This window comes from Eleutherodactylus coqui, chromosome 3 (genome assembly GCF_035609145.1).
Source record: "Eleutherodactylus coqui strain aEleCoq1 chromosome 3, aEleCoq1.hap1, whole genome shotgun sequence".
NCBI classification, from domain to species: domain Eukaryota; kingdom Metazoa; phylum Chordata; class Amphibia; order Anura; family Eleutherodactylidae; genus Eleutherodactylus; species Eleutherodactylus coqui.
The window spans coordinates 104121899-104193987 of NC_089839.1; positions in this window are offsets into that span (position 1 = coordinate 104121899).

Sequence of the window (72089 nt, forward strand, 5' to 3'; positions counted from 1 at the left end):
AGCCGGGAGGCAGATGAGGAGCTAGAGTCGTTAGTAGGAATGTTGAAATCACCAAGGATGAGGGTTGGGATTTCACAGGATAGGAAGTGAGGGAGCCAGGCAGCAAAGTGGTCTAGGAACAGGCGGGTAGGACCTGGGGGGCGGTAAATAACTGCGACACGCAGAGGCAGTGGGCGGAAGAGTCGCAGGGTGTGGACTTCGAAGGAGTGAAAGGTAAGCGAGGGAGCTGCGGGAATGACCTGGAAGGTACAGTTTGGGGAGAGGATGATGCCTACTCCTCCACCGCGTCTGTCATCCGATCTGGGGGTGTGGGAGAACTGCAAGCCATCATAGGACAATGCAGCGGGGGAGGTAGAATCGGACTGCTGTATCCAGGTTTCCGTGAGGGCGAGCAAGTTCAAGTGTTTAGTGGTGAAAAGGTCATGGATAGTTGGGAGTTTGTTACACGCAGATTGGGAGTTCCATAGGGCACATTTGAATGGGGCAGGAGGGGCATTTTGGTAGAGAACAGTACGGGGTGGGCCTGGGTTGGGAGAGATGTCCCCTGCAGCTAGGAGTAGCAGAGTAGCAAGGGTGAGCACATGGCTAGGGGATTTGTGTGGGTGTCTGAGGTGTTTCTTTGCAGTATTGGGGGGTTGAAGGCGTCTTAGGAAGTTGAACAGTGCATGGGAGCCATACATAGGTGAGGAGAGGAGGGAAGGGCTGATGTGGATGGAGTGTGTTGGGGCTGGGCATTGGTAGAAAGTGTGCAGGCTTGAAAAGAGGATAGTGATGGAGATCAATGCAAAGAGGAGAGCATTTCGCTCCAGGCTTTGGGCAGTTGTGCATGGTACCTGTCTCCTGCACTGTCGAACTGCGCTGTATAACTGCATCATTCTACAGCATCAAACACTTGTTGCTGGACACTTAGTGCTGGGGACATCAGGTGAGGCTGCCTCGGGTGAGGCATGGAGGGTAGAACTGACTTTAAAGTTCTGGCTCCAGGACTTCAGCTGGGAGTGGCTTGTTACATATCACTAGTCAACCAGCTGACCCCACCTTTAGATGGCTAATAATTACTCTTGAAGACAGGATGTGCAATGCTACCATAGTCCTAGACTCCCATGAAAAAGAAACAGAGCAGCTCCCTGAAGAGATACTTTCTTTATCATAAGTTGGAAGTTGTTGAAAATAGGGTGCGTCGGGAGAAAATACAAATCATGGAGTCCCCATCAAATCCTTCAAAGATCTTCAATCAACAGTGACGGCGTTGTTCCAGGAGCTCTACCCGAGCATCACAATTGACCAATTAGAACTTGACAGAATTCATAGAGCTTTGCGAGCACCAAACCCAAACGGCCCCCCCCCCAGGGACATTGTGTTAAAACTCCACTTCAATCGCATTAAAGAGCAATTGTTGCGCGCCACTCGCTCTTCCCGCAAGCTAACATTCCAGGGCTTTAACTATCAGTTGTTTCCCAACTTGGCACCATCAACACTATCCAAGAGGAGGGCCCTCAAGCCGTACTTATTGATCCTGCATCAGGAAAGGATACAATACAGATGGGGCTTTCCATTTAAGCTGATAAGGAATTAAACCTTCAAAAACCTCCTCCTCAGCTGGGCTCTGCAGCTTCATCTCCTACATCCCCTCACCTCCTATACCTACACCGGAGTCAGAGAGAAAAATGCCACAACTCCCAGAAATGATCCATAATCCCATGTTCCCCGAAAATAAGACAGTGTCTTACATAAATTTTTGCTCCAATATGTTTCTTTTTTACATGTATAACTGCCTGGACACTATTTAAACATCTTGCTAGGGTTTATTTTGGGGGTAGGGCTTATTTTCAGGGAAACAGGATCTCTTGGTATCACGGTTATATAAGATTTTCGAGGCAAAGTGACCTGGAACTCTTCTGCTGGCTCTTTCTCCCTCACCTGTTGTGAGCATTTCTTTGCATCCAAATGAGTGGGAAATCACCTCCCAACAATACTCATGAGTTCCCACCCAACAAACAAGGAGAAAAGAGTACAACAGGCATGCTCCTGGTGACAAATCTTTAGGAGAATGGAACAACGCACCTTCTAAACAGATTAATACCTACAAACAAGCTTCCCTCTCTCTCCTTGCTGTCTGCTTCCCCCCCTTCCCCTCCCTACCTCCCATAGGGTCTTTTCCTACCTTTTATCTTTAGCCATCAGCACTATAAACCACCCCATTTCGGAGCTGACTTAGCTCCTAGAGCTAATTGTATTTGTTGGCCACACCCTGTTTCCCCCTGCCTCTTCCCTCTCCCTACTCCCCCCCAACCTACCCTCCCATGGGGTGAAGGATCTAAGACAGTTTCCATTCTTAATAGTCCTTACTTCCACCCATGGACCTAAAAATAATTTCTGAGAATGTACAAGGCTTTAATTTACCTCCAAAGTGTTCAAAGGCGTTCCGATATTACAAGAGCAGACATGCAGATATAGTGTGCCTGCAAGAGACCCACTTCTCCACCAACTCTGCCCCACGTTAGCTTTCTTCTCAATACCCCACATTTTATTCAGCGAAAGCACAAACCAAAACCAAGGGAGTCACCATCTTCTTTAGTAAATCAGTTCCTTTCACACACGCCTCCACTATTGTGGACCTAGAGGGTCGCTACTAGAGATGAGCGAACGTACTCGTTTCGAGTAATTACTCGATCGAACATCGCTATTTTCGAGTACCTGGCTACTCGGGTGAAAAGATTCAGGGGGCGCCGGGGAGCGGGAGATGGCGTGGTGGCAGCGGGGGGTAGCAGTGGGGAACAGGGGGGGAGCTCTCTCTCTCTCTCTCCCTTTCCCCCCCACTCCCCGCTGCAACCCCCCACTCACCCACGGCCCCCCCGAATCGTTTCACCCGAGTACGGAAGTACTCGAAAATCGCGGTGCTCGGGTGAAAAAGGGGCATGGCCGAGTAGGTTCGCTCATCTCTAGTCGCTACCTATTATTAACAGGCTCCATGCAAGATGTCCATCGTCTCCCACTATACTCTAAATTCAAGGCAAATTCAATATTTCACAAAACTTTTCAAACTGGTTAAGGCCAATAAAAGGGGCACAGTAATTTTCTGCGGTGACTCAAACTGCATTCTTAACCCGAATCTGGATAGAAATTCTATCACTCTCCGTGCCCATCCTCTGTTGCACAACGTTAAGTCCCTCCCTCAGCAATACCACTTAGTAGACTTGGCGGGAACAAAACCCAACCCCTAAAGACTATACACATTTTTCAGCTTCACACTCCCTATACAGGAGAATAGACCACATTCTAGTTCCCGACATTTTCGTACCTCAAATACTGCAGTCTAAAATCCTGTCGGTGCCATGGTCTGACCATAGCCCGCTGTCCATCACCTGTAATTCCTTGATGTCTAAATCCAGAAACACATCTTGGATCCTTAACGACTCTCTTTTATCAATCCCTGAGGTTGTATCCCTATTAACGCCACAACTGGAAGAATATTTTCAAATTAACAACCTGTCCGCCTCCTCCCCCATTTCTCTTTGGGAAGCACACAATATAGTGATTTGAGGTCACCTAATACAAATAGCCGCCTGCCGTTAACAGGAACGTATGTCACAACAACTGGAATTAGAACGAGTCTCTAAGTTTGAAGAGGTGTCCAAAAAACATCCATCTAAAAATAATCTCCAAGCATTATCTCGAGCTAGAACTGAACTGGATCTTTGTCTTACTGACTCCATAGAACAGAAAGTACGCTGGTCCCGTCAGCGATACTATGAACTTAGTAATAAACCCTCCTTGCCTCTCCACCGCAGACTCCGCTCACACCCCAACATAAACCCCTTTTACAAACTACGTACAAACAGTACGTTTCTTGCAGGCCAGTCCACTTGAATATAACGGGATTTCTAGAAATGAGCGAGCACGCTCCACTTGTGTTCAGTGCATTTAATTGATTCGAGGGGGCTGTCATGTTTGTATAGGTCTCCTTCATGTGAACTGCATGACCAACAGGAATAGAAGGAAGACGGTTGGCATTGTGAAGTAATACAGCTTCAATCTCAGCTTGGAGGAGTCTATGAATAGCCTTCATTCAGTTGGATCATGGTTCAAATTCAAACATTTCATCAAGCCATTAACGTCACAGCAAACAACCAGATTGTTTTTCTTCTCAAAAAAAGGAAGCAGATCCCTCTGACGTTCTCTGTACTGTAAGACCCTGACATCACGTTGGAGAAGATTCCATTGCTGTAGTCTTGACTCTAGAAGTTCAGCCTTCTCCTTTGACAAGTCATGGTCTTGAATGAGATCACTCAATTCCCCTCAACTCAGTCTGTGCGTTGTATCATCTTTTACCTAAAACTCAGGGTCATGGGATGTGGAAGGCTTGTTGGGTTCTTCTTTTTCCACACTTTCTTCATTTTCTACTTCAAGCTCATAATGTTGTGGTGGAGAATAGAGATGAGCGAGCACCAAAATGCTCGGGTGCTCGTTACTCGAGATGAACTTTTCGCGATGCTCGAGGGTTCGTTTCGAATAACGAACCCCATTGAAGTCAATGGGCGACCCAAACATTTTTGTATATCGCCGATGCTCGCTAAGGTTTTCATTTGTGAAAATCGGGGCAATTCAAGAAAGTGATGGGAACGACACAGCAACGGATAGGGCAGGCGAGGGGCTACATGTTGGGCTGCATCTCAAGTTCACAGGTCCCACTATTAAGCCACAATAGCGGCAAGAGTGGTCCCCCCCCCCCAACAACTTTTACTTCTGAAAAGCCCTCATTAGCAATGCATACCTTAGCTAAGCACCACACTACCTCCAACAAAGCACAATCACTGCCTGCATGACAGTCCGCTGCCACTTCTCCTGGGTTACATGCTGCAAACCCCCCCCCCCCCCGCACGACGCAGTGTCCACAGCGCACACCAAACTGTCCCTGCCCAGCCTTCAGCTGCCCTCATGCCACGCCACCCTCATGTCTATTTATAAGTGCGTCTGCCACAGGAAAAGCAGGCACACACTGCAGAGGGTTGGCACGGCTAGGCAGCGACCCTCTTTAAAAGTGGCGGGGCGATAGCCCACAATGCTGTACAGAAGCAATCAGAAATCCAATCCTGTGCCACCACCATCTGGAGCTGCACACGTGGGCATAGCAATGGGGAACCTATGTGCCACGCACTATTCATTCTGTCAAGGTGTCTGCATGCCCCAGTCAGACCGCGTTTTTTTATATATAGTCACAGGCAGGTACAACTCCGCAATGGGAATTCCGTGTGCACCCACAGCATGGGTGGCTCCCTGGAACCCACCGGCGGTACATAAAAATATCCCATTGCATTGCCCATCACAGCTGAGGTAGTATTGTCATGTTTAATGCAGGTGGGCTTCGGCCCACACTGCATGCCCCAGTCAGACTGGGGTTCTTTAGAAGTGGAAACAGATGCATTTACAACCATGCTGTGGACCCACAGCATGGGTGGGTGCCAGGAACCCATCGGTGGTACATACAAATATCCCATTGCATTGCCCAACACAGCTGAGGTAGTAATGTCGTGCTTAATGCAGGTGGGCTTCGGCCCACACTGCATGCCCCAGTCAGACTGGGGTTCTTTAGAAGTGGAAACAGATGCATTTACAACTCCCTGTGGACCCACAGCATGGGTGGGTGCCAGGAAGCCACCGGCGGTACATACAAAAATATCCCATTGCATTGCCCAACACAGCTGAGGTAGTAATGTCGTGCTTAATGCAGGTGGGCTTCGGCCCACACTGCATGCCCCAGTCAGACTGGGGTTCTTTAGAAGTGGACACATGCAGTTACAACTCCGTGTGGACCGACAGCATGGGTGGTTCCCTGGAACCCACTGGCGGTACATAAATATATCCCATTGCAGTGCCCAGCACAGCTGAGGTAATGTCAGCTTTAATGCAGGTGGGCTAAAAATTAATTTGATTACACTGTAGGCGAGGGCCCACAAAAATTGCTGTATCAACAGTACTAATGTACCTCTGAAAAATTGCCCATGCCCAACCAAGAGGGCAGGTGAAACCCATTAATCGCTTTGGTTAATGTGGCTTAATTTGTAACTAGGCCTGGAGGCAGCCCAGTTAAAATAAAAATTGGTTCAGGTGAAAGTTTCAACGCTTTAATGAGCATTGAAACGTATAAAAATTTCCCGTTCGGCGTGATTATGTGAGGTTTCAGGAGGAGGAGCAGGAGGAGGAGGATGAATAGAATACACAGATAGATGAAGCGAAAAGGTCCCCGTTTTGGATGGTGATAGAGAACAATGCTTCCATCCGCGGGTGCAGCCTACGTATTGCTTAGGTATCGCTGCTGTCCGCTGGTGGAGAAGAGAAGTCTGGGGAAATCCAGGCTTTGTTCATCTTGATGAGTGTAAGCCTGTCAGCACTGTCGGTTGACAGGTGGGTACGCTTATCCGTGATGATTCCCCCAGCCACACTAAACACACTCTCTGACAAGACGCTAGCCGCAGGACAAGCAAGCACCTCCAGGGCATACAGCGCGAGTTCAGGCCACGTGTCCAGCTTCAACACCCAGTAGTTGTAGGGGGAAGAGGCGTCACCGAGGACGGTCGTGCAATCGGCTACGTACTCCCTCACCATCCTTTTACAGTGCTCCCGCCGACTCAGCCTTGACTGGGGACCGGTGACACAGTCTTGCTGGGGAGCCATAAAGCTGTCAAAGGCCTTAGAGAGTGTTCCCCTGCCTGCGCTGTACATGCTGCCTGATCTCTGCGCCTCCCCTGCTACCTGGGCCGCGAAAATGCGCCTTCGGCCACTAGCGCTGTCGGATGGGAAGTTTACCATCAGTTTGTCCACCAGTGCCCTGTGGTATAGCATCATTCTCGAACCCCTTTCCTCTTCGGGAATGAGAGTGCAAAGGCTCTCCTTATACCGTGGATCGAGCAGTGTGTACACCCAGTAATCCGTAGTGGCCAGAATGCGTGTAATGCGAGGGTCACGAGAAAGGCATCCTAATATGAAGTCAGCCATTTGTGCCAGGGTACCTGTACGCAACACATGGCTGTCCTCACTCAGAAGATCACTTTCAGGATCCTCCTCCTCCTCAGGCCATACACGCTGAAAGGATGACAGGCAAGCTGCATCTGTCCCCTAGATAGCTACAAAGCAGGTAGCGTAGGAGCGAGGGACTGGGGGGCGGGAGATTAGGGCAGGAAAGGGTTAAGCGACCAGAGGAGGTGGGAGGAGTTAATGCAGGAAGAAGAGAGAAGGAGAAGGAGTAGTGTGCCATTCCACGTGGAGTAAGAGAAGAAGGAAGACGTGTGAAGGAAGGCAGAAGATTAAAAGAGAGAAAACATGGACCAGCTTGTTCTGCAGATCAAGGAAGCTGTTGCCAGCCAGGGACCTGAGTGGCTGATGAGAATGGCTGCGGAGTTCGGAGCCACGCCGTCGGGAGAAGCCGGGGCAGGAGAAGAACAGCCGGCGCAGATGGCTTCCAGTGCGCCCCGCGGAAGACCCCAGAGAAGGAGGATTCCCCCTACCAGGCTGAGCCCGAGCCCAGCCGTGAAGAAGGGGGGCCAGAACGCAAGCCCGAGACCTGCGCGTTCAAGTATCGGTGGCGGAGCGCGGCCGCAGCGAGCCGCGGCGGGAAACAACATGGGCGCGACCGGAAGAAGCGCCGGAAGAATAGAAGAAACCCCCGAGGGACTTACCGGGACTTCAGCAGCGGCATCAGGAGCGGGTAAGTCCAGAGTGGGAAGGGGTTGCCCCGCGGCTGTCCAGCGTCAGGCGGAGAGAGAAGGGGGACGGCCTGCGCGCCGTGCCGGCGGCGGGCGGATGGATCCACGGGCCGGAAGAAGTACCGGCGCCGGGACTCCCGAGCGGAGGGAGATGAGCGCCAGCGGCGGCAGCGAGGCTGGAAACAGCGCAAGCGGCCACAGCAGCGCGAGCGCAGTACAAGGGGGAGGGGGGGGGATGAGAAGGAAGAGGCGCAGGGCGGGAAAACAGAGGGGGGGAAGGGGGGGGAGTACTATTAGGCAGTATGGCCCCCTTGTCGCCCCAGGGCTCATGCCCTAATATGAGGGGCAGCGGGATATATTATAAAGACGCCTCAGGCCGGCAAGGGGCTTACGGGGTACGAAGGAAGGAGGGAGAGGGAGGAGGGGCTGCGAGCAGCGGTCACATGTCGCCCCGGGGTTCTTTCCCTTTTGCGAAGGACAGTCGAGCACAAGCAGTCGAAGGCACTTCAGGCCGGCAAGGGGCTTACGGGGTGGAGCAAAGCGGACAGGTGAGACAGAGGAAGGGTAAAGGGGGGGGGGGAAGCTACCTGCCCGGTAGTCAAGGGGTCGGTAGCGGGACGGAGGGGGGGTTAGGCGGCAGGCAGGGGGTTGGCAGCATGGCGCGAGGAAGCTGGCGCAGCGAAGCAAGGATAGATAGCTCGTCATCGGAGTCTGGTGAGCCTTGTACACGTCGGGAGGCGCCCCATTTCGCCAGAGGGTACAGGCGTTCGGAAGCGGTGGACAGGAGCGGTAGGCGCAGCGGCTATGGGACTTCGGTTTGGGCTTCGCAGCAGGCGTTACCATGTTCACCGGCTTCCTCCACAGATGAGAGGCGGGCCTCACGTACCGAAAGGCAGGGCGAACGGGCCGCAGCCTCCAGGGCGTCCTATGGCTATAGCATGCTACCCCGTGGTGTCTCCCGTAATAGGGACAGGGTACGACACGCGGTGGCGAGTCCGGAAAGGAGCCAACCGGGACCGAGTCACCCGTCTTTCCCCTCGGCAGGGCCGGAGGACGAATTGGAGGGTGAGTCCCAATGTGATAGAGTGTGGGGTGATTCGTCGCCCAATAACGTGAATAATTTTATGGTAGCGCTGAGAGCGCTGGTGAATGAGTTTGATAAAGGTAAAGGAACGGTGTCGTGTGTTAACCCGGGGAGACGAGACTCACCCGTGGTTGGTGATGTGGCTCACGCTACCGGGTGTTCGCCAGCGGTGGCGACCGGGAAAAGCGAAGAGTCGGTAAAAGATGGTCTACGTTTTTCAGATTCTCTATTTTGTGGCGTGGCCCCGCTGGGGGTGGGCCTCGCGGAGGACACAATTGAGAAAATCAAAAGTGGAATATACGTGGACATTTGGTCGCTCCTATCGGTGGAGCATGTGTCGGTTGATAAGGAGCGCTTCGCTGAACGGGACAAGAAGCCCAAAATAGCTAAAACATTTAGCAATTGGCTACAAGCCATGTTGACCCTGGCTCACGTTATATGCCAGTACCAGCCGGGAAAAGGCCCGGAGCTACTGGTATATATTAACACTATTCATAGCGCTTACAAGCTGCACGGCGGTGCAGCATGGTGGCGCTATGACGAAGATTTTCGTTGACGGATTTCGGGAATGAGTAACGTGAGTTGGGCGACAAAAGCGACGGATGCTTGGATCCAGTTGATCCCGGCGCAAAAGCCGGCGAAGCCCCTTTTTCAGAGCAATAACGCGGTAACTGGTGGACAGCAGGCACCCGTGGCACATAAGCCCTCGGGTTCCTGCTGGGCATTCAATGAGGGTAACTGTCGGTTTCTTGCAGCATGTAAGTTCCGGCACGAGTGCTCCTTTTGCGGCGGTGCGCATGCAGCGGTACGTTGTTTTCGGAGACAAAAGGAAAACTTGCCCGCGGCCACAGCGTCGCCCGGGGGCAACGCCAGTGAACGCGCTGTTCCTGGAGGAGTGGTTAGGCAAGTACCACAGGATAAGGGAAGCAAACCTTCTTAAAGAAGGTTTTAACACGGGTTTCGTCATTCCGCATCAACCGGGTTCGGCGTTAACGCTTAGTCGCAATTTAAAATCGGCGTAAGACAATAAAGAGATGGTGATGGAGAAGCTGCTAAAGGAGGTAGAACTGGGTCGGATGGCGGGCCCTTTTCAAGAACCGCCATTCGAGAACTTACGCGTTTCACCTTTGGGCTTGGTACCAAAAAAGGAAACGGGTAAGTTCCGGCTTATCCATCACTTATCCTACCCGACGGGCGAGTCAGTCAACGACGGGATTTCCAAGGAGCAAACAGCCGTATCATATACTTCCTTTGATAGGGCTGTCTGCCTAGTACGACTGGCCGGAAAGGGGGCTCTGTTGGCAAAAGCTGATATCGAGTCCGCTTTTCGACTATTACCGGTGCATCCAGATTGCTTTCACCTGTTGGGCTGCCGCCTGGACGGCTTATATTTTGTGGATATGTGCTTACCGATGGGGTGTTCCATCTCTTGTTATTACTTTGAAGTGTTCAGTTTATTTCTGGACTGGATGCTTCGATACGAGACGGGCATCCGATCGGTGTTACATTATCTGGATGATTTCCTTTTCGTCGGGCCATCAGATTCAGAGGTATGCGGGTTGTTATTGGCATAATTTCAGGATCTGATGGGAATAAGCGGGAGTACCGCTGTCACGCGAGAAAACGGTCGGTCCGGTGACATGTCTTACATTTTTAGGCATTGAAATCGATACCATGGCAATGGTATTTCGTTTACCGGACGAGAAAGTAGCGCGGTTGCGGCAAGAAGTTAAGTTGGCTGGCAGTTCTAAAAAAGTTACACTGCACCAGCTCCAAGTAATTATAGGCTTGTTAAATTTTGCGTGTCGGGTCATTCCGATGGGCCGCCCGTTTGCAAGGCGGCTGTCATTGGCGACAGTCGGGATAAAAGAGAAACACCACTTCGTCAGAGTGACAAAGGGTATGAAGGAGGACTTGCACACATGGCAAGTCTTTCTTCAAACGTTCAATGGTCAGGTGATTTGTCAAACTGCGGAAGTTGCAAACGAGGAGCTGGGACTGATGTCGGATGCAGGGCAGTTGGAGGGCAGTTGGTGCAGTGCACCATGGCCCAGAGAATGGTTCGAAAGACGGTGGGTGAAGAACATAACACTGCTGGAGATTTTTCCGCTAATGGTGGCGGTGGAGATCTGGGGGCCGGTTTTGGAAAACAGGAATATCTGCTTCTGGTCGGATAACCAGGCTGTAGTGACAGCGGTGAACAAGCAGACATCCAGATCTCCCTTGGTTTTGGCAGTTTTACGCCATTTGGTCTTGAGATGCCTGCAAAATAATATGAAGCTGAAGGCGAGACACGTACCCGGAGTAAACAATAACACGGCTGACGCTCTTTCTCGTTTCCAGATGGAGAGATTCAGGGAACTCCACCCGACAGCGGATGTCAAAGGGATATGTTGCCCGGCGATCTTATGAGAGATAGTAGAAGAGAGGTCACGACTCTGATTCGCAACTCCGTTGCGGAATCGACGTGGAAGCGATATATATATATGCAATATGGAAAACATGGTTGATGGCAGCAGGGGGACAATTCCCTGATGGAGCGCGGGCGAGAGCGGTGACGTTAGACATTATGGCGGAGCTGCGGCGTCGGGGCGCATCGGCGAGCTCGGCGCGCAAGCACTTATCGGCCATTGCGTTTTTGTTGCGCCTGCACGGACGGCGCGATGTGACAAAGGATTTTGTCTTCGGACAGATACTTAAAGGTTGGAAAAAAGAAAGGTCGTCAAGAGACGACAGGCGGCCGATAACATTTGAATTGCTAAATGCAATGCTGAACGTTTTGGGAGCAGTGTGCAAAGACGAAAGCGAGGTGCTGCTCTTTCGGGTTGCGTTTTCGTTAGCGTTCTTCGCAGCATTGAGACTGAGCGAAATAGTGGCTCCCAGCTGTAGGAAGCTGGGGGGGTTGCGTTTCGAGGATGTGCTGTGCAGTACAGATGATATAAAGTTATGCATCAAAAAGTCCAAGACTAATGTGTATGGCGCAGGCGAGTGGCTGCGCTTGACGGCGTTGGGGACAGCTGCGTGTCCTGTGGCGTTGCTGAAACAGTTTTTGTCGCAACACAGCGGAAAAGGACAACTGTTGGCGCATGCTTCAGGCGCCCCACTAACCAAGTTCCAATTTGGGGCGGTCATGCGCTCATGCTTGAAGAGATTAGGTTTCGAACCCAGCGAGTTTGGCACGCATTCATTCAGGATTGGCGCAGCAACGTCGGCGTTCGCTTGCGGATTAAGAGGAGACGAGGTGAAGCGGGTTGGACGCTGGAGGTCGGAGGCGTACAGGGCGTACGTCCGACCAAATTTGAGAGTTTTATAGTTAAAGTTACATTGTGGTGTGCCGTTATGTGTTTGTTTTGCAGGTTCGGAGTGGACAGTTTGGGTGGTGGGCCACTCTTTCATTCATTGGGCAGAGAAAAGAGCGGGGACCCGGTCCATTGGCAGGAACCTGGGCCTGAAAGAGGTCCAGGTGAAATGGCACGGGATAAGAGGTTTACAATGGGCCAGGCTGCTGCACGAGGTATTGTGTATCAGCAGATGGTCTTAAGGAAAAGTAATCCTAGTAATTCATGCAGGCGGTAATGATCTGGGGAGGGTGAAGGTAGCGGAGTTTGTCGCCCTCATGAAGGAGGATATGCTGAGGTTTAAAAAATGTTTTGAGGAGACTGTTATAGTATGGTCCGACATAATCGCTAGGAGAGTGTGGAAGGAAGCAAGGGATGTGGAGGCGATTGACAGGGTCAGAAAAAATGTGAATTTTAAAATTTCAAAGTTTGTTAAGGCTATAGGAGGGGTAGCCATTAGGCATTGGGAGTTGGAGAAGAAGGTGCCAGGGATGTGGAGGAAGGATGGTGTCCATTTAAGCGACATAGGCATGGACACATTCTTATCGGGGTTGCAGGACGGGGTTGAGGCGGCGCTGACGCTGGCATGTGGGGGGCGGATGGCAGCGTAGGCAGGCTGCATCCTTCGTGGCGGTTTAGCGGTATTTCCATGCCAGCTGGAAGATTGAGGGTGCGTACAGGCTGTAACGGGCATTCTCACGCCTCGAAAGGTTTAGAGCATTAGAAGTTAAGAATAGGCGATAGGCATGGAAAGAAGGAAATAAGTTGATGTTATATATTAATAATAAATAAGCTGTGGCCTTCCCACATAATTTATGCCAGCATAGAGTGATATATAGATGTCTAATAAAGAAGTTTTGTTAATAAAGAAGTTTTGTTACTAAGAAGTGGTCACGTGTTTTATTGGAAGGGAGCGGGAAGAGTGGGGAGTCCCCCCAGTCCCTCAGCAGTGGGCCAAGCTGTCTCTTCCCCCTCCTCCTCATGCTCCTCCCCCTCCTCCTCAACGCGCTGAGATATAGACATGAGGTTGCTCTGACTATCCAGCGACATACTGTCTTCCCCCGCCTCCGTTTCTGATTCCAAAGCGTCTGCCTTTATGCTTTGCAGGGAACTTCTCAAGAGGCATAGCAGAGAAATGGTGACGATAATGATTGCAGCATCCCCGCTCACCATCTGGGTAGACTCCTCAAATTTTACAAGGACCTGGCAGATGGCTGCCAACCAGGCCCACTCTTCTGTAAATAATTGAGGAGGCTGACTCCCACTGCGCCGCGCAAGTTGGAGTTGGTATTCCACTATAGCTCTACGCTGCTCATAGAGTCTGGCCAACATGTGGAGCGTAGAGTTCCACTGTGTGGGCACGTCGCACAGCAGTCGGTGCACTGGCAGATTAAACCGATGTTGCAGGGTCCGCAGGTGGCAGCGTGCGTGTGGGATTTGCGGAAATGTGCGCAGAGCTGGCCCACCTTTCCGAGCAGGTATGACAAGTGGGGATAGCTTTTCAGAAAGCGCTGAACCACCAAATTAAACACATGGGCCAGGCATGGCACGTGCGTGAGGCTGCTGAGCTGCAGAGCCGCCACCAGGTTACGGCCGTTGTCACACACGACCATGCCCGGTTGGAGGCTCAGCGGCGCAAGCCAGCGGTCGGTCTGCTCTGTCAGACCCTGCAGCAGTTCGTGGGCCGTGTGCCTCTTCTCTCCTAAGCTGAGTAGTTTCAGCACGGCCTGCTGACGCTTGCCCACCGCTGTGCTGCCACGCCGCGTGACACCGACTGCTGGCGACGTGCTGCTGCTGACACATCTTGATTGCGAGACAGAGGTTGCGTAGGAGGAGGAGGAGGAGGGTTTAGTGGAGGAAGCATACACCCCCGCAGATACCACCACCGAGCTGGGGCACGCAATTCGGGGGGTGGGTAGGACGTGAGCTGTCCCAGGCTCTGACGTTGTCCCAGCCTCCACTAAATTCACCCAATGTGCCGTCAGGGAGATATAGTGGCCCTGCCCGCCTGTGCTTGTCCACGTGTCTGTTGTTAAGTGGACCTTGGCAGTAACCGCGTTGGTGAGGGTGCGTACAATGTTGCGGGAGACGTGGTCGTGCAGGGCTGGGACGGCACATCGGGAAAAGTAGTGGCGACTGGGAACCGAGTAGCGCGGGGCCGCCGCCGCCATCATGCTTTTGAAAGCCTCCGTTTCCACAAGCCTATACGGCAGCATCTCTAGGCTGATCAATTTTGCAATGTGCACGTTTAACGCTTGAGCGTGCGTGTGCGTGGCGTCGTACTTGCGCTTGCACTCAAACTGCGGCGCTAGCGACGTCTGGACGATACGCTGAGAGACATTGCTGGATGGGGCCGAGGACAGCGGAGGTGAGGGTGTGGGTGCAGGCCAGGAGACGGTACTGCCTGTGTCCTGAGAGGGGGGTTGGATCTCAGTGGCAGGTTGGGGCACAGGGGGAGAGGCAGTAGTGCAAACCGGAGGCGGTGAACGGCCTTCGTCCCACCTTGTGGGGTGCTTGGCCATCATATGCCTGCGCATGCTGGTGGTGGTGCCTCCCCAGCTGATCTTGGAGCGACAAAGGTTGCACACCACTGTTCGTCGGTCGTCAGGCGTCTCTGTGAAAAACTGCCACACCGTAGAGCACCTTGACCTCTGCAGGGTGGCATGGCGCGAGGGGGCACTTTGGGAACCAGTTGGTGGATTATTCGGTCTGGCCCTGCCTCTACCCCTAGCCACCGCAGTGGCTCGGCCTGTGCCCACACCCTGACTTGGGCCTCCGCGTCCTCGCCCGCGTCCACATCCTATAGGCCTACCCCTACCCCTCAGCATGGTGTATTACCAGTGATTTGATTTCCCAGGCAGGAAAGAAATTGGCGCAAGCCTGCTGTTAAACGTAGCTGGCTGCGTATGTTTTTTGTTAACGTTCTGCACCCACCACACACGTACCCAGAACGCTGAGGACTGACAGAGGCAGGGCACATAGAATGTTTCCCTTTTTTTTTTAAAGAAAAGGCCCACTGACTATATTCAATCAGATAAGAAATCTGTTCCACAGAAATGCAGTTATATGAAGTGCAGCAGAGCGGTGATTTTTCCCAGGAAGGCAGGAAATAAATTGGCGCAAGCCTGCTGTTAAACGTAGCTGGCTGCGTATGAATTTTTTACTATCTCCACCCACCACACACGTACACAGAACGCTGAGGACTGACAGAGGCAGGGCACATACAATTTTTCCCTTTTTTTTTAAAAGAAAAGGCCCACTGACTATATTCAATCAGATAATATATGTCTTCTGGCCCTGCCTACACAATTCTCTCCCTGTAGTATTACTGCAGGGCGCAATGCTCTGCACAGCCGATTTTGAAAAAAAAAAATGCAACACTGCTAACAGCAGCCTGCACAGTACTGCACACGGTTAAATGTGGCCCTAAGAAGGACCGTTGGGGTTCTTGAAGCCTACACTCACTCCTAACACTCTCCCTGCCTAACCACCACTTCTGTCCCTGGACTATTACTGCAGGGCGCAATGCTCTGCAGACAGCCGATTTTGAAAAAAAAAAATTGTGCAACACTGCTAGCAGCACCCTCCACAGTACTGCACACGGATAGATGTGGCACTGAGAAGGACCGTTGGGGTTCTTGAAGCCTACACTCCATCCTAACACTCTCCCTACAGCAGCACCAGCAGCAGCACTTTCCCTCAGCTAACTCAGTCACAAGGCATCTGAGGCGAGCCGCGGGAGGGGCCGACTTTTATACTCGGGTGACATCTGATCTCCCCAGCCACTCACTGCAGGGGGGTGGTATAGGGCTTGAACGTCACAGGGCCAGAAATTCAATTGGCCAGAAAAGCGCTCTAACGTCTCAGAGAGGAAACTGAAAGTAACCCGAACATCGCGTGGTACTCGTTAAGAGTAACGAGCATCCCGAACACCCTAATATTCGCCCGAGCATCAGACGAGTACTTTCGCTCATCTCTAATTGTAACATATTTTAAATATGATCCTTAATTTATGATTATGATGGCACTGGTTATTAACAGGCTTTTCTAATATGCATATGCATATTTTATAATGTTTGTGTACAATATATTTTTAAATGAGATATAATTGGTTAACAACATTTTATCTATACAGTATTATACTGGTAGATGGTTTTAGGGAAAGGTTTTAAGAATGAATTTATAATAATGATGAAAAGAATTCTATCTCCAGTGTATGACTGAGGGCGGAGCACTTAGATAAATCCTGTTGAGATCACAGGATGGTCAATAAAGTTGATAGAGAAATTGAGACGCACCTTGCGGTCCAAACTAAATCGGGTGATGATTCACGTTAGAAAGAGGGGAATCCCTCCCACATCCATTACGTCATGAATTGGAAGGCGGAAGATGTAACTGTGTAACAATGTATTAAACTTCACAAAGTCACAATAATAGTTCTGAAACACGTAGCGGAATAAAAGATTTTATCAATAGAAGTTTCGTAGTTCATAATGGCGCGGGTAGGTTTTAAATAGTATATAGTGATATTCCTGAACTGGCTTTGCCTGAGAGCAAAAGCCTGTGTTACCCTGGACGCCTCTTCCCCACCAAGGAGAAAGTGGACAGAAAAAGAAACTTCCTAAAGCCGACTTGGACAACAGGTGCCGGAGGGTTCTCCCAGTGAGATGAATTAACCTTTCGAGCACCAGGTGAGTTACATATTCACCTTCCACTTTTATTTATATACATATAATTGCTTGAGGCACATTCTGATGTTATATAATTTCTTTCTGGTGACGGGGCTTTAAATACCCTTCCTCCAGCAAAGCGAGCGCTGTGATTGGATCGTGCGCCAGCCAGTCATAGCCGGCGTTCGATCCTATCACAGTGCTCGCTTTGTTGGAGGCGGGGTATTCAAAGCCCCGTTTACCAGACAGAACTGATACGAGGGGGTGCTGATAAGTCTTTGGCTTTGTGTTCTTTTTTTGTTTCTATGGTAACGAATGTTACATCACATGAAAGCCTTATATGTCTAATATATGTTTTCAAAATTTTTTGTTTGTAGCTTATGGCAACAGTGATCTAGGCAGTCGGGAAAACAAAATGGTGGAGTCTAAGGCGATATTCACAGCAAATGAGAGCAGAGGAGTGATAAAATTCTTGTTTCTGCAAGGAAAGTCCGTAAATGATATTCATGGTGATATGTCACAGACATTTGGGGATCAATGCCGTTCATATTCTACAGTTAAGAACTGGGTTGCCAAATATAAAACGGGCGACTTCAGCACCAATAATGAGGAACGTCCTGGACGACCGAGAGAGGTTGTTGTCCTGGAGATCGTCGATGCTGTGCACAACCTCATACTGGAGAATCAGAGAATTTCAGCTAAAGGAATAGCAGACATCATGGGGATTTCTCGTGAACGTGTTTGTGTCATTATCCATGAACATTTGAACATGAAGAAGCTATCTGCAAAGTGGGTCCCCAAATGTTTGACAAAAGATCAGAAAAGCATGCGAGTGAAAACTTCCCAGTCCATTTGTCAGCGTTTCCAGACTGATAAGAACGTCTTGGATCGACTGGTCACTATGGATGAGACCTGGATTTATTTGTATGACCCTGAAACCAAGGAGCAGTCAATAGAGTAGAGGCACAGTGGTTCTCCTCACCCAAAGAAGTTCAGGGTGCAAAAATCAGTCACTAAGGTGATGGCTTCTGTGTTCTGAGATAAGGAGGGCGTGCTACTAGTGGACTACCTTCAAAATGGTTCCACCATCAATTCAAGGTATTACATTGAACTTTTGGACCAATTGAAGGCAGCTCTGAAGGCCAAAAGGCGTGGCAAGCTGTCCAAAGGAATCTTGTTCCTGCAAGACAACGCCTCTGCTCACACTGCACAAGCAACCACGGCAAAACTGGTGGAGCTAGGCTTCCAGCTGGTTGACCACCCACCTTATTAACCAGATCTAACTCCCTCCAACTCTCATCTGTTTTCAAACCTGAAGAAACACCTCAAGAGTACCAAAATTCACACCAATTCTGATACCATGGCTGGTACGGATGACTGGTTTGAGGCACAACCGAAATCCTTCTTTTCGCAAGGCTTACAGAACTTGGAATACCGATGTAAGAAGAGTGTTGATATCAGTGGAGAGTATGTGGAATAAATGTAAAGTTTCATCTTCCTATCTTGTTTCTTTCTGGGTAAAGCCAAAGACTTATCAGCATGGCCTCTGTGATAAATTCTTGTAGATCAATCATATAATTGCTGTAATGTCTCAAATGATACTGTTAAGCCAACATAGCCACATCATGTGGGATACAAGTATGAATAGAAACCGCATCACGTCCTATCCAAAAAAAACTGAGAAGACCAACTTTAGGCTCAGAATTCCTGTGGACACCTGTGTAGTCATGAATGTACCCAGGAGCTTGCCGTACCAGAGGCTGCAAGAGTCCCAATCCAATTTGGCAAAAATCTGATCGATCACGGTGAACAGCAGTACTTAGATCAGCATATGAAATGCTAGTCTGAGTGATTATGCTCCATTGCTTCTCGGCAGAAAATATCCTTGATATGGCAGCTTATGGAGGCACCATAAGGCAGCACACAGTGCTTACAGCTCTACCTTGTACACAAGTCCTTCAAAATGCTAAATTCTAAAGAAAGCATAAAACTAAATTATGTACCCATCAAAAGTATTAACATTGATTATGTTTTGTGCAAACATTCTGAAAGACCGTCTGCTGGTGAACCAATTATCTTTTGTGGGTTCATTATTATTTTTTTGGCTGAAGCCTTTGTTTGTTTATCCAAGCTCCTTTTAATGTATATTGCCCCCTCCATACATTACTCATATAACATGATGATTATCTTGCTGGGTACAAGCAGGATGTACATTTTTAAGAGCCCTGCATAAAGCATTTAAAGGGGTTGTCCCGCGAAAGCAAGTGGGGGTAAGCACTTCTGTATGGCCATATTAATGCACTTTGTAATATACATTGTGCATTAAATATGAGCCATACAGAAGTTATTCACTTACTTGTCTCCGTCCTCGCGCTGTCTCTGTGTCCCCGTCGCCATGGTGCCGTCTAATTTCTTCTTCACCAGTCCGTTTTAGACGTGCTTGCGCAGTCTCTTCTCTTCCCTCTGTGAACGAGCCTCTCCAGCGTGCCCACGCGATACAGCTCATCTGCGCATGCGCAGACGAGCTATCACTGCACGGGAGCGCGCAGGGGCGGCTATTCAGTTCCCGGCGTCCCTTTAAACACGGGTGAAGGAGCAGTCTAGCCTTTCACCCCGAATCAGCAGCAGCCAGATGGGACCATCCAGGAGCAGCCAGACGGGACCATCTAGGAGCAGCCAGCCGGGACTATCCAGGAGCAGCCAGCCGGGACAACCGACCAGCAGCCAGCCGGGACAATCGATCAGCAGCCAGGAGCCACACGGGACCAGCAGCCGGGAGCCACACGGGACCAGCAGCCGCCAGCCGGGACGAACACAATCCAAGCCGTGCAGCTGCCTTGGTAAGTGAGGTGTCTGTGGTGCTGTGGGCGCTGGGGGGGGTGAGGTGTCTGGGGTGCTGTGGGCGCTGGGGGGGGGGGGGGGGTGAGGTGTCTGGGGTGCATGAATAAATGCATGGCTGGATATGTGTGCATAAGTGCGTGCGGATGCATGGATGGATGAGGCTGAATGAATGAATGAATGCATGCATGGATGTGTGCAGGCCGCATGAGCGTTGGGATGAGGCCGCAAGGGCGGATGTGTTTGTACGTGATGATGGGTGCATAAGTCTGTGTGGATGCATGGATGGGGCCGCATGGGCGGATGTGTGTAGGCCGCATGGGCGGATCTGTTTGTACGTGATGATGCGTGCATAAGTCTGTGTGGATGCATGGATGGGGCCGCATGGGCGGATGTGTGTAGGCCGCATGGGCGGATGTGTTTGTACGTGATGATGCGTGCATAAGTCTGTGTGGATGCATGGATGGGGCCGCATGGGCGGATGTGTGTAGGCCGCATGGGCGGATGTGTTTGTACGTGATGATGCGTGCATAAGTCTGTGTGGATGCATGGATGGGGCCGCATGGGCGGATGTGTGTAGGCCGCATGGGCGGATGTGTTTGTACGTGATGATGCGTGCATAAGTCTGTGTGGATGCATGGATGGGGCCGCATGGGCGTTGGGATGAGGCCGCAAGGGCGGATGTGTTTGTACGTGATGATGCGTGCATAAGTCTGTGTGGATGCATGGATGGGGCCGCATGGGCGGATGTGTGTGTGGTTGTGTGTGTGTGTATAGGGATGGATGCATGCATGTATGTGTATGTGCAGATGGATGGATGTGTCTGTTGGTCTGTATCTGTGGGTGGGTGGGTTGGTTGTTGTAGCTTAGCATCTCTGTTGATCTACACCTTCTTGTCTTTAAAATGCAGAGCGTATACGTCGGAGCGCATCGGTGGCCATTGGAGATTCCAGGGTTTGGACTCGTGATATTCTTCCGAAGTTACTGCAGGAGGGTGAGTATTTGCACCACATTTTCTTTCCCACACACAGCAGATCAGTCACTTTAAAACACAAAATCACAATGCCTAGCTGCGTGGTTCCAACTTGCACTACATACTGGAAGAAGGGAGGCGAAAGTGCTTGTCTTCATGTCTTTCCAACGAATATCGAAAAAACAAGACTTTGGCTACAGCAGGCTCCTCACATCTTTGTTGACGTTGAAGAGTGGCTTACTAAGATTTCCCCAAAAAAAGATTCTTACAGTTATCGTTTGTGCAGCAAACATTTCTTGGAGGATTGCTATATAACAGTCGGCGACCGTAAAAAATTGAAGCCCAATGCTGTGCCAAGTATATTCCCAACAGCGTTGGAAATTGAGACCCGGTTAGCGAAGAAAGGTGAACCTTCAAGAAAACGCAGAAGAATTGGGGAGACGCAGCAGCCAGAAAGTTCAGCCACAGAAACTTCGAGGGAAGAAACTTCGAGGGAAGAAACTTCGCGCGAAGACACTTCGCACGAAGAATCTACCCTGGTTGCACCTAGCGCGGTTCAAGAAATGACAGTCGACGTGTATCTACAAGGTGATGAAACACAGCTAGAAATTCCTATGACAGTAATCAGTGAAGGTTGTACAGTAGATGCAAAGGTAATTGTCAATTTCAAAAGACAGTTTGAGCAAAGAGAAACCGACAACGAAGCAAGCAATGCAGGGAGGGGTAAATGCAAGGCCTGTCAAGCAGCGGCAAATAAATCGCAACACAGGACACAACTCCAGTCAAGAAGCATTGGCATCCAATGCAATGAAGTAGAAGCCAGTCCACACCGGAATCCAATTTCATTTAAAATCCCACAGGGCACTCCGTGCTCTTCTACACCATTAAAAACCAATATGGGTAATACTGCCTTCCAAGAGATACCAGAAGAGAGCCCAATATCCAAAACAGCCAATGAGGCCGATAGAATCAATATGCAACCCTCAAGTTGCAATACTGCTTCTACTTTTGAGGAAAGCCTTTCAAGTGTTTTTTCTGATGATCAAAACGACTCGACATTCAAAGCATCGCAGGCATCGGAGAGTTCCGGTAGTGAGGATTTTGCCATTCCTTCTGATTCCAATAACCCCTTGAGCTACCCCTTTCCAGAATTTGTAACCTTAGCTCCAACAGAGATGGACCCATCCGCTGAAGAAAAGTACATAGTTTTCAAAAGCTCCTTGATGGGTTTATTTTCAATGATCCCTTGCCCTTACCGAAATCAATGCTTTCTTAAACTAACTCATGTCAAGATTTTCCCAAAGGGATCAATGGTAATTGTGAAATCTTTCTGTGAAAGAGGCTACACCTGCAACTTGTGGCGAAGCCAACCACTCATCCACAATTGCCCGGCGGGGAACATTTTACTTGCTTCCAGTGTCCTTCTTAGCGGATCTAATTTTGCAAAAGTTAGTAATATGCTACATATTCTGAAACTTCAAGGAATCTCAAAAACCACTTTCTACCGCCACCAACATCACTTATTATTCTCAGTGATAGATAATCATTGGATGCAACAGAGGGCAAATCTAATAGCAGAAATGAAATCAACACCCTTGTATTTAGCTGGCGATGGGCAATCCGATAGCCTGGGTTTTTCAGCAAAGTACACCGTTTATACTTTTTTGGAGTTGAAGAGCAAAAAAATTGTGGGCTTCACGGTGGAACAACTTGTTCCACCTGCTTCGTCAGTTTCGCTCGAAACCACTGCATTCCGGAAAACACTACTTGAATTGATCGCCGATGAATTAAACATTCAAATAGTCACAACTGATCGGCATGTCTCCATACGTAAGGTAATGCGCCAGGAATTCCCAGAAATTATGCATGAATTTGATGTCTGGCATGTGGCCAAAGCTGTCGGCAAGCAGTTGCTTGTGGCTTCCAAAAGCACACACTGCGCAACCATTTCCCCGTGGATATCGAGCCTCAAAAATCATCTGTGGTGGTGTTCGCATACCAGTCAAAAAAATCCAGAATTACTGGTAGAAAAATGGAAATCGGCAACAAATCACATTATCAACGTTCACGAGTGGGAGAACAATGCCCAATATCACCGCTGCAGTCACGCCCTTCTTGAACCAACCACCGCTTGGTTAGCCCCTAACACTACAGCACATACCAAATTCAAAACCGTGGTTCTGAAAACAAGTTTACTGAAAGACATCCGCCATCTTTCCAATTTTTGTCACACTGGCGATTTGGAGATTTTTCACGCAAGTGTATTGAAATACAGGCCCAAACGAATTCATTTTTTTTATGACGGAATGGTGGCTAGAACGCAACTTGCTGTTCTAGACCACAATTACAACGTAGGTAGGATTCAAAAGCTCAGAAAAACGCAATCAGAAGACGGGATAGAGGACCGGAAGTGTTACCGAGTGGAGTACTCAAAAGCACGGAAGCAGTGGATTTTGAAAGCTCTTTATGAGCCTAAGTCCATTGCATTTGTATTTGACATAATTCGTGAGATTGTGATGTTCGCCAAAGGTGAGATGTCCATCTCCTGGCATTCAAAATCCTCAGAATTCCCTCATAATATTGTACCTGTTGTGAAACCCAGTGAAGAGGAATTGGTTCACAAATTTCAAAGTCGATTTCCAAGGTAATCAAGAAAAAATTTTGGTGGGTATAAAAAAAAAAAAAAAAAAACCAACACACTTTAACGAAAAATTTAGTAATATTTTTGTATCATGTGCAACCATTGTTTCATGTCTGTCTATTGTAAATAAGTGAACTACAATTTTCAACGGTTCGTCTGTCTCTTTTATCTGTGTCTCTTTATTACTTACTTTGTCTTTTGTATAGTTTACATGTGCGTTGCAATCTTATTTCCATGTGTGTATAGTGATATTTATTTAACATTTTGGTCACTTATCCTTATTTATTTCCTATGCCCTCTAGTCCCTTTTGTTAATCGCATTAACATCCCTTTTTACTCTTTGCAATCATCTGCATAAAATGTCTTTTTTGTATAGAATGTATAACTGGTACAATGTGAAATGTTGCCGGTCTTATCCCATAAATCCTATGCATTTTTCCACGGGTGTTTCTAACTAATTTTAAATTTTTTATTAATTTTTTAAATTTTGTAAAAAATTCGGTCCTTTACGGTAGAATTTTTAGTTAGGGAATTTTTAATTTTTTTAGATTGGTCTCGCAAGAGAATGAGGATCCTTGTCGTGGATTGCGGGCTTACGGTAAAATGACCAAATTAATGACACTCGTATTTAAAAGTATAGCCATAATATTTATAAAATGTTTTTGCACAAAAATTCTTAATTTGGTCATTTTATTAACCAATACCTCATTGCAAATTTTTTTTGATGTAAGTTATTGTACTAACATGACTTACAAAGTAGGTGCATGTGTTTGCGAATACATACGCACGCGCACCTTGTCCAAGTGTCCACGTGTCCACTTGTCCAAGTGTCCACTTGTCCAAGTGTACAAGCGTACATGTGTACATGGTTACGTCTGTCTGGGAGATATATATATTTATATATATAATCTCTCTCATACACACCCACGCAGACGTATGCATATATGTATGTATTACACACATACACACACACCTGTGGGTATGTTACATACATGCATACATAGACATACACGCGTATACTATATATATGTGTGTACACGCATATATACCCACACATATTTTGGCGAAGAAAACTATTTGTTCCATCACACCATCGATGTTGGGAGTGCATTGCAGCTATTACAGTACTTTCTGCTGAGACTTCAGCACTCGACAGCTCCTTGCTATAACGAAGCCTTGCCTCGCTGTGCAGGGGAAAGGTTCAGCACTGGACAGCTCCCTCCTCCCTTATAGAGACCTGCAAAGGAATACACAGGCAGGCAGGCAGAAAAACAGATAGAGGCAGACAGACAGAGAGAGAGGCAGACAGATAGATAGAGAGAGGCAGACAGATAGATAGAGAGAGGGAGACAGATAGAGAGAGGCAGATAGATAGAGAGAGGCAGACAGATAGATAGAGAGAGGCAGATAGATAGAGAGAGGCAGACAGATAGAGAGAGGCAGATAGATAGAGAGAGGCAGACAGATAGATAGAGAGAGGCAGACAGATACACAGGCATACAGATATATATGTGTGTCAAAATACATACACACACAACCCACAGTTTGTGTGTGTATATATTATACACACTAACATACGCATATGTAGTCATGTATATACATAATGATAGAACGATTAGTGATTATAGTCGAGACGTTCCAAATAAAAAAACCACACACTATATTTCACAAAAAAATGTATTAACATTTTAAAATCTGTAAAGCCTGAATACAAAATTGCACAAATTAAAACATCCTACAAGTTCAACTGGAAATCCAAATTGCTTTCAGTCGGGTCCATGTAGAACTGGAAACCAGTGTAATTTCCTTGCGGATCAGGGTAAGCTGTCCGTATTGATTTAATCACACACGCTGGTATGGGGATTCTATTGTTTTTCCCCAAGAATCCATGTATCCACGCTGTATAAGAGCGATATGCGCCCACACGCATAACCCTAAGAAAAAACGAAAGGAAATATATTAATATTTCTAAACTTATTAAAAAAATTTTAATAGTCTACATGAAAACAAAAAAAAAAGACGCATTGATATCTTATGTTTTTCCATGTTGCCTTTTTCACTAACCTTTTTTCCTTTTCAAATAAACTTTTTCCTTTGTTAAAAATTATACTTGCATTGTCTTGTGTGTTGTACAATAAAATTGTAATAAATACCTATTGTTTGTGGTGTCGTACTGTCTCCGGGTGACCAGTGCAGATAGTCTTATCGCGTGTTCTATGTTTTCGCGCACAAGCGCATACTGAGCAAATAACGGATGTTGTGTAACACATACGCAAGCTTCTGGTAACATCTGTAGGACTACTTCGTGTTCTCGACAACAGACACACTCCGCCACTGTGGGCATGCAAATGCACTGCCCACAGTGACACCACTCTTTGTTGGCAAGCCTGCCATGGGGATCTTCAGTGGATCCTGAAGCACCCGGTTCTGGTGCACCCTGCGGATCGTTTTGAAAACACTGGAGACTGCTTATGTCCGCCTGAGCATATAGCGAGTCTGCCAGTTGTTGTTGAACCTAAGAAGGGATTAATATGAAGAATACTGTATTTAATGTTTTAGGAAAAAAGGAAGGGGTACATTTTTAATTGTATGGTGTTGCTGAAAGCGGCATGATCATCCTTATTAGGCAGGGCACAGATTCCTGTATGTATATGTGCATACATACACAGACGTACGTACGAGTTTGTATGTATATACACAGATGTACGTACGTGTTTGTATGTATATACTGACTTACGGGTGTGTATGCATTAACACGTACACGCGTGCGTACCAGTGTATGCCTAAACACGTACACGCGTGTGTCTGTGTGTATATATATATATATATTAAATATAATGTGTGTGTACACACGTAATTAAGTGTGACTGTATATACACATACACTCGTTCCTACGTGTGACTGTATATACACATACACTCGTTCCTACGTGTGACTGTATATACACATACACTCGTTCCTACGTGTGTATGTATATACAGATACACACGTACGTTCGTGTGTATATACATACACACGCGCATGTATGTGTGTATATACACACGAAATAATGTATGTGTGTATATATACACGTGTGTGTATGTATATACACACACGAAATAATGTATTGAAATAATAAATTGTACAGGACTGATGCATAGTTGCGGTTTCAAACAATAAACAAAAAAAATTTTATACATATTTCAACACATACCGCCGAATAATGCCGAGTTTCGGGGAAATCCTCATCATTTTCCTCGCTATCAGATTAAAAGTCCTGCTAAAAAAAAAAAAATGTATTCTGTTTATTACCATTGGTTTGCTGCAACCTTTCTATTTTCAGCAAAAACTTACCTCTCCAAAAGAATCGGATGAATAATCAAGCTCCTCAAATTCAAGATCTTCCTGGTACATGTTTGTTCTTGAATTGGACTACAAAAAAAACTTTAAAAAAAAACAAAAAAACACCAAGTTAGTGGCACTTCAATAACAGTTATGGAAGCAGCAGCATTTTCTAATAACAATCTTTTAAAGGTCCATGGCAGGCATAATTTAGGCAAATTTTAGATTGATTACTGGGCGATTGTGGACAGATTGTTGATAGCTAGCATTATCCGCAGTCTGTAGGCAGATAGCATGCATATTGTATGTAGAATGCAGGTTAATAGTGTCGATTGAAGGCAGTGTTTGTGTGTAGATTGCATGCAGATGCTATGTCTATTCCATGCAAATTTTCCGAAGATTGCATGATAATTGTATGAATGAATTGTGCGGAATGTATGCTGATTCAAAGCAGTTTGCAGTCACATGCACATTGCAGCACATGGCAGGCACATGGAAGTACACGGCAGGCACAAAAAAAAAATAAATAAGCACATGGCAGGCGAATGGAAGCAGGCGGCATGCACAATAAACACTGCAGTCGCGATAGCAGCACACAGCAGGAAAAAAAAAACGCAGCACATGGCAGGCACTGTAAAAATGTAAGACACATTACTATACAGGGCATGCACAATACATTTTTCATGCACAGACTCACTGCATAAGGCAATGATCCTGTGCTAATAAAAGCATGAAAGAGTACCGCGGAAAGGTGCACTTACCTGCGCTTCTGTGTGGTCAAGAGATGGGAGAAACAGCTGTTTGCTGTTTTCTCCGGTAGACTCCACCTCCCGCTGTGACGCTTTCTGCCGACCAGCCAATGTGGCGGCTGGAGCGGCGTTTCATTCATTTGCAAGTGCACGCCTCCACCGATGACGTCAGTCACCTGCTCACGTGACCGGCGTCTCGGGAGCGCGCATGAAGGCCTCCAGGAAGAGCGAGCATTGCACCGTGGAACGCACCCAGGGACAACGCAGGCGCCATCTTACATGGAGAAGTTTAAAAGTTATTATTTCTGCTAAACTGTAAGTAGGATGCGGTTTATAACCGCTCAAAAGGGCTGCTTTATGACGGGGGGTGACAGGGGGAATGGGCTAATAATATAAAATTTTGCGGTTTTGCCTCGGACAACCCCTTTAAAACAAATTAAATTTCAGAAAAGCTTTGGGAGCTCAAGATGAATGTTTATGCGAAATCCAAGAAGCTGTTGTACAAACAGGTAAACTAAACATAATAATTCAAACTAATTGACTTTGAAGTTAATTTTTGTTTATTTAGCATCTATGAAAATATACCTACTTATCTTAACTCTAAGCTGCTCCATTACTTTACTGGGAATATAAAGTTTTGTGCTTAGCTTAAAGCCATATATAAAAGTTCTTCTAAATGTATATAGTATGATCATTTTCCTTAGGACTCTAAAATGTGGCAAAAAATGCCATTCTCACACCGTTATCCTACCAGCTGCAGGGTGTATTTTTTAGTGCTGTGCCACAGCTGCTGCAGAACATCAAAATATACACTATCAAAATAATTTTCAGACATGAATGTCTCTTTACTTCTAAGGCCGGAATCACACAGGCGAGAAACTTGCGCCAGTTTTCTGCGATGCAAGAGCCCGGAAAATGACACAACTATGAAATGTATTTTTTTCAATGTGTTTATTCCCATGTGCGACTTTTCTCTTTATGTGATCCTGCGAGAATTAAAAACCGCAGCATGTCCTGTCTTGTTTCAGAATGGTATGTCTTCTTGCCCATGTGTTCCTAAGGACCCTCTGTATTCTCGCATTGCCTTGTGTTGTCTTGCAATGTTTCTGTGATGCATTTTCATGCGTATTGCTATGGGAATATATGCAAATTTAAGCGGACGTGCTCATCAGCTTCTTAGCAGTGTGGAGGCCTGTTTGGAGCAGCGTGGAGGCAGGAGTTGTTGGCAACTTTCAAAAACACGACATACATTTATATAGACGAGGAGCACTTGATCTATCTGGTGCAGGGGCACCCCATCCTGTGGTACATCAGGAGAGTGGAGTACCATATCAGGAGCCGGAGGGACTTGGTGTAGGAGGAAGTTGCAGAGCTTCTTTTAGGGAAGCAGTGGGAGTCCCCACACTCCCTCCACAATACTGATGCCAGCCATAAGCCCCGTTCCCTGCAAATGATGCAACAGGATACCCGCCTGTATCACATCTTGTATCCAAGCTAAAGGCAGCCCAATAGGTTACTAGAGCCTCCATGCCCCCCTGTATCACAATTTGCATCCAAGCTAGAGGCAGCCCAACAGAGTACTAGAGCCTCAATGCCCCCGTATCACATCTTGTATTCAAGCTAGAGGTGGTACAACAGGGTACTAGAGCCTCCATGCCCACCCATATCCCATCTTGCATCCAGGCTAGAGGCGGTACAACAGGGTACTAGAGCCTCCATGCCTGCCCATATCACATCTTTTATCTAAGCAGGAGATGGTACAACGGGGTACTAGTGCCTCCATAGCCACCCATATCATATCTTGCATCCAAGCTAGAGGTGGTACAACAGGGTACTAGAGCCTTCATGCATGCTGTACCACATCTTGCATCCAAGCTAGAGGCCGTACAACAGGATACTAGAGCCTCTATGCCCACCGTTATCACATCTTGTATGCAAGCTAGAGGCAGTACAACAGGGTATTAGAGCCTCCATGCTGCCCTTATCACATCTTGTATGTAAGCTAGAGGTGGTACAGCAGACTACTAGAGCCTCCATGAGAAGGAAATATATATATCCTTGTAGGTAGATAAGAGAAAACAATGGAATATATACATTTATATAGATATAGTTATGTGCCTTTCTTTTTATATGTATACTAACTTTATTCTCATATGTACTAACTCTATGAAAAACTTAATACTTCGCCTTACATCAGATATGCCAAGATGCTTTGCAAGGCAAACAGAGAAAGAATGTCCAAAGAAACTGGATGAAGGTTAAAGTGAAGGAGAGAAGAGATATGGAGAATGCATGCTTAGCTGCTTTTTTAGAATTGAGTGGGTGATTCTTTGCACTGGAGTTAATTGAATATGTGATTTTCTGTACATAAGCCAGAGGCGCCATATCAAGATAACGACTGTTCAACTATGCATCTGAACTTTCACTATGTCAGGCCGGAAATCCGGACTTTCCATATATGGTTATACGGTGGAGTTGAGCCAATGAGCTCATCACCCATTTCTAGTTATGAGACCAAAGGGTATAAGATCCCATGTAATCTGTAATAAAGCGCGCGGCGCAGTCATGTCCCCGTGTGAGGAACTATACCAGACTTCCGTGTGTGGTGTTTTCTTCCTTACCGCCGGCAGCGGGGCAAGTGGGGTGGGCCTGATTGGTGCTGTACTTAGAATTTCTCTGACAAATGGTGCCGAAACCCGGGACGACAAAACCGGAGCCGTGCAGCCCTGTCCACCCGGATCCACGCCACGGGGAAGCCGTCCTGCTGCAAACCGAGCCTGATCAACTCACAGAACTCCAGGTAAGACCAGCATATATTTATGTTGTGTTTTACTCTGCGAGTCTTGCAGCAGGAGGGACTATCTGTGTTTTGTGACCGGACGGGTTGGGTTAAGAGTTCTACACGGTAACTCGTGTGGGCTTCGGGTTTGCCGTCATGGACCACTGACCGTGATATGCGCACCAATCGCTCACCCAGAAACTAGTCTGTAGTCTATTTGTACTTTGAAGTCCATAGTGTTTTAACAATAGTGGAGATTGTTGTATCTGCAGAATTTTTTTTCCTCTTACTTTTCATTTTGTCTCATAGTAGAAGGGACCCTCGGTTTTAGTTTAGTTAGTTAATGGTTTAGCAGAGGAGGAGATGCACTCTATGAGATAGGTCTCATAGAAGAAGGGACCCTCGATTTTAGTTTAGTTAGTTAATGGTTTAGCTGAGGAGGAGATGCACTCTATGAGATAGGTCTCATAGAAAAAGGGACTCTCGGTTGTTTTGCCTTATATATGGGGCTAACGATTTGATTTCAGAGAGATGCATTCTGTGAGGCTGGTTCCATAGGAGAAAGGACCCTCGGTTGTTTTGCCGGTATATAAGGGGCTGACAATTTGGAATTAAGAGGGATGCACTCTATGGAGCGTGTTATTATTATTGTTGTTGTTCTAATATGCGTAAGATCTTATTAAAGAAGACAGAGCCCTTTATGGGCCGCCGCCGTGCGGATCAATTGGTGGAGGAGAGACAGGAGTTCCAATGTGTAAAATGTAAGAAAACTTATGAAAATGTGTAACAAGGACCCGCACGGTAGATTACAGCATGGTGTCTGGGAGGAGGTCTTTAGGACCAAGAAGCGTGCCTTGAAAGACCAAGGTTTGCTAGAAAGTGCTGGAGTGAGGAGGAGAGAGAGACAGTCAGAGAAAGTTAAGTATGTACACATTATTTGTTTAGTAAAGTATCCGTAAGTGAAATGTTGGAAAGTACAGTAAGTGATCAAGAGGGTGTCGGGAGAGTGTCTATTGAAGGTTACATTGGCAGTTAGGTAGGGAGAGAAATATGGGGAACAAGCAAAGTCGAGAAGAAGGTTACAATGCATGTGATTTGTTGGCAAAGAGAGAGGAAAAGGTGTATAATATGTATAATCCATACTGGATGGATATATATATGTGTATATATGTATATACTGTATGTGCAAATGGTTAACTGAGCTTGCTTTTAGATGAGAAAGATTGTTTACATGAAGCTGCAGAGCTTGTGTTTAGTTTTCAAGGTCAAGCGATAACAAAGTAGAGAGAATGAAATAATGACCCTGGAAAATATCTTTGCTTGCTTAAATGGAATGAAAGCTTATAATGAATTTAATTAATTATACTGTCTTACAAGGCAGGAAATATAGCAATTTCTAAGGTATATTCTTACTTATACAGGGGTTGAAAATGCAAAACAACTCAGTCAGTGAATGCATATTCGGAGAGATAACAGTTGGTTTTACAAAGGTGGGGGCTTTCAGATTTCACTCCAAACTTAGGGTCACAGAAACTAAAATACTTTCGCGTTTAATATAGCATATAATAGCTTCAGTAAATAAGAAAGAGAGAATGTCTCAGTCACTCAGCAAACTTTTTTCACATAATTTGTCAAAGATAGCGCTCATTCACAATCTCATCTCAATAGAATCATGTACTTTATAACATTATAGCACTCACCTCAATGTTTTTCAACTGATGTATGTTTGTTTGTCAAACTTTTTTTTGTCTGTGCGTCTGTGTGTACTGGGACACCTTCAATAGGGGGTGACGGAGCAGACTTGAGCGCATGGATGGATGAAAGTTAATGCCCAGTGCTCAGGCTGTGATGAATGTGGGATGTGTGATGCAGATATTGACTAGGGATGGAGGTCCCCCCCATGCATGGGACTTTACTTGGTTGTGATGTGGATGCTTGGACGGTTAAGCTGAAATGAAGGTGTGAAAAAAAAAGACGCAAGCGATCAATATCGAAGGGGTGGAGCTAGATGATGTAAAGGACGTAATGTTTCATCCCTCTTGTCCACAAGGGAGGGGGTGAGGATCTTGAGCAGCTAGTAAAAGTTTTTTTGTTTTTTTTTCTCTCTCTCAAATTTGATAAGACATTGCAGGCAGGATCAGATTAATAATGAATTTGCTTAAAGGATATCACATTTCCAATATTAATAGATGTTTGTAGATTATTCTGCCCCGATGTAACTCATGTCTCTGTTATTGGTGCTAACATCTTACAGGCCTTATCTGCATCCATCAAATCTTTTTACAATGTGATACTACCTTGAACTCGGCTACTCTTCTTACAATTGAGTATCCTGGTTCAAAGGGGGGGGGGGAGAAGGCATAGGTGATCTAGGTATTGCAAATCAGCCATTTTTTAATTTTTTGCAACAAGATTCTGATCTTTTTGAAATAGAATATCAGCCTGATTGTCTAGCATTGATGCAACAAGAAAATTTAAGTTTTAAAAAGTTACTGAAAGCCCTTGTTAACAATGCATATTTTGAGTTGTTTTTTATAGATGGTACCAGGGTGATTGACGACTCCACACTGGATATGTAGTGGTCACACAACAAGATGTCCTAAAAGCAGAATGCTCCGCATGTCGCAGTACAAGAAGCGGAACTAAAAAGGCCATCACTGAGGCGAGTAGAGTGGCCACAGGTAAGACGGCAACCTTTTACACTGACTCCCGGTATGCATTTGGCATAGCTCATGATTACGGCCCAACAGGGAAGGCCAGACAGTTTTTTACCTCAGCAGGACAGCCAATTAAAAATGATGCAGCGGTCTCACGGAGGCCCTACTTCTACCCGACAAAGTGGAAAGCTCACATCAATTCCTACACCGGAGAAGCAAGAGGCAACACCATCACAGACCACACAGCAAAAGTAGCGGCCCTCAAGCCGTGGAAGAAAAGAAGAAAAGAAGAATTTAACAATAACTTTGACTAAACCTTGGACTTTGATATGATCTTGGACTTTGATATGAATTTGGACTTTGATACAAACTTTGAACTTTGATATGCTAAAGACTTTACAGTTACAAGCCAGCAAGGAAGAAAAGGAAAAATGGAATAAAAAGGGACGGCATATGGTGAACAGTCAACAGCACTTGCCTACCACGGTCCCTGTGCCCCATGATGGCCCAGCTGACGCACGGAAAGACGCACCTCTATGTCAACGCATGAACGAGGACGGGTGGCTCCTTGGTTTTCTGTAGCTGCTGCATCATTTGTCCAATTTTGCATGATCTTTGCCGTAAGCAACAGGGCAGAAGTAAATTTGCCACATAACACTTGCCTAGACCACTCTACCCATTTCAGGGATTGCAAATTGGCTACACTCAGCTCCCACTTGTTGGGAAGCATGAATATGTGCTTGTTGTTGTTGTTGATGTTTTTCAGGTTGGAGACCTACTCTGTTGCCAAAGTAAATAAGCAGGTAACCGCAATGAAGCTCATGAATGAGGTAATCCGCAGATACGGGGTACCGGAAGTGATTGAGTCAAACAAAGGTACACACTTCACAGGTGAAATAATGCAACACATCATGTCTGTTTTGGGTATATTCCAGGCTTTTCACACACCCTACCATCCACGGAGTAGTGGGAAAGTAGATACAAAAGGCAATGAAGAAAACGGGCAAATCTTGAATTGAGTGTCTCCCATTGGTTTTTCTTTTTCTTAGGAGGGTACATGCCACAGTATCAGAGTTTGGGGAATGATTTTCTTGTTAATTTTGTCATAGGTCTCTCCAAGGAATTGTCAATAATGCATTCTGCAGTCTCTGCTTTTCTCCCAGGTCCTACAGATGAGTGTCACAATCTGAACCCAGGTGACAGGGTCTATGTAAAAAGTTTGAGAGAGAAACCCTGTTTAAAGGTCCTTACCAGATGTTGCTTACCACCCCAACTGCAGTCAAGCTCGAAGGAAAGCCCACTTGGATCCACACTTCGCACTGAAAAAACTCATGATCCTGCATATCCTTTACATGCTATAATGTGGTACAATTCCTCTAACACACACCTTTGACTACTGTACACTAGCCCCCTGTTTCAGAACAAATTAATACAATCAAATGTGCAATATGAAGAGTACACTGAGGGTAAGAATCCAATACCGCATCGTGCTAAGAGAGATGTTGACACTCAAGGTGGTAACTTTGATCCACATGTATACATAGATGTAATAGGAGTGCCAAGGGGGGTGCGGGATGAATTTAATTCTTGAGATCAGATTAAAGCAGGTTTTGAGTCCTTATTTGCTATTGTCACTGTTAATAATAATGTAGATTGGATGAATTATATCTATTACAATCGGCAGAGATTTGTAAACTACACCAGAGATGCTTTACAAGGGTTAGCTGACCAGTTAGGGCCCACTGCATCCATGGCCCTAGAGTGGCCCTGGATATGATTTTAGCAGAAAGAGGTTGGGTATGCAACTTTCTGTATGTGTATTATCCCTTTGATCAAAAAGAGTGTGAGTAAGGGACTGGACAATATGACACCAAAATTTCCCTTGTTTGAAAAAGATGAAGAGCCAGTTCTGATAATGCCAACCACGTAAGTTACCAGAAGAATGGAGAAATGTACTAGTACTTCGCCTGCCCCGATCTCCTAAGATGAACTGTCAGTGGACTTCCCATTTGCCTAGGGATAGTGCAGAAGACCTTAGCTTCCGGCGAGGGGACACCCTGTGGGGTGTTAACTTGTACAGATAGAGGGTATGGATGCCCGGAAATAAGCCCAGGGAATCCATGGCCTCCTTCTGAGGTGAGGTAGGGATCCCCCCTCCTAGGAGTAGGGACTTACGGGCAGTGAAGAAACCCTGACACAAGGGAGAGGCGACCGAGGAAGAGTGCAAGGTCTGGTGCTTGATCTCCGTATTAAGTTTTTAGGGGGGTTTGAGAAGGAAATATATATATCCTTGTAGGTAGAAAAGAAAACACTGGAATATATACATTTATATAGATATAGTTATGTGCCTTTCTTTTTATATGTATACTAACTTTATTCTCATATGTACTAACTCTATGAAAAACAATACTTCGCCTTACATCAGATATGACAAGATGCTTTGCAAGGCAAACAGAGAAAGAATGTCCAAAGAAACTGGATGAAGGTTAAAGTGAAGGAGAGAAGAGATATGGAGAATGCATGCTTAGCTGCTTTCTTAGAATTGAGTGGGTGATTCTTTGCACTGGAGTTAATTGAATACGTGATTTTCTGTACATAAGCCAGAGGCGCCATATCAAGATAACGACTGTTCAATTATGCATCTGAACTTTCACTATCTCAGGCCGGAAATCCGGACTTTCCATATATGGTTATACGGTGGAGTTGAGCCAATGAGCTCATCACCCATTTCTAGTTATGAGACCAAAGGGTATGAGATCCCATGTAATCTGTAATAAAGCGCGCGGCGCAGTCATGTCCCCGTGTGAGGAACTATACCAGACTTCCGTGTGTGGTGTTTTCTTCTTTACCGCCGGCAGCGGGGCAAGTGGGGTGGGCCTGATTGGTGCTGTACTTAGAATTTCTCTGACATCCATAGCCACCTGTATCATATCTTGCATCCAAGCTAGAGGTAGTACAACAGCGTACTTGAACCTTCATGCATCTCTTATCACATCTTGCATTCAAGCTAGAGGCGGCCCAACAGGGTATTAGACCTCTATGCCCACCCTTATGACATCTTGTATGCAAGCAAAAGGCGGTACAACAGGGTACTAGAGCCTCCATGCTCCCCCTTATCAAATCTTGTATGCAAGATAGAGACGATACAGCAGGGTACTAGTGCCTCCTTTCAAGGGGTCAGTTTTTCACAATTAATTATCCTTTTGCACTGATATTGTAATCACTTACTTGTATCAAATATCAGAGAGAAAGTTTCATTCCATTCCAACAACTTCTCTTATGGGAGAGATTGTTTTTTGACAATGAGTGTACATGGCGGATTCTAAATCTGTATGTGGGTTTTGAGAGCAGAATTCAACCTTTAAGACCTAAGGCAAACTGCACCAAAATCCATGGCAAAATTCTTACCATTTTGGTTTTTCATTAAACTAAGCTTTTTATGAAGGGGTAGAAGAAGAACATCTTTTGGGTCCACAAGAGGCTCAGCAACGACATTTTTCTCGGCAGAGTCAAGATTTATTGCAGGCCAGTCCGCTTGAATGTAATTTGATTTCCTATCCCTACTCCAAGTGCTGCAGACCTCTTTTCAAATATTTTCCTATCCCTACTGTCCCACATACATAAAAAGCAACAGTATTTAGTGTACCCCAGTTGCATTCCTAAGAGTACAACCATGACTTTTAGATTTTCCTCTTGTGTTCAGCATATTTAATTGAGTCGAGGAGGGCTGTCATGTTTGCATAAAAGTCTCCTTCACGTGAACTGCATGACCAACAGGAAAAGAAGGAAGACGGTTGCTGTTGTGAAGTAATACAGCTTTCAAACTAAGCTTGGAGGAGTCTATGAATAGCCTCCATTTAGTTGGATCATGGTTCAGATTCAAACATTTTATCCAGCCATTAACGTCGCAGCAAGCAACCAGATTGGTTTTATTCCGAAAAAAAGAAGCAGATCCCCCTGACGTTGGAGAAGACTCCATTGCTGTAGTCTTGACCCTAGAAGTTACGCCTTCTCCTTTGACAAGTCAAGCTTTCGAATGAGATCACTCAATTCCGCGTGACTCAGTCTGTGCCATGTATCATCTTTTACCTCAAAGTCAGGGTCATGGGATGTGGAAGGCTTGTTGAGTTCTTCTTTTTCCACACTTTCTTCAGTTTCTACTTTAAACTCATAATGTTGGGGTGGAATAGGAACTGGTCAACTATCTGAATGTGGAATAGCAGATGGAAGATTTGGGTATTGAACTGTTCCTGTTTTCTTCATTGACAATCCTTCCTTTATAGGCTGAGTCAAGCAGAAATAGCAGTCATCTGTATGGTTTGTAGGCTACTGCCAAACCATAGGCACGGCAAAAGCCATAGATAATTTTTTATTTTTCAGCCAATCTCGTAGTTTAACTGAGCAAGAGTTGAAACATATATGTGGAGCCCATGACGTATCCTGGTCCCCTACATTCATACCAAAATAATGCTGATAGGCAGTCTTTATAAGATTGCGTTTCTGAGACGAAAATGTAATTTCACCACAAATGTAACAAAAATTCTTCACTAAATTTACACATTTTTGTGGCATTTTGATATAGAAAATGTTACACTTCAAAGGCACTCCAAAACCAGAAATTCTGAGAAAAGGTAAAGCAAAAACAATATGAAACTCAGTCATAGCAACACTTATTATGTTTATAACCTACAAACATATGGAGAACGTTGTGTTATGTCAGATGAGAGGTGTGAGAACTACCCCCACCCCAAAAAAACCTCCAACAAAATAAGAATGTAAACTCTAAGAAATGATATGTCACTGTATCTCCAAAGCAAGAGCTAATCGGTCATTTTTATGTTGATTTTTGAATTCAGCAGATGAAAATACATAAGAATACGCTAATTTTGAGCCCGAAACAAAATCATCATTGGGCAGTGTAATCAATGTTAAATTTGTACGGCTTCTAAATGGTTAAAAAAACGAAAGCTTTTCAAATCTGCATCCAAAATAAGGTAAACGGATGGAAATATATATCCTAGCAAAAATGTGTACAGTATGTTTGTACATATTTATTATATTACAATTGAAAATGTGAAAAAATGAGAATTTAAAAAAAAATTGCCCAATTTTGGCGCTTTTAATAAATATACACAAATATTATTGGACTTCTGACCTAGTTGGGATAATTTGCACTCACAATGCCTAGGCCTGTGTTCCTTCCAGATTCCGTGGGGTCTGCTCTGACTCGTACTTTCGCCGCTGCAGGGAGGAAAAAGTCTCTCTGACGGCTGGGTCCACCATCTTTGTATCACTATCTCCCTGGCTTGTGATTGGCTCAGACTGGCTGGTCTGAGACTCAGCTTTCCCTCTTGTGTCCGATCTCTCCTACCACATCTTCTCTTCTCTGTCTCTCTCCCTACATTAAACTCTGCCCCCCAATCAATCCTAACCCAGACAGAAACCGCTCACAACACACAGAGCAGGTTAGGGTGACAGGGGTGCAAGAACATACAAGTTGGTTGGGACAACAATGACACAGACATACACACATACACATTCCACATGAGATAGCCAAACAAGAGCTGTGGGGGCCCCAACCTCAGGCAACTACAGTTGTTTGTCTATAATTGTCCTGTATATAACAACCAGTCCACATTTTTTACTAATTAATGTAGAAAAAGAGTTAATTACAAAGGGTTCACTTACTTTTTCTTGTAGCTATATGATATTAAAATCCCTTTTAATTCAGAATTGATCAGGAACTGTCAATCAACACCAGTGCACTGAAACTGCAAATATTAACCCCTTCAGCATTTGTATTTGTTGATGCACCATGCAGCTACAATGTATATATACATCCTCTACTTTAGCGGCACATCTTATCGTGTAGCTTTCTGCCAGTAGGTTAGCTCTTGCTAATAAACAGTGAGGAATGTAGTGGTCAAAATGAGTCAAATTACCAGCTAGCGACAGGCGAAACCAGAAAATTGAAATGGGGATCTTTGTTCTCAGGTCTTCTATTGATGATAGGCATGGGTGGACTGGCCAGTGAACTCACCAGGAAAATTCCCAGTGGGTCGATTGGGTCCTGGGGCCGGTGCTGGGGGTGACAATTTTTTTTTAATTTGACTGCAGAAGTGACATAAAATAAAAAAAACACATTTACTCACCTGGGTCTGTCTTCTCGGCTCATGGGCTCTGAAGTTCACTCAGCATTGGTTTTGCACTGATTTTCACATTACACGGTCACGTGGTTGCTACAATCAGTCTCCAGCCTCACCAATGCTAGGGACTGGCACTAGACGTAGCGATTACATGACCATGAAACCCAGGTGAGTGTATGTGGCTTTTAATTTTAATGCATACAATAGGGGGCAAAGGGGATATTATTATTATGATCAGGAGGAGTATTCTTATTACCAAAAGAAGGACAAGTGAGGCATTATTTTTATTACTAGAAGGTGGCCATGAGGGGCATTATTATTACTGAACGGGGACAGTAGGGGCATTGTTACTTAAAGGAGCCCGTATAGGATTTTATTACTTAGTGAGAGTATAAAAGAAGGCACTTTTACTTTGTATGGGGCACTAAAAGTGGTACTTACTCTGTGGTGCCTACAGAGAGCACAAAAAGGGAATACTCTTATGCTTTATTACTATCTGGGCCACTCTGGATAGGAAGATTATGTAGAAGTATGCAAAACAAAGGCAGGTGGCTAGAAAATTGAGGAGTCACAGATGTCTATGTGTCAAATTCTGCAGACACAGGTTGTGACTGGGAGAAGTCATGATCGCAGTCTGGGCCATATGGATAAAAGGGAAGGGGTATTGGTATTCTTTAAAACCCTTTACTTTCCTAGCACATAGCCAGGTCGCTTTCTCAATTATAACACATTTAATCAATTGATCTTTTTTTAATCATAAGACCTTATCATTATACCATTATTACAACTATTAACCCTTTCCAATCCAATTTGTATCCTGGTTTTCCTAGGGGACTTACTCTTTTTCTGCTGTTATACAATGGCGCTATCTGTTGGCTAAAGCAAGTACTGCATGAGGTGACACGTTGGATAGGCTCCGACAGCAGAGAGGCTGGCAATATACAGTAAGAGAACCCCGATGGACGTCTTCTAACATCGGAGCTGTACAGCCTTAAATCATAATGTCTTCAGACATCAGACAGTGGATTGGAAAGGGTTAAGACATTGCAAAGGCTGGTCATGTTAGTAGCCTAGCTGTAATAAAACAGCAGAATGCTGCTACTATAATGCATCATTATCACTTATCTATGTAGGAAAAAAACTGCTGAAAATTTGCACCATTTGCAAGAATTTTGACCATGACATGAAACCGCAATTATGTTTCTTTCTGTTTCTCCTAATTCATGTGGATTGTACACTATAACCATAATGGTGGAATAAATTGTATATTCAGTTGTATCTGTGAGTGGTCAAAACTAATCCTAAAGCCTTATGTCCACTTGCATGCACGGATTACACTGCTGAATCCCTGTGTGCCCGGGGACATGGAGAGGAGAAGAACATTATCTTACCTCACCGAATCCAGCGCGGCTCCCCTCCGTACAGGCTGGATCTTCTTTCTTCAGCACTGCGGATGTGTCTGGGCTTTTTTTTTTTCCTTCAAATCTCCTGCTTTCCTGTGGATTTGTAGCACCTCCACAGTGACAGCTGCAGGTGTGCTGTGGTGAGGGTGGATTCCATTGATTTCAATAGAACCCGTCGCTGTTGGACCCGCTGGAAATTGAAGCATGCTGCGATTCCTTCCTATGCGTGCATCTCGCACACTGGAAAAAAAATCATATCCGCATGCTTTTACTTGCCATGCGGATGGTAATACATCCCTATGGGTGGCAAGACGCGCAGATCTCCTGTGCAGGAGACACGCACGGATTTTATAATTAAAATCCGCACCTGGACATCGGGTCTTCACAAAGGAGCTGGCTGGTTAAAACATAGTTATGTTTCATATAAAATAACTACTTTTATAGTAATGGGATTTGTCTGGTTTTTTTAACCATAAACTCTGTGGAACTGTACAGGGAAAGCTCTGTGCCCTATAGCAAGTACAAAATCATAGTAAGGTAAGTTCTGCCACCTAGAGGCAAAACATAGAAATGGCAGGGACAATGATAAATATAAGGTTCTGCACATGGGCAGGGAAATACATGTCACCATTACACACTAAATGGGAAACCACTGGGTAACACTGACATGGAAAAGGACTTGGAGGTTTTAGTTAACTGTAAACTTAACTGAAGTAACGCTGCCAAGGCAAATAGGATCATCAGATGCATTAAAAGAGGTCTAGGGGCACTCAGGAAGGACATATCAGAGCCTGAGCGGGTACAAAGGCGGGCAACTGAAGTAATAAACGTAATGGGCGGACTACAATACCCAGGGAGGTTATCAAAATTGGGATTATTTAGTTTAGAAAAAAGACAGCTGAGGGGCGACCGAATAACTATGTATAAATATATCAGGGGACAATACAGAGATCTCTCCCATCGTCTGTTTATACCCAGGACTGTGACTGTAACAAGGGGCACCCTCTACATCTAGAGTAAAGAAGGTTTCTACACCGATATAGAAGCAGGTTCTTTACTGTAAGACCAGTGAGACTATGGAACTCTCAGCCTGAGGACGTGGTGATGGCAAAGTTGGTAAAAGAATATAAGAGGGGCCTGGACGCCTTTCTTGAGCGATACAATCTTACATGTTATATCACTCATTACTACAGAAGGTTTGGTGATCCGGGGATTATTCTAATCGCCAGATTGGAGTCATGGAGGATTTTTTTTCCCCTGTGATATCGCTGCGCTTTTTTCAATGGGAACGCAGCGATATTGCAGCATGAAAAAAACGCTAGTGGGTAAAAGCCCTAAGGCCTCCTGTCCATGGGCAATTCTGCATTGCGTTATCCGCGGCGATAATCCACATGCGGGTAACACAATGAACGCTTGCCATAGGACAACTATGGAAAGCGCAGCCCGATGTACACAAATGGAAATCCGCCACAATTTTCCGCTCAAGTATAAAATTTGCGGCATGTCACGATATTTTCCTCGATGAACCTATCATAATGATAGGATAATTGCGGTGACTATAGTGTCCTTCCACGACAGAAATCTGCTTGCCCGCGGGCGTAAAACCGCAACACCCATGAACAGGCAGCCTTAGTGCTCCCCCCTCTGCCATAGGGGAGGAGGGGGAAGCAATAAAAGGTCTTCGCGATCAGCCTATATTAATGATAGGCTCACCACGAAGAGTCGCTGCATGCAGCAATTTTAATCACACGAGCGGAAAATCGCTTTCATTTTCTGCTTGTGTGCAGTAGGCTACGCTTTCCATAGTAATCCTGGCATGCGAGTTCCGTGTGCGTTTTATTGCCACAAATCTCGCACTGACACCTTGCCCATGGCCATCCAGCCTCATTGAGGAAAATTGGCTTCTACCTCACTGTTTGTTTGTTTATTTGCCTTCCTTTGGATCAACATTTGGGAATAATAGGCTCACCTGGATGGATGTGTCTTTTTTCAGCATGAGAGTGCATTCACATGAGCTTGTACATACATAGGTGCACACAAAACCGCGCACCCATGTACATGCACAAACATGCATGAATGCAGGTCTGTGTCCATTGCCCTCAATGGGGCCACGGCTGCTGTTGGCGGCCCCATTGCAATCACAGAAAATGGCCGTTAATTACTGACTGAGGAGTGCATATAGATGCATCCTCTCACCATGCAGGTAGCTGACTACCAAATGGAGGAGCCAATAACACCTGTGCAGGACCCCCCTCACTATCAAGAGGCAGTGTGAGTGGTTGTTTTATCGGTCTCCTGCACAGGTGTTATTGGCTCCTCCATTTGCTGGTCAGCTACCTGCATGGTGAGAGGATGCATCTATATGCACTCCTTACTCAGTAAGTAACGGACATTTTCTGTGATTGTTTTTAATTCTTGATTTCCCCTTCTGTGATGCATTTATATTAGTGTAGGGACCCACTACAACGCAAGGAACCGTGAAGTGGCTAGTGGGCTCATGTATCTTGGCCAACATCCAACCAATGCCTTGCATTTATTATCTATCATTCACATACAGTGTGGCATTAAGACTCCAGGTTGGCGGAATCTGCTCATTCACCTACTCCTGGAACCCCTGTAAAAAATCCTCATGACACTTCTACAGTTGTATATAATTCCTCTCATAAGGAACATTCATACATTATCTCTATAGCTGTTTTAGGTACTGGGTTGGAGCATTAGGTGTAGCAGCCGCAGATGTGGAAAGAGTAGTTGGGGACGAGCCAGGAGTCCGCAATAGGAGGTCTTATGGGCAGAACAAATGGAGTAGATGGGTCGTGTTGTCAAGAGGGAAGCCAGGGGTCGGTATCAGAAGGTCTCAGTGTTGAGTTAGAAATGGAGAAAGTGGGTCACGTTGTCGGAAGGGAAGCCAGGGGTCTTATCAGAAGGTCTTCGTTGAATAGCAGAGAAACAGGCAGTAGTAGAGCTTGATCAATGGCTGCTGAGGCACAATATTCACGCAAAGGAGGCGGGAACATGGCCTGGTTTATATAAGAGGCTTTATCAGAAACAGAAGCATGGCCATTTTTATATAGGAGGCCTAATCAGGAACATGGTGGGGACAAGACAGGGAAACAGAGAAGCATGGCTAGGTTTCAGCAGAGGAGCTGTCCAAGACCTGGACAGAGCTGCCGACTGGAGCGCAGCAATATTCTTGAGGTGCAAGCGAACTGTTCAGGCCAGAGATTGGATGTAGGGGTAAAGGAGGGATTGGAGTCGAATGGGCCTGTGGTGCCTCACACTGAGATGGAGATGTCAGGATGAGGTCGGTTAGTAGGGGGCGGAAACAGGAGAAGGTCAGTTTTTGGGAGGTTCAGTTTAAGGTAGAGAGTGGACATAGGGTTAGAGACCACGTACATCCGGTTGCATACTGAAGAAACGGTGCTGTAATGTCATGAGAGGAGGTGTATAGCTGGGTGTCGTCGGTGTAGAGATGGTACTGACAGCCAAATCTCCTGATGGTCTGTCCTGATGGTAGTGGCTGTGTTAATGGAAAAAAGGAGGGGGCAGAGGACTGAGCCCTGGGGGACCCCAACAGCAAGGGAGGAGGATCAGTAGGGAATAGTTGCCCCTCGATTTAGCCGTTAGGAGGTTGTTTGACACTTTAGTCAGAGCAGTTTCTGTCGAGTGTAGAGGATAGAAGCTGGACTGTAGGAGGTCAAGAGGAGAGTTTTCTGATAGATAGCTTTTAAGGCGGGAGTAAATTAGGCTTTCTAATAATTTGGAGATGAAGGGGAGATTTGAGAAGAGTCGGTAGTTGGCAGCATCGGTCGAGTCAAGAGTCGATTTCTTTAGCAGTTGGGATATGATAGCCTATTTGAATTAGGAGGGGGAGATGCCAGAGTTTTGGGTGTGAACGGTCTGAAGGTCCTGTACGTATGGTAGGCTGGTGGGTCTGATGAGATTCTAGGCAGCTTGACAGGCAAAGAGAGGAGGTTATGGTCCGAGAGCGGGATAGGGGAGTTAGTGAAGTGGCAAGCAGAGCAGAGACGGAGAAAGACTAGATCAAGAGTATTGCCATCTCTATGAGTGGGAGAGGCTGTGAGTTGTGAGAGACCAAGGAAGGAGGTCTACATTTGCTGTAATTGAGCCTCTAGAACATGCAAACTCGTAGACTGTCGAAGTTGGCATCCCAGATGGTCCAATACATGTTCTATTGGCGATAAATCTGGCAACTGGGCAGCCATGGAAGTGTGACAGTGTTGTAGAGACATTCCTAGAAACCCTTGTTGTGGGCGGCCAACTATTATCCTGTTGGAGGCCGCCATGAGAGACAACACATGTGCCTGCAGGATGTGCTGAACATATCACTGAGCTGCCATTGTCCCTCGTACCACCACTAGCGGTAGCCGACTGTCATGCAATGGCCCCCAGATCATCACACCAGCAGTGTGAGCAGTGTACCGCTCCACAGCAAAGGCAGGATTGCAGTGTTCACCCTCAGGTCTCCAAACACGAACACAGCTGCCATCAATGCCCAAACTAAACCTGGATTAATCGCTGAAGACAACTGGAATCCACTTTGTAGCATCCAGTTTAATCGTGCATAACACCACTACAAATGGTGATGGTGGGTGTCAAAGGCAGTACACATCATGTGTGCCATGAGACCAAAGGTCCTTTAGCCAAACACCTGGAAATGGATACAACAGATGCAGGGGTCTAACGATGGTGTCACCTGTTTCTGGATGGCGGACAACGAAACACTTTGAACTGCTCATACTTGTCGAACGATCATATGATGTTGTCTACTGGTGGTCTGTCGAGGGGGTCCTGAGCCCAGTCCCCTTGTGTGCCCTTACACATCCACTGGTCCCAACACCTCCTAACAGTCTGGTCAGAACGGTCCAGGTGTCGGCAATTCCTTAATATGACCATCCAGCTTCTTACATCCCAAGAAAAACCTTCTGTGTGTCTTAGAGGCGTCTAGTGGTCAACAAGCTCTACACAAGCAGAAGAAGAGGTCACTGCACACAAGTAATCACTGCTAAAAGGGATGAAGCTGATTTTTAATCTGCATGAATTATTTTAGCTCCTGTTGTTCTAGCGTATGAAGCGGGGTTTTAAAAAAAAACAAGAAAAACCCCAACATAGTCTGACTCTTCGAACTTCGCGCCAGTGTGTGTGAGCGTGAAAAGACGGGTCCTGCCGTAACTCTTCTTGCACACAACATGCGAGCGTCCCGGTAGTGGAAACTAAACCAGTGATCAGTGGTTTCGTATCGTCCCATCATGCGGCCACATAACGGCCCGTGTGTTGAGGCCCTTACCAAGGATATTCATCGGGGATCTTACAAGATGCTATATAATACAAACCTGCAGCAAGACAGTGTTACATGAGACTGGATTTATCACCAAATCACAGCAAAATCATGGAGATTCTGATCCTGCCCTTATACTTTGTATTAATAGTCAGCATTATTATAGTATTACTACTGCTGATTCCGGAAGGTCTCAGATGCTCCTCGAATCGCTTCTCTAAGATGTGACAAATGTCTTCTCTAGCAGTATAAGGCTGCTGTCACGCCTGCGTTGGGGTCGCTTCAGGGTTTCCGTCTCTCTGCTCCATTTTTGGAGAAGAGAAACTGAAATAAAACAGAAAACAACGAATCCATTTTTTCCCCATTGATTCCAATGGGGTTTCAATAAAGCAGAAAGGCTTCCGTATGCTTCCATTTCATTAGATTTTCGTTTCTTTGGATGATAAAATAGCGCAGTCTGCAGCGTGATTTTTCTGTTTAAAAAACGTAGGCCTGACAGAATGAAGGCAAACAGAAGCCTTTCTGCTATTTTTCAAACCCCATTGAAATCACTTGGGTAATAAATCATTTTTTCTCTCCTCTAAAAATGGAAACCGTGAACTGACCGTCACGCAGGTGTGAGCGCGGCCTTATTCTGTAATCCCTGTGCCTCGTGTTTTGTATGTGGGATATATGTGTTTGTCAGAACTTCCAAGTCATTTCATGTTTTAGAATCTCAAACATTTTGATCTTAATTAGAGATGAGTGAACCTACTTGTTTTGAGTAATTACTCGATCGAGCACCGCGATTTTCAAGTACTTCCGTACTTGGGTGAAAAGATTCGGGGGGCGCCGGGGGGCGGGGGGAGGCGTGGCGGAGCGGGGGATAGCAGCAGGGAACAGGGGGAGCCCTCTCTCTCTCCCTCTCCCCCCCACTCCCCGCTGCAATCCCCCACTCACACACGGCGCCTGCCGAATCTTTTCGCCCGAGTATGGAAGTACTCGAAAATCGCGGCGCTCGGGCGAAAAAAGGGCCTGGCCGAGTACGCTCGCTCATCTCTAATCCTAATGTAACACATACAACAACAGTAGTTTCAGGCTTCCCTCACACAGGCGTTGTGGTAAGCGCTACGATTTAAATTGAGGGGCTTTGCAGCATTTTACTTTAGTTTTGATGAGGAACGCGAAACGCTCAAAAATAGAACAAACCCTGCTGGAAAATCACAGCGCTAAAAGTCACTGCAATCGAGCGGCTGTCTGAGCGGTCTAATCGAAAACAATGGGAGCGCTATACCGCGATGCTGAAAACGCCGCTCTAGTCGTGGTAAAAAATGTCTCTATGAGGGAGACCGTAGGCAGGTGTGAAAAATGCTGCAAAGTGAGAATGCTTTCAGAAAGAGAAGAAGTGTTCTCAGTTTCATCAAAAACCAAAATGCAAAGTGAGTGAAGAGAGGAATCTAAATCAGTATTTGGTGTGACCGCCCATTACCTTCACAACAGCATCAGCTCTTCTAGGAACGCTTGCACACAGTTTTTGAAAGAGCTCGGCAGGGAGGTTGTTCCAGACATCTTGGAGAGCTAAGTACAGATCTTCTGTGGATGTCGGCTTGTGAAACCATTGGTCACGTTTTGCGGGCGTGATTTTAATCGCTTAGTAAGGTTGGACTTGATGGATATTTGTCTGTTTTCAACCTGCATAAACCAAGTAGCTGAAGAGTTTGTGCCTGCTGCTGACATCTCCTGATGCCCCCCACCGATGACGGTTGTCCCACTAGACCCCTTGTTCCCCGTCTTCCAGTAGTCAGGCCATATTCAGCGTCAGAAACATCCAACACGGACTTCAATGGAAATCCATGGCATAAATCTGCATGTTAACGGTAGATCTCTGACATGGATCTGGATTAGAGCTGCCGTAGGTAAGCACACCAACTACTTGCATTCAGTCTGTATGTGGATACACCGCTGCGGAATCCACAACAACAAGGGACATGTCACTTCTCTTCTTTCCATGAAGCCTTTGGGCCATGTGCTGTCTGTGGTAAATCCCGGGCAGCACATGACCCCATTATAGCCTATGGGTCTATGCAGATTAACGAGGACCGCTAACTCATCGCATGCTCTATTCCTGTCCGTATCACGCTGATGCATGGCTATGTGCTATATCCAAGTGAGTCCGACAGCACATGGACAAGTGTCCGCGTGTTGTCCGATGCAAGTTAAACCCCAATCACTCGGGCGCAACTTGTACACACGGTAGGTGTGCACACAGACTAATGCAGATTCCACCATGTGAACATGGCCTAATGGATACAAGTAGTAATCTTGTATATACTCTATGCAGCACTAGTTACAGGAGGTCCAACCATGTGAACACGGCCTAATGGGTACAAGTAGTAATCTTGTATATACTCTATGCAGCACTAGTTACAGGAGGTCCAACCATGTGAACACGGCCTAATGGGTACAAGTAGTAATCTTGTATATACTCTATGCAGCACTAGTTACAGGAGGTCCAACCATGTGAACACGGCCTAATGGGTACAAGTAGTAATCTTGTATATACTCTATGCAGCACTAGTTACAGGAGGTCCAACCATGTGAACACGGCCTAATGGGTACAAGTAGTAATCTTGTATATACTCTATGCAGCACTAGTTACAGGAGGTCCAACCATGTGAACACGGCCTAATGGGTACAAGTAGTAATGCTGTATATACTCCATGCAGCACTAGTTACAGGAGGTCCAACCATGTGAACACGGCCTAATGGGTACAAGTAGTAATCTTGTATATACTCTATGCAGCACTAGTTACAGGAGGTCCAACCATGTGAACACAGCCTAATGGGTACAAGTAGTAATCTTGTATATACTCTATGCAGCACTAGTTACAGGAGGTCCAACCATGTGAACACGGCCTAATGGGTACAAGTAGTAATCTTGTATATACTCTATGCAGCACTAGTTACAGGAGGTCCAACCATGTGAACACGGCCTAATGGGTACAAGTAGTAATGCTGTATATACTCCATGCAGCACTAGTTACAGGAGGTCCAACCATGTGAACACGGCCTAATGGGTACAAGTAGTAATCTATTTATATAAAGCTGAAAGCCCTCACTGACTCACTGACTGACTGACTCACTGACTGATTGACTGACTCGCCAAAAGTTCTCCAACTTCCCGATATCGTAGAAACATGAATTTTGGCACGAGCATAGATTATCTCCAAAATAGGAAAAGTAATTGGGTCCCAACTCGATTATTCAATTCTAGCGCAAAAGAATTGGCGTCGAAATTTTACGTACATAATCTAAATCTGTCACTTCCCAATGTCATAGAAACTTAAAATTTGGCACGGGCATTGATTATGACATAAATAGGAAAAGCTAATGGGTCCCAACTCGATTATTCAATTCTAGCGCAAAAGAATTGGCTTCAAAATTTTTCGTGCGGAATGTAATTTTTTCACTTTCCGGTGTCATAGAAATGGGAAATTTGGCACGAGCATTGATTATGTCATAAACAGGAAAAGCTAATGGGTCCCAACACCATTATTCAATTCTATGCGCAAAAGAATTAGCGTCCAAATTTTACGTAGATAATGAAAATCTCTCACTTCCCAATGTCATAAAAACATGAAATTTGACACAAGCATTGATTGTGTCATAAATATGAAAAGTTAATGGGTCCCAACTCGATTAGTCAATTCTAAGCGTAAAAGAATTAGTGTCCAAATTTTATGTACGTAATCTAATTCTCTCACTTCCTGATGACATTTTATATAAAGGAAACGTCGCATGGTTTCCTCCACGTGGTGTTTCCTGGGTAACGCAGAGAACTATGCAAAATGGTGAACATATGTTTTTCTTCAGTATCTCTAAAGTAACCACGACTTCGTAAGATTTTCCGTGTGAACACCAGATAAACACCAGTACCAAATTAACTCGGGCAAAGCCGGGTATATCAGCTAGTCTTGTATATACTCTATGCAGCACTAGTTACAGGAGGTCCAACCATGTGAACACGGCCTAATGGGTACAAGTAGTAATCTTGTATATACTCTATGCAGCACTAGTTACAGGAGGTCCAACCATGTGAACACGGCCTAATGGGTACAAGTAGTAATCTTGTATATACTCTATGCAGCACTAGTTACAGGCGGTCCAACCATGTGAACACGGACTAATGGGTACAAGTAGTAATCTTGTATATACTCTATGCAGTACTACTTACAGAAGGTCCAATACGTCTTTTGTTCCAATATAAGGTTCCCAGATCTCTGTGGCCGGGCTCAAACCAACGGATTTGAATTGCGGATTCTGCGATTGCCATCTACTCCGAGGATCCGCGATAATACGCAGACATTGAAAGGCATTTTTTTTCTTCACACTCGCAGGTACGAATTGTGGATTCCCTGAGTGGAAGACAAATCGCAGCATGCTCTATTTTTAGCATATTACACACAGACGACCTCCTTTGTAGTCAATGGATGAGAGTGTTACGCAGCCCAAACATGAGAGATTTTTCGCCTGGGCGATATTCTAATATCATTCCCTGCTTACAAGTTTTCTTCCGTGGGGAGGATACGCTCTATATACGCATACATCCGCGTGGAAAATAGCATGCATCCGCGATCAAACGCAATTACTTTCCGCGACGGATCACAGGTTTTCGGATATGAATATCCGCATGCAGAGTCCCACCTGTTTGCATAAGCCAGTCTGGCTCATGAGAAGTCTTTGGCTGGCATCAGAGCTATGTTTCATGCGGCACATTGACTTGCTCTTTTAAGGGAGGAAAACTTTAGGGATTGACTTCATTTCTCCTCGTTACCAACAGAGATCCCGATTGGCCTAGTTTCACAACGGCGAGGGCAATATCAAGCCGTGTTTCACAGCCCAATATCGCACTTTCCACCATGTGAAAGACCTGTGGATGTGAGGCATTTTCATGTGGCAGCAGCGCCTGAGCTGGAATATGGTTTTCTCCAGCAGGCTTTAGGGTATTCTGTAGCTTCCCAATTGTGTAAAAAACCAGTATGTGCACACTGACCAAATTAGACGTAAGTTATCAGTCTCATGTCCAAAATGGCTCTCTGGGCAGGAACGTCCAGACAGCCTCTTTTATTGAAAGACATAACACCTGCCCTTTATAGGCGTTTAACAGATTACATCAGTAACATATATATATTCTTTTTCGCTGGGTTATATAGAATTCCCCGCCTCCCCCTCTCCACACCTCTCTCAAGTCCGGTCTACATAGGAGCCTTTGTCTTAACAACGTGGTCAAAACTGAAAGTATCTCTTTGTTGGAGAAGTTTCTGTGCGGGGGATGGGAAAGGACTGGGAAAACACTCAGTATTGAATACAGGTATACATGTAGTACTAGGACTTTTAACTCTTAGAGGCTGCTTGTGCAACTTTATGTATTCAGCTAACATTATACCACACATCTTTCACCATGCCATTGTCCAGCAACTACCATGATGAGATTGTGTGGCCATTAACCTCCACAGAGTTAAAAGTCATTACAGTAGCGTAATACATTTGGGTTATACAAATCAATAGACATTTTATACTAACTAATTATCATGTCTACTACACGCCAGCCCCATTGAAAGTAGTGGGAGAACTCTGGGAGATTCTCTGTGACAGCAGCGGCATGGGATTCCTTCATCCCCGCAGGGAATCCCTTCACCCCAGTCAGGGCTGAAGGGATTTCCCCACCACATCTTAAGGGATTCCGTGAGAGGATGAAGGAATCTCCTGCGGCGGCTATAATGGAGGATGACCGAGTTCTCCCATTGCTTTCAATAAGCAATGGGTGATATCGCAGCCAGATAGAACATGCTGCGATCTGTTTCTCACATAGCACCGTGCTGCTATGTGGGATAATATCGCTCATATGTATGAAACTATTAAAATGAATACGATTCATATTTGTGTGTCTCACAACGCAGAAATCTCGCCTGATCTTATCAGCCGTGTGAAACTGGCCTTATTCTTTAGTTGCGGGTTTGTAACTATTTGCAACCTCCGTCCCCCGGAGACTGAACCTAGCTATCAGGTATAAAGTTGTCTTCGGGTCCTTTTAGACGAGCTGATTATATTATTGTTCGACCGAGCGAATGGCGTCACCGCGGCCTCGTGCTCTCTGTTTAGACAGGCAGATCCATTGTTGAATCATTCAGTCTGTGTAAACGGAACGATAAGTAAAGGAGCCGATGGTGGCGTATATGCCTGCAGAAAATGAATGAAAAGCAAATGAATATCGTTTGTCGTCCAGTCGTTGGCTCGCGTTTAGACTGAACGATTTTTATTCACTTTCACTTGTTTGAACGATAATCGTTCTGCCTGTAGGCACCTTTAACCCTCTCCAATCCACTGTCTGACATCTAAAGACATTATGATTTAGGGCTGTACAGCTCCGATGTTGAAAGACGCCCGTTGGGGTTCTCTTACTGTATACTGCCAGCCTCTCTGCTGTCGGAGCCTATCCAACGTGTCATCTCATGTAGTACTGGCTTTAGCCAGCATATAGAGCCGTTGTATAGATATAGAGCTCTAAGGCCGGGCTCATACGGCCAAAAGTGTAAAACGCAGCGTGGAGCCGGCTGTGACCCTGCGTATGGCGGCAAAATTCTACTGCACATGACTGTGTACTCACGCACCCCACCATGCGCAGCACACCTATGTCTTTTTATACTCCCCTTAGTGATGATGCGTATACCCCTCGCCCGTATGCATGTAATTGTATATACATACGCGTATATATGCTTGGCAATAGAGAATAATGGGCTCTAACTCACGTATTAATTGTGCTTGTGTATTACACAGTTCCTTCTGATAAGCGTAGAGCAATGTAAGTGATGTCGAGTTACCGTGTATCGCACGGCGTACAGATCCCATGTAATACGCTGTAAACATGCGGATGTGTGACTAGCCCTGAGACAGGCTGTGAGGTAACAGCCATCGCAGGACCCTCAGCCACCAGCCATGGCTTCTTCATCTGCCCCAATAGGGCCACCAGCTGCTTCCCTACAGAATGGGGGCCGCTGCCGCAGTGTGTGAACGGCCGTAGGAAGGGGACTGCAGCCGTCTGTCGGGACATGTATTCTGTAGACGGCCCCTGTCGTGACATCCTCCAGGCTGGTGACAGAGCAGAGCCCTCCTCCTCGGCTGCCTCACTCTCCGCCTCAGTGCTACAGTCTCGGACAGAGGACATTACTCCGGTGATGGGAGCTGGGCTGCTGACAGGAGGATGCGGCAGTCATCACTGGCGGGAAACACGGTGAGCCGGGGGAGACGGGAGGATGAGCTGTGATATATCGTGTGTATCCTGACAGACAGACAGACTGCTGTGTGTATATACCGTATGTATGCATGGGGGTCGGGAGCACATGCCAGCCGTACGGCACGGGGGTAACAAGTTTGTCTAGTCAGCATGCAGCCCGGACTAGTTGTTGTACTTGGTTACCAAGGAGCAGGACTGTCAGCCACAACACAAGGCTACCTGAGGAGAGGAGGCTGCGGAGGGAAGCCCTGCACGAGGGGGTGTGAAAGCTGGCAGAGAGGTCAGGGGGTATGAGGGCTGGCATTGAGGTGAGGGGAGTATGAGGGCTGGAATGGAGGTGAGAGGGGTATGAGGGCTGGCATGGAGGTGAGAGGGGTATGAGGGCTGGCATGGAGGTGAGGGGGGTATGAGGGCTTGCATGGAGGTGAGGGGGGTATGAGGGCTGCCGTGGAGGTGAGGGGGATATGAGGGCTGGCATGGAGGTGAGGGGGTGTGAGGGATGGCATGGAGGTGAGGGGGTAGCAGGGCTGGCATGGAAGTGAGGGGGGTATGAGGGCTGGCATGGAGTTCAGGTGTGTGTGAGGACTGGCATGGAGATGAGAGGGGTATGAGGGCTGGCATGGAGGTGAGGGGGCTATGAGGGCTGGCATGGACGTGAGGGGGATATGAGGGCTGGCATGGAGGTGAGGAGGGTGTGAGGGCTCGCATGGAGCTGAGCGGGTATGATGACTAGCATAGAATTAGATCAACAGTTTAGGGACATGAAGTAATCCTGCTGTATTCCGCCCCTCAGGGTCCTGTAATGTAAGGCTGGGTTCTCACATCTCGCGGTTTGGCTGCAGCGAAAAAACGTGAGATTTCCTCCGGGAAAAGCGCTGCTTCAAAACCCGCGGCACTTTGCCGCAGGTTTTGAAGCGGCCTGGCTGGCGAATCCGCGCCGCCGCACCGGCTTAGCTGGCTTTGCCGCGACGGATTCGCTGTCCCGTGTGGACAAGGACAAGGACATGGACAACGCTGTCCGTGTTTTAATGTCATACGACCCCTTTATGTATGCTGAGTATATGGCCAGGCTCACACAGTGACATTCATACTCGCTGCGCCTGCCAATCCACACGCACATGTAATACACGTCCAGATAGAACATGCTGTGGATTTATTCTCTGCACCAGTAATACACGTGTGAAAACCCGCAGATGTTAGCGATCCAATACAAGTCAATGGGGTAACGACATCGCGAGCTGCATATAGGAGAAGTGCGCATGCACAATAATAATACACCCGTGTGACACCTGTATGACTTGAAACGCGATAGCGAAGCCCAAGCACTTTTACAACACTGTGGCTATGAATGTTTTGGGGTGAAAGTGAAGAATTCCTATCCTATCCTCTGCCAGGAAGTTAAGTTGACTAAAATATTTCTTTGGTAATTTTTAGAGACATGTTTTCACAATTAATGCTAATCTGTTAACCCCTTAGTGACCACTCCATAGTGTTTTTACGTCCTGCCTAAGTGATGTAATTCCCGGGGACGTAAAAACATGCTTCCTCTGGGGATTAAAGCCCTGCAGGCTCTGGACAACGCAGTTCCTGGCTGCCAGCTCCCGGAGATAACCGACAACCTGGAGCTGTCATGGGGGGCCGCAGGAAGCCCCCTTCCCACAGTCACACGATCGCCAGTATCGCCCGGATAACCCATGATCACATTAAGGTCAATGAAAAGTTTTAAAAAGTTAGTTTCAGCTCCCCTTACGGATCGAATCCGTAAGGAATGCTGAGAATACTCACCCCCTGTTTTCCGCATTTTCCTGCATCGTTCTCGTCTTCTAGGACCCAACGATGGTGTCTGCGCATGCGGGCCGCATGGCATTAGAAACTCCCTGCTCCCGGATAGTATGAGTAGCCGAGAGCACAGAGCTGTCACCGGAAGCTGCTGTATGTGGTACCCGGTCACTTCATTGCTGTTATCCAATGGATAACTAAGAAAAGCTCTCCCCTCATGGATTATGTCCGTAATGGGAGATGAGATTACGTTCGGCCCTCGGATTTATATGTGGATCTTACCCTGGCTGTTGCGGACGCGCCCCTCGCCAAAATAGCGGACGCATGCACAAAAGCCGGGATAATATAAAATCCCCCCGCTCTTGGCTACCAAACGTTGCCGAGAGTCTGGAGATGCCACAGGGGGCCGTGGTCCTTGGTCACATGATCGCTGCTATCCAATGGATAACGGCGATCAAGATTTTTAAAAAGTTTCACCTCCCATCATGGATCTATACTTGTGACTCGGCTTTTTAAGAGATAAAAAGTTATGGCGGTCAGAAGACGGCAACAGAAAATACTATATTATTAAAGAAGACATTTTATTATTAAAATTAGTAAAGAAAAAAAACGTATATATTTCTGCGGGCTGTACCGAAAGTGCAGAAGTGGTCATAAATTCTTTATTAATTGATGTAGATTGTTCAACTTGCACATGTAGTTGGAGGGACTCTTCCTCTATACGGGGCCTTCAGAATCTTGTTCTTCCTTGCAGGTCAGTAATGGATTCCAAACAGAAACAACGTGCTGTCATAGAGTTCTTGATGAAGGAAGGATGAAGGCTGTCCGACATCCACAAAAGGCTGCAGAATGACACCATTGACAAGAGGAATGTTCACAGGTGGATGAAGAGGTTTACAGAAGGTGAAACCAGCACTGAAGACAAACCACACAGTGGGAGACCATCAGCTGCGACCACTGACACAAATCGTCAGCGAGTGGATGAGTTGATTCACGGCTGGACTAATGGGTTGAGGCCAAACAGTGACCTCCAGGACTGCCAAGTCTGGTAATATTCCCAACTAGTAATAACACGATTATGTGTTACAAGTACAAGTAAATCAATAATTCATCTGTGCACCAAAATGGATCTATTAGCCCCTTCTCCTATAAACAGTATATAAACAGATTAAAATGGAATGTGTAGGCCCTGTAAGAATGGTAGAGGGTGATGGGGAGAAAGCAAATCTGTTAAAAGGTTTATTCCCCAGTGCATTCACACAAGAAAATAAAATGTTAGATGAAATGCAGAGTGATTTTTTCTTGGACATAGAGTGACCAAAAAGGCGCAATTGTGGCATTGTGTAATTTCTTTTTTCTGACCGCGTCCACCCTGCAGGATAGATAATGCATTATTTTTTAGATCAGACTTTTACATCAGTGGCGGTACCAAATATATTTGGGGGGGGGGTTTTGCTTGTATTTTTTAATTATAAATACAAGAAAAGTTGTTTTTTTTTAAACTTTTAGTATGTTTTTTACAATAAATTTTTTTTTGTCCCCTTAGGGTACTTGAACTTGAGGTTGTTTAATCGACTTTAACATTTGATGGAATACTTATTGCTGTATATGGTATTTTTATCAGCATTCTATTATGACGGGCCACAGGGAGCCCTGAGGGCTTCAAAAGGCCTTGGGCTGCCATGACAAGCGAACAGCACCTCGCAATCTCATCACGAGGGCGCCGTTCGGGACTCTCAATCTCCGATTGGATATTTATAGGGTTAACCGTCGGTGTTAGCGCTCACGCTGATCATGGCAGTTGTGGTGAATTATCAGCTGTCAAAAAAAGTCGGTATTCACCATCTCTGGAGTAAAATTGGCTCCCAGTCCCGCTCCACACAAACCTTCCCCAGGAGGGCGTATATATACGCCCTTTATGGTGAAGGTGTTCAATTTTAAAACATCTGTCTTCGGTAGACCATCCCTTTTTTTTTTTTTATAGAAATCAATTGTGATCAGCCCTGATCCGGCTGCTCTGATGCCCGGTAATGTCATGTATTTATGGGTTGTGCTGCCAATGCAGAAATTGGTCTTATAGAGCAACACACATACAGAAGGATCCGGAGCCGGGAGCCACCTTCTATGACATCCATAGAGATTATAGTCAGGGGTTTATGTTTGGTCAATTTCACTTTTGCAGTCTCTTAAAGGGATTGTCCAAGAGTTTAAGAAATAAAGCTAACAGTAAAATGTTATAAAAATAGCAATCATTACACTTCCGTTAAATCACCCAGCGCTCTGGTGCCGATGCTCCTGGGGTCCCAGCCATTCTTTATTCTCCTGGTGCAGTGATGCACTATACTTCTGGTTAACAACCTCAGCCAATCCGAGGCCTCAGTAGACATGTGCCATACATGCTAGCGAGGCCAGTGATTGGTTGTAGTGGTCACATGGCTGTGGTAGTCACATCGACAAGCCAATCGCTCTAGTATCTTTGGCTGTCATGAATGGAGAGGTAGTGCACACGCATGACCACCGGTCCGAACATTCATGGACATGTGAAAGTTCCTGATTTCTTTATCGTTGGGATCCACGCAGTCAGACCCTTGCCAATCAGATGCTTATTCTTTATCCCTAGGACATTCCCTTTAATCATATCTTAGAAGTTACCCATATCTTCCTGCAGAGAGGTCTTTAATATCTTTTACACCCCTTACATGCCCTAACACAGCAGAAGACCGGGATATTGGCGTGTAGAATGACTTTTCCCGGCGCGGATCATACAGCAGCTATATGGACAGTCCCTCTACGGGGATCACTGCTCTCACACCCTCGGTGTATATATATTTGCAGTATTTAATCATCTTAGAGGGCATTAGGCTTGAAATGATTAAACCCATTATACAGCATTTACCTGTTTAGAACGTTTATAGTGTTCTTGCTGATGGTTTTGTTGCCTTTCGTACAAGTCCGGGGTTAGAGTATATTAGAAGCATCTTGGATAGTACTAGGTAGCAGTTACGTCTTTGATATATAAAGTACTGGCGCATCGCTCACACGGATGACTATATTTACGGATATTTCACTCTATACACCGCGGCTGCAGGAAATGCGCTTTCAACAGTAATTGTCTGCTTGGCATAAATAATACTGCATATCCTGGCCTGCCAATCTTTGTCAGAATTGCTAATGAGATTTACAGGTTTTAGCATTGCAAGAAAGCATGCAAGTCTCTTCTAAATCCTACCTCTCTGTCTTTTCAGGCAGCTTAAGGACAGGACCCATGAGAAGAGATTGAAAGCGGCAGTGCAGTCGTGAGTGGTCTGCTGTTGTTTTGGTGCCAGTGACTCAAGCATCAGCCGCCTAGTGGGAATAGGAGGTAGAGCATGCTTCAGGAGAGCCGTGCAAGATATTGTGTGACATCTTAAGAGCTAAACTTGGAGTCAACATTCCTATAGCTAAGGATACCCTGAAGAGTCAACATGGCCACCTCACGGCTCGCGAACAGAAGCACCAGGGACATCGCAAATGTGATGCAAAGGTTGCAAGGTAAGTGACCGTCAAATAAACTGACCTTTAGCGCATTATCACTTTAGAATACGCCTCTGCTCTGACAATCGTAGCTGGAGCCGTCCAGGTGTCATGGAAGCCAGAGGCCTTTTTTTCATGCACCCACAGAAAATAGTGGGCATTCTTAAACAAAATCACTCAAAATAGAACCTGCTGCAATATTTTTAATCTTCACCATTGGTACGAGCAAAAAAATTCACAGGAGCGTATATCGGCCGCCGTTTTCACGGCCGGCGATATACACTACCATCTGAGCTTTCTTCCCCTTTTCCTCCCTCTCACCGGCTCTCTACATCTCTACTCCCTTCTGACTGTTTGCAATGGGAGGGGTGAGACGGAGGTGGAGCTAAGCTGCTGCCCCCTCCCCACCTGTTCTCCACAGCCATTGCAAACAGCCGGAGGAGAGGAGAGGGCGTGAGTCGGGAAGGGGGAGGGAAAGTGGAAGACAGCTCAGATGGTAGCATATATCCGCCGGTCGTGAACACGACGCATGGCTATCATAGATAGTAAACAAAAATTATTTTAAAAATTGGTAAAAGAACAAAACAATACAATAAAATTATACACGTAAAAAAGAAAATGACCCAAAGCCGACACCAACCCAAACCGTCATCGTATGCATCCTGTAATCCGAAGCTATACAAAAAATATATATCTAAACATCCAAAACAAAATGAGGAACCCATTCCTGTACTTTATTTAAGCGTAAATATACTAAGAAAAAAACAGGTATAAATTTCAAAAAATCATTTTTTTTAGATTTTTACCGCCAATAAAACAAAAAAAAATTGAAAAAAAAGTCATTGAAAAAAGATATAAAAATAGCCCTATATGTCAGGGGAAAAATTATGTTGGTAGCTGAAGGAAAAACAATAGGGCAGTAAAACCAGCACATGGGTAAATTCCTTAAAAAGTGTCTGGTCCCTAAGGTGCATAACAGCCTGTTCCTTAAAGGGTTTTACTAATTAAAACCCGATAATCGCACATTTTATTTTTGTAATCTGTTTTTATTTTCCGATTTGTAGATTTTTCTTCAATTCTATTATCAGTGCATGACTATGGGGGTGCCCATTCTGCATTCAACAGCATTTAGAGATACTCTTTACAGCAGCCTCATGGATCATTTACACAACGGACAGAAGGGGACTCATTGCTTCTATGGGAGACTGTTCTAGACATGTGCTTTGATATGTTCAAAGGTAATTTCGCAGGGAGGGGGAAGAGGTGAGCTGTGACCATTACCTATTTTAAATGGTACACCCTGTTTTTTCTACATGTATTGTAGGTGTTACCTTTCATTGCAATCCTGCCTGTGATAATAGTGACTGCTGAAAAGTTTTCCGTACAGAACAGGAAAAATTGGGCTGATGATCAGTATGAAAATATAGGATTTTAGGGATTTTTTTTTTAAATACAATTAGTGACCAATTCTTTTCTTTTTTAAAGGTCACCAAAAAATCTTATGATTCTTAAAATTCTAAACATGCTCATTAGTCATTGTGTCCCCTGTATCAGCCCCAGCAGTAATAGTATTACTATTGAGGCCTCTGTGCGGGTCACTGTTATTACTGAGGCCACTGTGGGGAGTCACTATTATTACTGAGACCAATACAGGGGACAGTATTACTACTGAGGCCACTGAGGGTCACTATTATTACTGAGGCCAATAGAGGGGACAGTATTACTTCTGAGGCCACTGAGGGTCACTGTTATTACTAAGCGCGACAGTAGAGGGGACAGTATTACTACTCAGGCCTCTGTGGAGGTCACTATTACTACTGATGTCAATATAGAGGACAGTATTACTACTGAGGCCACTGTGCGGGTTACCGTTACTGCTGAGGCCAATATATATATATATACCGTGTTTCCCCGATAGTAAGACACCCCCGATTGTAAGACGTATCGGGGGTGTCAGGGGGGTCGGCCAATGTAAGCCGTACCCCGAAAGTAAGACATACCGTAGAAAAAAAAAATCATTACTCACCTCCCCCGGCGTTCCGTCGCGCTCCGGCAGGATGTCGCTCGCTCCTCGTCCCCGGCGCAGAATTGCTTTCTGAATGCGGGGGCTTGAAATCCCCGCCTCCAGAAAGCTAATGATTTTTTTTTATTATAAGACATACCCCGAAAGTAAGACATAGTCTGGCTTTTGGGGATAAAAAGAAAGTAAGACACTGTCTTACTTTCGGGGAAACACGGTATATATATATATATATATATATATATATATATATATATATATATATATATATATATATATATATATATAACATTATTACTACTGAAGCCACTGCGGGGGTCACTATTATTACTGGGGCTGATATAAGGGACACTATTACTACTGAGGCTGATGTAGCGGACACTTTTACTACTGACGCCACTATGAGGGTCACTATTACCACTGAGGCCAACACAGGGGACAGTATTACTACTCAGGCCTCTGTGGGGGTCACTATTACTACTGATGTCGATACAGAGGACAGTATTACTAATGAGGCCACTGTGGAGGCTACTGTTACTGCTGGGGCCAATAAAGGTGACATTATTGCTACTGAAGCCACTGTGGAGGTCACTATTACTCCTGGGGCTGATATAGGGGACAATATTACTACTGAGGCCATTGTGGGGGACAATATTACTACTGAGGCCATTGTGGGGGACAATATTACTACTGGGGCTGATATAGGGCAAGCACTATTACTATTGATGCCACTTTGCAGAATACCTTAAGCTGACTTAGGTTATGTTTATACTTGGCGGAAATGCTGTGGAATGTGGCAAATTATGCAGCATTCCCGCTTCCAGATACAGCCATTTAAAGCTGTTTTATTTCTCTTCAGCGCCGTAGAAATATGGCGCTGCATTAGAAGTCCGTCTCAGGTCTCTTCTGCCAGAGGGAGCGGGTGCTCAGCTGTCAGATAATGGCTGAGCATTTGTTCTAACAGTGGGCACTGAAGATACCTTTTGTTACACGCTATTTAACTCTTTGCACGTTGCAGTGTAACCGCGGAATATAAGAAGCAGAAAAAGGAAGGGGGCTCCCTCTGTCACCCATTGGACCCCCGTAATGTGATTACGAGGTCTCAGTGGGTTGCTATGGAACCCAGAAGCTTGGATGTAGCCTCCAGGTCTGTGGCCGAGGAGGCTCAGCCTCTACTAACCTCATAGGCTTTCTAATGCACTACTATACTGGAGTGCAGGAATTACCTATATTGACACCGGCATGCGTCTGTCATGTTGTGCTACTGGGACCTGTAGTGCTACGGGTTTCCAGCAGCACGTTTCCAGAAGTGTGGGATGATTGAGCTGGCTGGTTGTGTATTGCTCCAGCTAGCCAACCTCCACCGGTCTGTTGCACATATATACCAGCCCCTCTTACTAGAGGGTTCTAGTCATTTGTCATTTATATCATTCCCTCTCAGAACTGTGGAGCTTGGCATCATGCATGTTCTGCTTTGGTGTTATTGCACACATGAGGTTCTGGGTAGGATTCCCTTGTCTCTTTGTTTGTGTGAACAGTGACATGTTCAAAGTCTGTATGTAGGTGTTTACACATTAGGTGTGAATTGTCCAGTTCAGTGTGTGTTCCTGCCTGTCACCATATAGACAACGTGGTTTTGTGGGCTTACGTATTCTGGCCAAAATACAATCCCTTGTGTGTACTAACTTGTTAGATATTTCCATCTGTCTGGGTGTTGTAGTACATTGGTGAGTATTTTGGCGCTTATCGTTCAGCGTACGTGCATGCACCGACATTTATGAATTACTGCATATTTACTGTGAATGGAGGCGCGTGGGCCGGAAAGATCCCCAGCTGCCTACACCTCCATTCACTGAGCGATGATCAGGCCTCATGCAGAGTGCTGGGTCGGATTCCGCTGCGGGAATTCTCACAGTGGGATGCGAGCCGTGCTCCTGCAGTGACCCTCACGTCTTACTTCCTCCAGTGTCTACTCCGCTCTGCTGTGTGCCGTCTGCCGACAGCATGGGTGGGTGCCAGGAAGCCAACGGCGGTACATAAATATATCCCATTGCATTGCCCATCACAGCTGAGGTAATGTCATGTTTAAAGGGGTTGTCCCACGCCGAAACGGGTTTTTTTTTTCAACCCCCCCCCCATTCGGCGCGAGACAACCCCGATGCAGGGGTTAAAAAAGAACACCGGACAGCGCTTACCTGAATCCCCGCGCTCCGGTGACTTCTTACTTACCTGCTGAAGATGGCCGCCGGGATCCTCTCCCTCGGTGGACCGCAGGGCTTCTGTGCGGTCCATTGCCGATTCCAGCCTCCTGATTGGCTGGAATCGGTACGTGACGGGGCGGAGCTACACGGAGCTACATGGAGCCCCATTGATAAAAGAAGAAGACCCGGACTGCGCAAGCACGTCTAATTTGGCCATTAGACGCCGAAAATTAGGCGGCTCCATGGAAACGAGGACGCTAGCAACGGAGGAGGTAAGTGAAAAATTTCTTATAACTTCTGTATGGCTCATAATTAATGCACAATGTACATTACAAAGTGCATTAATATGGCCATACAGAAGTGTATAAACCCACTAGCTTTCGCGGGACAACCCCTTTAATGCAGGTGGGTTTCGGCCCACACTGCATGCCCCAGTCAGACTAGGGTTCTTTAGAAGTGGACACATGCAGTTACAACCCCGTGTGCAATATCCCATTGCAGTGCCCAGCAGAGCTGATGTAACGGCAGCTTTAATGCAGGTGGGCAAAAAATTAATTGGATTATACTGTAGGCGAGGGACCCAAAAAATTGGTGTACCAACAGTACTAATGTACGTCAGAAAAATTGCCCATGCCCAACCAAGAGGGAAGGTGAAACCCATTAATAGCTTTGGTTAATGTGGCTTAATTTGTAACTAGGCCTGGAGGCAGCCCAGTTAAAATAAAAATTGGTTCAGGTGCAAGTTTCAACGCTTTAATGAGCATTGAAACGTATAAAAATTGCTTACAAAAATTATATGACTGAGCCTTGTGGGCCTAAGAAAAATTGCCCGTTCGGCGTGATTACGTCAGGTTTCAGGAGGAGGAGGATGAATATTATACACAGATTGATGAAGCAGAAATGTCCCCGTTTTGGATGGTGAGAGAGAACGATGCTTCCATCCGCGGGTGCAGCCAACGTATTGCTTAGGTATCGCTGCTGTCCGCTGGTGGAGAAGAGAAGTCTGGGGAAATCCAGGCTTTGTTCATCTTGATGAGTGTAAGCCTGTCGGCACTGTCGGTTGACAGGTGGGTACGCTTATCCGTGATGATTCCCCCAGCCACACTAAACACACTCTCTGACAAGACGCTAGCCGCAGGACAAGCAAGCACCTCCAGGGCATACAGCGCGAGTTCAGGCCACGTGTCCAGCTTCGACACCCAGTAGTTGTAGGGGGCAGAGGCGTCACCGAGGACGGTGCTGCAATCGGCTACGTACTCCCTCACCATCCTTTTACAGTGCTCCCGCCAACTCAGCCTTGACTGGGGACCGGTGACACAGTCTTGCTGGGGAGCCATAAAGCTGGCAAAGGCCTTGGAGAATGTTCCCCTGCCTGCGCTGTACATGCTGCCTGATCTCTGCGCCTCCCCTGCTACCTGGCCCTCGGAACTGCGCCTTCTGCCACTAGCGCTGTCGGATGGGAAGTTTACCATCAGTTTGTCCACCAGCGCCCTGTGGTATAGCATCATTCTCGAACCCCTTTCCTCTTCGGGAATGAGAGTGCAAAGGCTCTCCTTATACCGTGGATCGAGCAGTGTGTACACCCAGTAATCCGTAGTGGCCAGAATGCGTGTAACGCGAGGGTCATGAGAAAGGCATCCTAACATGAAGTCAGCCATGTGTGCCAGGGTACCTGTACGCAACACATGGCTGTCTTCACTAGGAAGATCACTTTCAGGATCCTCCTCCTCCTCCTCCTCAGGCCATACACGCTGAAAGGATGACAGGCAAGCAGCATGGGTACCGTCAGCAGTGGGCCAAGCTGTCTCTTCCCCCTCCTCCTCATCCTCCTCATGCTCCTCCTCCTCCTGAACGCGCTGAGATATAGACAGGAGGGTGCTCTGACTATCCAGCGACATACTGTCTTCCCCCGACTCTGTTTCCGAGCGCAAAGCGTCTGCCTTTATGCTTTGCAGGGAACTTCTCAAGATGCATAGCAGAGGAATGGTGACGCTAATGATTGCAGCATCGCCGCTCACCATCTGGGTAGACTCCTCAAACTTTCCAAGGACCTGGCAGATGGCTGCCAACCAGGCCCACTCTTCTGTAAATAATTGAGGAGGCTGACTCCCACTGCGCCGCGCAAGTTGGAGTTGGTATTCCACTATAGCTCTACGCTGCTCATAGAGTCTGGCCAACATGTAGAGCGTAGAGTTCCACTGTGTGGGCACGTCGCACAGCAGTCGGTGCACTGGCAGATTAAACCGATGTTGCAGGGTCCGCAGGGTGGCAGTGTGCATGTGTGATTTGCGGAAATGTGCGCAGAGCTGGCGCACCTTTCCGAGCAGGTATGACAAGTGGGGGTAGCTTTTCAGAAAGCGCTGAACCACCAAATTAAACACATGGGCCAGGCATGGCACGTGCGTGAGGCTGCCGAGCTGCAGAGCCACCACTAGCTTACGGCCGTTGTCACACACGACCATGCCCGGTTGGAGGCTCAGCGGCGCAAGCCAGCGGTCGGTCTGCTCTGTCAGACCCTGCAGCAGTTCGTGGGCCGTGTGCCTCTTCTCTCCTAAGCTGAGTAGTTTCAGCACGGCCTGCTGACGCTTGCCCACCGCTGTGCTGCCACGCCGCGTGACACCGACTGCTGGCGACGTGCTGCTGCTGACACATCTTGATTGCGAGACAGAGGTTGCGTAGGAGGAGGAGGGTGGTTTAGTGGAGGAAGCATACACCCCCGCAGATACCACCACCGAGCTGGGGCACGCAATTCGGGGGGTGGGTAGGACGTGAGCGGTCCCAGGCTCTGACTCTGTCCCAGCCTCCACTAAATTCACCCAATGTGCCGTCAGGGAGATATAGTGGCCCTGCCCGCCTGTGCTTGTCCACGTGTCTGTTGATAAGTGGACCTTGGCAGTAACCGCGTTGGTGAGGGCGCGTACAATGTTGCGGGAGACGTGGTCGTGCAGGCCTGGGACGGCACATCGGGAAAAGTAGTGGCGACTGGGAACCGAGTAGCGCGGGGCCGCCGCCGCCATCATGCTTTTGAAAGCCTCTGTTTCCACAAGCCTATACGGCAGCATCTCTAGGCTGATCAATTTTGCAATGTGCACGTTTAACGCTTGAGCGTGCGTGTGCGCGGCGTCGTACTTGCGCTTGCGCTCAAACTGTGGCGCTAGCGACGTCTGGACGCTACGCTGAGAGACATTGCTGGATGGGGCCGAGGACAGCGGAGGTGAGGGTGTGGGTGCAGGCCAGGAGACGGTAGTGCCTGTGTCCTGAGAGGGGGGTTGGATCTCAGTGGCAGGTTGGGGCACAGGGGGAGAGGTTGGATCCTGGAGCCGTGCGGACATCAGTCATGACTGCAAATTCTGTCAAGGCAAAAGAAGGCATTACTGGTACCATGTACAACACATACTGAGGGGGTAATGCCAACCTGGCACCAGTGCAGGGCAGTTACCATTTTCTGAACTGAACAATTACTTATGAGAATGCAGTCAGATTTTCTTTTGATGATCACAAGATTCATTGCGAGTTGCCGTAATCTTACCATGACTGGAGAAAACACAGCTACACCCTACTGGCTCTGCTACATCCTTAGGTCTCTAGGAGTTTATAAACTTTTGGGCATAACACTTACCAGAGGATTGCACATGTGAAGGGATCTCTGCCTAAGGGCTTATTTAGACAACCGTATATATAATGTATACGGTGTCCTTGTCTGCAGGGGGGGTGAGGATGGAAGAGCCAGGAGCAGGAACTGAGCTCCTGCCCCCTCTCCGCCCCTTGCCACTATTTGCAATAGGAGAGGGCGAGACAGGGGCGCAGCTAAGTCCCGGTGCTTAGCTCCGCCCCCGCCCCTCCCATTGCAAATAGTGGTGAGGGGCAGGGAAGCGGTGGGAGCTCAGTTTCTGCTCCTGGCTCTTCCATCCTCGCCACCCTGCAGACAAGGACACCGTATATCGGCTCGGCGTGAAAACCGAGCCGATATAAGGTCGTCTGAAATAGTCCTAAGGGACTCAGTCCCAGGAAATTACAGGCATCTGCGTACTTTTTCACTGTGGGAAATGTGCTCTTTTGTAAATGTGCTCTGATGTGTTTTTCATCTTCTGCACTATGTTTTTTGTATAGTCGAGTCGCTCGGTCTTGTTTCTACTTGGAAGGTTTGGCTTTTTGGCCACAATTCATCCATGAAGATCACTTCTGACCAGACTTCTCTGAACAGTAGATGGGTGTACCTGGGTCTCACTGGTCTCTACTAGTTCTGAGCCGATGGCACTATTGGGTATTTTCCGATTTGGAAGGGAAGTAAGCATGTGTCTTTCATCTACTGCATCAACCTCCCTTAGCCGACCACTGCATCTACAGTCCTCAATGTTGGCCCTTTTTTTTGCCTTTTCAAAAAAAACCTTGAACAGCACATGTTAAAACTCCATTTTATTTTGAAATCTTTATTTTGAAAACTGGGAAAATAAGGATTCCGAATCTGGCACTCAATGTCCTCCGCTTGTTCCAGCTGCAATCTGACAGGGAAGATGAATCTGTATGGCATCTGGACAGCTCTCTTCCCTCGTAGAACTTCAGGCTGGGGTTGGGGTCCTTCCTCTTCCTCATGACTCTTCCAGGCTGCAAGAAAATGAAACCCAAATGATTTGAATGACCTCATTAAGATTCTCAAGTGCATAACTGCCAGCACCCAGTCTTTGGTGGCCCTGGCGACCCCGCAATATCCAGAGGCCCTGGCGACCCGGTGACATTTAAAGGCCCTGGTGATATAGTTCCCATTCCTTTGTGGTATATTGATAGCTAGAGCTCCCAGTCTTCTGTAGCACATCGGTAACTGGAGCTCCCTGGTGGTTCAGCCATGCGCACAGCACCAGCTCCTACCGTAGTTTATTACATACCAATAAGTGGATAATTTCACATACCTGCTTGTTTCTCCATCTGCACCAAAGTATCTTCTGTGGGGGCTCGTCCAGTAGCTTCTCTGCCAGATGACAACCACGAGCCTTCAGTAATCTGCCAAAAACTTTTTCAGGTTATATCACAATACCAAATAAGACGATGCAACCAGAAAATCAGCATTAACATCCTACGTTCTCGATCCATCAGCCCCATACCTTACATGTGGTTGGGAGATCAATTCATTTCCACAATTATTAGTCCACCATAGTAGATACAATACATAGGTGGATACAGTAGTTCCTTTCCTATTCCTATGTATTGTGGACTTGACAGCTGATGACCCCGGTGAAGAGAGCTAAAAGGTGGATCCTATATTTGTCAATGAAATGATTAGCCAATAGCCATGCATTGGCTGTTGGTTGTCCCTCTGTGTCACAGGGAATATATGAACCAGGTGAACACTACAAATTTGCTGGGGAAAAAAAGGTGTCTACCTGAAAAGGAAATCCCCCTTAAAATTTGAAAAAAATTGCGCCCCCTAGTCAGAATTAGCCGCCTCCCGGCTTGTCCCAGTTTTTCCTGGCAAGAGACCATCTCTTAGGTATTCCAATCCCCTTGCTGACGTGATTCATTAGTGACCCGGTTATACATTTCATTTAAAGGCTTTTTCTGAGTCAGGCAAGTGTTTATTTTTTGCGCGGGCAAAAAAAGCGCTTCTAAAATAACCAATGGGTTCCTATAGAAGGGCTCACATCAAAGAATGTAGTTGCGTAAAACGGTTCGCACACCTAACAAAGATAGGACATGCTGCAGGTCACATGCAGCTCTGCGGTGTGCACCAAACATAGGACCTGTCCTATTTTTGGTGTGCTCTGTGCAGGAGTTTCCATTGACCCCTATGGGAGCAGGAGCTTATGCAGGACATTTAAAACCTGCTGTCCAGACGCACATTTTAAATGACTGCTGTAAACTCCTATTAGTCCTCGCGGAGATGAGGAGACTCCCTGAGGGTTCCCTTAATCCCTGCGGGGACTAACAGGAATTTACAACAGGACATTTACAATGTGCTTCTCGGCAGCATGTTTTAAAATGTCCTGCTGTAACCAGCGGGGTATTCCTCCAGCTCTGCTGGTGGGCAATTCCCCAGCAGTTCAGAGCAGTAGGGGACTCTCTCCCCCAGGGATTTCCATATAGCAGGAATACAGAGGGGGTGGAGTTACGGGGCTTTCCGGAGGGCTTTCCAGAAAGCGTGGGTGGAGGGGGTGGGGCTAGAGGATCCACGCTCTAGCCCCACCCTCTATATATTTGCTATGGGAAATCTGAGAGAAGCCCTATAGCTCCACCCACTCTCTAGCCCCACCAACTCTCTCTGCGCTATGGGGATATTTAAAGCCCTTCCCTGAAAATCACTGCATGGGTTGCTGGCAGCCCATTGCTTGCAATGGGGCCATCGGCAGCAGTTGCAGCCCCATTGAAGGCAATGGGCACAGACCTGCATTCATGCATGTTTGTGCACATACATGGGTACACACTTTTGTGCGCACCTATGCACGGCACACGCACACGCTCGTGTGAAGCCACCCTTAGAGTGTGTTCACACAGGACAGAAATGCTGCAGAACATCTGCAGCATCTTACAGTACGAGCGTTATGGATAGGATTTCAAAAAATTCCATCCACAGGCTGCAAAAAAAGTGCAGCATAAATTGACCCGTGCCACGGATTTTACATCTACAGCAGGTCAATTCATACTGGGCATGTTCACACTTTCATATGAAGGGCTGAAATCCGTGGCAAATCTACATCAAAACCTGCGCCATTTAGCACGGATTTGGTGCGAATCTTGTAGCTGCAGAAAATCCAGTGAATTTGCAATGTGTGAAGAAACCAGAAAGCTGGAAAAGTCTCAAAACACATCCAAGAAACATTCGCTGTTTTTCAACTTTAGGCCACTCCCACACAAACGTTTATAAACACGCTGCGTTTTTCAGCGTTGAGAGCAGCGTCTTTACAGCATATTTTCTGTAGTAACACCGATGACATCACTTTTTTCTCTCTCCCAGCGGCATTACAAGAGTAAAAAACACACTCCAGAAACACGCTGCAACGCATGAAAGTAGAACATGCAGCGTTACTTTTAGCGACCGTTATAAAAGCCAAATGATCTTTTTACCACACACAGTGAATCGCAGTGCGGGCATCTTTTTTTGTTTTTCGACACACATGGCTAATTGCAGCACAAGCACATTTCTTTTTTTTGCCACACACTGCCAATCGCACTGCGGGCATCTTTTTTTTTTGTCACACAGCCAATCGCAGTGCGGGCATGTTTTTTTTCCTTCTTGCCACACACAGCCAATCGCACTGCGGGCATCTTTTTTTTTTCTTTGTGCCACACACAGCCAATCGCACTGCGGGCATGTTTTTTTTCCTTCTTGCCACACACAGCCAATCGCACTGCGGGCATCTTTTTTTTTTCTTTTTGCCACACACAGCCAATCGCACTGCAGGCATCTTTTTTTTTCTTTTTGCCACACACAGCCAATCGCACTGCGGGCATCTTTTTTTTTGCTGTTTGCCACACACAGTCAATCGCATCACAGACACCCTTTCTTTTCCACACACTGCCAATCGCACTGCGGGCATCTTTTTTTTTTCTTTGTGCCACACACAGCCAATCGCACTGTGGGCATGTTTTTTTTTCTTTTTGCCACACACAGCCAATCGCACTGCGGGCATCTTTTTTTTTGCTTTTTGCCACACACAGTCAATCGCATCACAGACACCCTTTCTTTTCCACACACTGCCAATCGCACTGCGGGCATCTTTTTTTTTTCTTTTTGCCACACACAGCCAATCGCACTGCGGGCATCTTTTTTTTTCTTTTTGCCACACACAGCCAATCGCACTGCGGGCATCTTTTTTTTTGCTTTTTGCCACACACAGTCAATCGCATCACAGACACCCTTTCTTTTCCACACACTGCCAATCGCACTGCGGGCATCTTTTTTTTTTCTTTTTGCCACACACAGCCAATCGCACTGCGGGCATGTTTTTTTATTTTTGCCACACACAGCCAATCGCACTGCGGGCATGTTTTTTTTTTCTTTTTGCCACACACAGCCAATCGCACTGCGGGCATATTTATTTTTTGCCACACACAGCCAATTGCACTGCGGGCATCTTTTTTTTTTTTTGCTTTTTGCCACACAGTCAATCGCATCACAGACACCATTTCTTTTCCACACACTGCCAATCGCAATGCGGGCATCTTTTTTTTTTCCTTTTTGCCACACACAGCCAATCGCACTGCGGGCATCTTTTTTGTTTTTTCTTTTTGCCACACACAGCCAATCGCACTGCGGGCATGTTTTTTTTCTTTTTGCCACACACAGCCAATCGCACCACAGACATCCTTTTTTTTCCACACACAGCCAATCGCACTGCGGGCATCTTTTTTTTAATTTTTGCCACACACAGCCAATCGCACTGCGGGCATCTTTTTTTTTTCTTTTTGCCACACACAGTCAATCGCATCACAGACACCCTTTCTTTTCCACACACTGCCAATCGCACTGCGGGCATCTTTTTTTTTTCTTTTTGCCACACACAGCCAATCGCACTGCAGGCATCTTTTTTTTTCTTTTTGCCACACACAGCCAATCGCACTGCGGGCATCTTTTTTTTTGCTGTTTGCCACACACAGTCAATCGCATCACAGACACCCTTTCTTTTCCACACACTGCCAATCGCACTGCGGGCATCTTTTTTTTTTCTTTTTGCCACACACAGCCAATCGCACTGCGGGCATGTTTTTTTTATTTTTGCCACACACAGCCAATCGCACTGCGGGCATGTTTTTTTTTTCTTTTTGCCACACACAGCCAATCGCACTGCGGGCATATTTATTTTTTGCCACACACAGCCAATCGCACTGCGGGCATCTTTTTTTTTTTTGCTTTTTGCCACACACAGTCAATCGCATCACAGACACCATTTCTTTTCCACACACTGCCAATCGCACTGCGGGCATCTTTTTTTTTCCTTTTTGCCACACACAGCCAATCGCACTGCGGGCAGGTTTTTTGTTCTTTTTGCCACACACAGCCAATCGCACCACAGTCATCCTTTTTTTTCCCACAAACAGCCAATCGCACTGCGGGCAACTTTTTTTTTTGTTTTTGCCACACACAGCGAATCGCCCCATAGACCCTTTTTTTTCACACACAGCCAATCGCACTGCGGGCATTTTTTTTTCTTTTTGCCACATACAGCCAATCGCACTGCGGGTATCTTTTTTTTTTTGCTTTTTGCCACACACAGTCAAACGCATCACAGACACCGTTTCTTTTCCACACACTGCCAATCGCACTGCGGGCATCTTTTTTTCTTTTTTTTTCTCCTTTTTGCCACAGACGGCCAATCGCACTGCGGGCATCTGTTTTTCTTTTTTTCCTTTTTGCCACACACAGCCAATCACACTGCGGGCATGTTTTTTTTTTCTTTTTGCCACACACAGCGAATCGCACTGCGGGCATCTTTTTTTTTTTTTGCTTTTTGCCACACACAGTCAATCCCATCACAGACACCATTTCTTTTCCACACACTGCCAATCGCACTGCGGGCATCTGTTTTTCTTTTTTTCCTTTTTGCCACACACAGCCAATCGCACTGCTGGCATCTTTATTTTCTTTTTGCCACACAGCCAATCGCACTGTGGGCATCTTTTTTTTTTTTCCTTTTTGCCACACACAGCCAATCGCATCACAGACACCCTTTCTTTTCCACACACTGCCAATCGCACTGCGGGCATCTTTTT